At 46.2% G+C, this 70496-nt stretch overlaps 2 protein-coding genes across 2 annotated transcripts; both read right to left on the bottom strand.

Annotated features, from left to right (window-relative positions):
• Window positions 1-9967: 9967 nt before the first annotated feature.
• On the bottom strand, window positions 9968-49714 carry syde2 (synapse defective 1, Rho GTPase, homolog 2 (C. elegans)). The gene is made up of 11 exons (XM_070908967.1): window positions 47647-49714; window positions 39601-39896; window positions 38966-39362; window positions 29014-29282; window positions 28147-28962; window positions 23087-23213; window positions 14773-14954; window positions 14122-14363; window positions 12960-13068; window positions 12609-12687; window positions 9968-10724 (listed from the first exon to the last, which is right to left on the bottom strand). Exons 1-11 carry the CDS (start codon window positions 49712-49714, stop codon window positions 9979-9981), a joined length of 5331 nt encoding a protein of 1776 aa, XP_070765068.1. The 3' UTR covers window positions 9968-9978.
• A 9085-nt stretch (window positions 49715-58799) lies between these two features.
• On the bottom strand, window positions 58800-62227 carry c7h1orf52 (chromosome 7 C1orf52 homolog). Its single transcript, XM_070909143.1, has 3 exons — window positions 61822-62227; window positions 60894-61104; window positions 58800-60281 (listed from the first exon to the last, which is right to left on the bottom strand). The coding sequence occupies exons 1-3, from the start codon at window positions 62119-62121 to the stop codon at window positions 60127-60129; spliced, it is 666 nt and encodes a 221-aa protein (XP_070765244.1). The 5' UTR covers window positions 62122-62227; the 3' UTR covers window positions 58800-60126.
• Between the last annotated feature and the right edge of the window lie 8269 nt (window positions 62228-70496).

Here is a 70496-nt window from a genome sequence, read left to right as displayed (position 1 = left end):
TGATGCCACAAGCTTGGCACACCTATCTTTGGGCAGTTTCACCCATTCCTCTTTGCAGCACCTCTCAAGCTCCATCAGGTTGGATGGGAAGCGTCGGTGCACAGCCATTTTCAGATCTCTCCAGAGATGTTCAATCGGATTCAAGTCTGGGCTCTGGCTGGGCCACTCAAGGACATTCACAGAGTTGTCCTGAAGCCACTCCTTTGATATCTTGGCTGTGTGCTTAGGGTCGTTGTCCTGCTGAAAGATAAACCGTCACCCCAGTCTGAGGTCAAGAGCGCTCTGGAGCAGGTTTTCATCCAGGATGTCTCTGTACTTTGCTGCATTCATCTTTCCCTCTATCCTGACTAGTCTCCCAGTTCCTGCCGCTGAAAAACATCCCCACAGCATGATGCTGCCACCACCATGCTTCACTGTAGGGATGGTATTGGCCTGGTGATGAGCGGTGCCTGGTTTCCTCCAAACGTGACGCCTGGCATTCACACCAAAGAGTTCAATCTTTGTCTCATCAGACCAGAGAATTTTGTTTCTCATGGTCTGAGAGTCCTTCAGGTGCCTTTTGGCAAACTCCAGGCGGGCTGCTATGTGCCTTTTACTAAGGAGTGGCTTCCGTCTGGCCACTCTACCATACAGGCCTGATTGGTGGATTGCTGCAGAGATGGTTGTCCTTCTGGAAGGTTCTCCTCTCTCCACAGAGGAACTCTGGAGCTCTGACAGAGTGACCATCGGGTTCTTGGTCACCTCCCTGACTAAGGCCCTTCTCCCCCGATTACTCAGTTTAGATGGCCGGCCAGCTCTAGGAAGAGTCCTGGTGGTTCCGAACTTCTTCCACTTACGGATGATGGAGGCCACTGTGCTCATTGGGACCTTCAAAGCAGCAGAAATTTTTCTGTAACCTTCCCCAGATTTGTGCCTCGAGACAATCCTGTCTCGGAGGTCTACAGACAATTCCTTTGACTTCATGCTTGGTTTGTGCTCTGACATGCACTGTCAACTGTGGGACCTTATATAGACAGGTGTGTGCCTTTCCAAATCATGTCCAATCAACTGAATTTACCACAGGTGGACTCCAATTAAGCTGCAGAAACATCTCAAGGATGATCAGTGGAAACAGGATGCACCTGAGCTCAATTTTGAGCTTCATGGCAAAGGCTGTGAATACTTATGTACATGTGATTTCTTAGTTTTTTATTTTCAATAAATTTGCAAAAATTTCAAAAAAACTTTTTTCACATTGTCATTATGGGGTGTTGTGTGTAGAATTTTGAGGAAAAAAATTAATTTAATCCATTTTGGAATAAGGGTGTAACATAACAAAATGTGGAAAAAGTGAAGCGCCGTGAATACTTTCCGGATGCACTGTAATTTGTTATTATTCTGAGCAAGGGCTTCTCACTCAGGCTCTACCGCCTGATCCACATCAAAAGAAGGCACTTCCCTGTGGAAATATTTACACCATTTCTGCCGGAGCAATTCAGGTTCAGGTGCTGTGATTTCAGTCCATCAGCAACTGTGGCTGGGGGATGAATAGCACTGGAAATTGGAAATCATACGATATCTTGGCATAAACCCAGACCGGGATGCAATTCCTTCAGAGTGGGATCTGTCATCTAAACTATCAGAAACTAACTATCAGAGCAAACGTGTAAAAAACCCTCAAGGCTTTTCCTATGACCATGGAAACTCTGAACCGTTTTTTTTTTTTTTTTTACTTGCTGTCGTCAGTGATGGCAGATTGCACATAACTTTTCTTCCATGAAATAAAGTTAATTTGTTTGTAAGAAGGTCACACATATTTTTTTTTTTGCTGGAAAGGAATAGTTCTACATTTTGGGAAATGTGATTATTTGCTTTATTGCCGAGAGCTAAATGGGAAGATTGACACCCTTACATCCGTCTGTTGAATATGAATATCGCCAGTAGCCAGTTAGCTTAGCTTAGCACAAAGGCCTGAAACCAAGCCAGAAATAGTCCGGCACATAACCCTGTGTCATTCTTACGCTTCGAAATGTCTAGGATTTAAAGAACATGTTAATTAGTGAGCTTGTAGGAGGGCTAGTAGGTGAATGTTGTTAGCTTTGGACAGAGCCAAGCTAGCTGTTTCATCCTGTTGCCAGTGTTTGTGCTAAGCTAGCTGAGCTACAGACATGAGAGTGGTATCGATCTTCCCATCCAACTCTCAGAAAGAAGAAAGCGAATGAGCGTAGTTCCCAAAATCTGGAACTACCACTTTAAGAAAAGAGGCTATCGTAGCCGGTTGCCAGCATCGAGAAGACCCCTGAAGCAGCAGGCAAACTAAGTTTTACTGCTGACAGCTGGAGAGTGCTCTGCTGACAGGAGGCAGGCGATAGCATACACTAAAATACCAACTGTGTCACTCCACTTCCTCTGTGGAGAACAAAGTTATCACCGCGCCTCATATCAGCGTGATGTTACAGGCTGGTCGGAGGATGGGGGATGAATCGCTACAAAAGGTGCGCCACCTGCAAGTTTATCAAACCACGGAGGCCCAAATCTTCTCAGTGAGCCCGACCACAGCTGCTGTCAAGGCCTCTTTTTAGTCTCACCTTTCACATTTTTCTCTCCTATCAAGCGGAGCAAACCCTCACCCTCACCCTGTCCTCACGCTGAAAGGAGATTGCTCTCGTCTGGAGGAGCGGGAGGGGGGAGAGGTGATGAGCAGCTTACCTCTAGGAGGGATTAGCCTTATTAAAATGAAATAGTCTAGTCCTGAGTGACAGAGCAATGGAGGTGGAGGAGGGAAGAGGCAGGGAGGAGAGAGGAGAGGGCCTACGTTGTGTGAGGCCCAGCCCCTGAGGATCTGAAGCGCCGCTCCTCCTGTGTTCTCCTTCCCTCCATTCTTCACTTTCACCTCTCGCTCTCTCCTCATCTTCTCCCCCCCCCCCCCCCCCCCTTTCCTCTGGTCTGCTCTCAAATCATCGCTGCGGTCCAGAACAGGCGGATCTGTCAGCGGTGCGTCAAGAGATCTGCCCTGAGGCCCTCAGATGAGCTGCCAAGTACAGGGGCTGGAGCGTAGGGGAACAAAAGACCCCCCCCCCCCTAAAAAAAAAAAAAAACACATCAGGAAGGCATGGACCTTGGTAAAATGTGTTTAATAGCCCTCCTATTGAAGGGCACTGCATGTATGGAATGTGTGCCCAGGGTCACTGTGTAAAGGTTCCCAGGTAGGTAGTATGTACTGAGGAACATTAACCAACCTGAGCCTCTCAGAACACGTCCAATGAAAGATTTACAAAAGGACTGAAAGCGCTGAATATGACTTTGTAATTTGCACCAAATGACATGTACGCTACGGTAATCCTTGTTATGAGCATATGTCCTTGGTTATTATTAATTGACAGTTTAACGGTCACAAACTCAGCTAATTTCTTCTTCTTGTGGGTGTTTTACCTGATTTGATTGATAGTGGCCTACCAACGTAAGCAGGCAACCTACCAACAAGTGGTCAAACGTTGATTCAAACGCTGTCGAATTCTGATCGTGCTCTGAAAGACGTGACGTCAGCCTTTTCCAGCTGGCCCTCGCCCTCTTCAAGCAACAGCCCTCAACAAACACAGAAATAACTTTTGAAATAACCAAAACTACTCTGCACCGGGCGGACAAAATTGCAGGACCACGTCGCTCGGTGATTGAGAAAAGATGTTTTCGGGGCCTTCAAAGCGGTATATCAAGTTTGTGGGACGCTGTCCGCTTGGTCGGCATACCTGCTAATTGAAACCAAACTCATCCACGCAAAATCTGCTACAGCACACGATAACACCAGCAAACACAACGTGGAGTGACTGTAGGTGACAAGAAGTCTGAAAAGTGAAAGGATGAGAACTAAGTCATACATGGCTAACTGGCAAATTCTCAATAGACTCTGCATTTGCAGAAGGACCAGCGCTTTTCAAACCCAAAAGGTACCAAAGTGTTACAGCGGTTAATTTCATTTCATTCACTTTGGGGTGACAGAAATCAGTGTTTTGTTTCAGTTTTTTGTTGTTTTTTTTTGAGCTAGGAAGTTGAAGTATCCACTGTGTCCACCCTTGTTATGGGCCCATCATCAGCTCAACTTACAAACTCCAGAGACTGAAGTAGGCTACTAACAAACAGCAAAGGCCTGTCAGGAGGAAGGTGGTCAGAGGCGGGAGGTGTTTTCAACGGACTCATCACCTGATTGCGGTCTAAAGGCCTACAAGGGTATCTGAATAGATAAATAAACAATACAAGTATGCTTACACACACATGCATGCTATGTGCAAAATTGTATATATATATATATATATTTATTTATTTTTTTACACATTGTCGCACATTTGGATGTAAAATCATTTGATCCTCTATTTCCTTTCTGAAGAGCCTTCTGGTTCTTTGTCAGTGTGTGTGTTTCTGTTTTTTTTTAAGATGAGACCTTGACCACACACACCTGACACCACTTCTTGATAAACCCGGAGCTGAGAGAGCAAACATTTCCGCTTCCCTCATTGAACATTTCACATGGGAAACACAATCTGAAAACGACATGCTGTGCGATCTGTCGCCGCAGCAGACAAATGTGTTGCATACTCGAAACGCTGCAGTTCACCAAAATAAATCATGAAACATTTTAGTTTGACACCACCAACCAGCTTTACTTTAATGTCAGACGGACGATTTTAAATGTCTGCTATGACGTCTCATCTCACTAGTCTTTATTGTCATGGTTAATGCTGCACTATACCGAGAGACGGAAAAAAAGAAAAGAAACAAAGGCCGTGTGTTTGTGTGCTCGGTTGGCTGGTTGACTTGCGGCCGTGATGATACTGACTCAAAGGTCAGCGGCGATTAAGGGAGCAGGGGGGGGGGAGAAGAAGAAGGGGAGAAAAGGTCTGGTTTCACATGCAGGTGGCTGTCAAGGATGTTTACCCAAAGAGACCCATATCTCGTCTCTCTCCCAAATTAGAAATGAACAAAAGTTTGGCCCGGTTCACTCCGACAGACGGCCTGATATCAAGTGGCGACCCTGACTATCCAAACAGGCTCCGTGTTAAGTCTACCTCCCTCGTCATATGGGATTTCACTCTTGCTTTTATTGGGACTGAGAGAACTGCTTTGCCAGCCAAACGTGGATGAAGTGCTTTTAAAATAGGCACTCGGCACGTTTACAGTCAGCACCTGAGTCTGAACATAGAGCCTTTCTTCCAGATGTTTTGGGGTGGAATTTGAAATGTTAGAAATAAATATTACACATTGAGTGAATCATTTTCCATTGTGAAAGACCCAAAATAACTTGACTGAGAAGGACATTACTCGCTGTGTTGATAAATCCTGTACATTTTTTTTTTTTAACTGTCAGTGAAATATTTGGCTCCATCTCCACAAAATTCCAGTCTGAATGTTTACGGGGGTTTAGTGCAGGTAGATGTGTTTTTTTCTCTTTTACTTCCAGTGGGGGTATAAAACAGGGCTGCAGGCCGCTGGCAGGTATGTGTAGGTATCTGTACCCTAAAGCTTTATCATACCTGTTCAAGGCGGCCATAAAAAACATGACTTGAACCTACAGCAGTGACATCAAACAAAGCTTAAAACCATTTAGTGCTGAAAGGCCCGCGGCTACTCTGACTTCTCATGCTAACTGCCAGAGATGTGTATCACCTCGGCTGGAGCCGCAATTTTCACGTCTCTGATTGTAGATCTCAATTTGGAAAAAATACTCCGCGTTAAAATGACATTTAACTGTTTCAGCAAACGGCTTTGGAGTACTACCTGTGCCACACGCCGTTCTAACTTTAGGTTAATTGCATATATCTCACGAGCGCTCCTGGTAATGTGGGTGTTTTGGAGCCACAGTGAAACTGCAGCCTTCCAGCAGTGGATTTTACTGGCCGGCTAAATGCAGCTGCGTCCTGGGAATGTCCCTGAAGCTGGAAGTCGTTCTGGGAGATTCCCACAAGCCAACAAGGGCAATTCCCCAATTTATTTATCTGTTCTCTGCTGAGGCCGAGTTACAAAAGCTCCCACAGCAAAGAGATGAGTCTACAAAACAACGGAGTCCAGTTTCCTGAGGTTAAGTTCACCTTTCCCCAATGGTTTTCAGTGTTTAGAATAGTTTGGGAAAGTGCGGCTACAGTGTCAAGTCATTTCAACAACAGTGATACGATTACTGGGCCACATGCAGCATACCACATGTGTTTTTATAGAGAAAAAAAAACTGCCATAACAAAGTTTTTTTTTTATGAATGAATTCCAGGCTTGTCCATGTGCATAGGAGTGAGAAGGCTGTGCACTAAAGATTTACTGTTCTGAGATATTTTGGTATTCTTTAGCACAGAAATTGTGTATTTTTAGGTTCCGGCAGCTGAATAATCAGATCTGCGTAGTTGCAGTTCTGGTCATTCAAAAGTACAGTCAGTGTGAAGGAAAGCTGATATTGCAAATAAAACCTTGACTGTTTTGTGGAAAATGTACTATTTATGTAGTAAAAAAATAAGGAAACGTCTCTGAGATAAAGCTTAAATAGCTCTTTGGCACATTAGAGCTGAATCCCAGAGCCAGTGATGGACTTTCCGTCTCTAGCAAAAAAAGGCGCACAGTCCACGCGTGAATGTAAAATAATATACTTTATTATGACCATACATTTCTCAGGATCAATACAAAGCAATTTTCTGTCTTGTCTAGTGATGCTTTCCATGTGACGTTGTCTCTCCAAAAGGACAAAGAGGACAAGACAGACAAGATGAACCATCCAAGATGTAACACACACAAAAAATGACGAAGGCGTTTGCTGATATATTCTGTGACAGAGGGGTGAGAAGGTGGGAGGATGAGAGGATGCTGAAACAGACGGGAGTGCCTGAAGAGTACCTAATGTGTAAAACCAGCCACAGCTGAGGAACGACTACTGGAAGAGTCAGTAACACTCTCAGTCAAACTAGATCTTTGAAGTGTTTGCGGGCAGAAAATCCACATCAGCATCTGAAGACTTTCAAATTTCAAGTAAAATCTAAATGGGATCAAACTGCAGGTGATGCTCCACGTTAGTTTCTGTGCTGTAAATGAGGACCTGGTTGTTTTCAGTGTTGCCCGGGCAGACAGATGGTTTGCAAGGAACCCTGCTGAAACTCACTTTCACCGGACCCGCTCAGACTGACAGCACCAGCTTCAAAATGAAGCAGCGGGAGCGCGAACAGATACGCATGCAGGGGGGGGGGGGCAATAAAATGCAAAATATATAAATTAAAAAAAAGCAAACCTTACACCAAATGTCCGTCTTACCGGGTAATTCCTTTTCAAGCAACTGGATTTCACTTTGCAACTTCAGTTTCTTTTGTTTTTGCATCATATTTTTATTTGTTTTAAGCAACAAGACTGCAGATAACAATTTGACATTTTTGGCCTATATATTCTACGAAACACACAATGTGGAAGTGTACCAAACTGAATCACTGTCTTCCTTTAAGTCCTCTGGAGAAAACCATGACCGATGCAGTCTTCTGTCTATTGGAGAAACAGGGTGACGAACAAACGAGCATACATTGCAAAATAAGTCTTTTTACACATAAATATCAAATACAAAGGCAGATGAGAGAGAGCCTTGTTTATGTCAGTAAAGCTTTTGACCATGCGACGTTCAGTACCTTAAAAAAAAAAAACACCAAAAATCATGAACACAGCTTAGTCCACCAGAGACACAAAAATACAATGTCAAATATATACACAATACAATAAAAATAACAATATCACTTTTTCTGCAAGAGCACGATTTTATCATATATTTTACAGCTAAAGTTGTACCATTAGTCCAGCACATTAAGATGTGTACAGGTAGCTTGAAGGGAGGAAAAGCGACTAATGCTACAAGTCGACACTACGAGGTCGTCAGAAGTAATTAAATACACCATTGAAATAGAAGCTGTAAAAAATAATATACTCCGAATACATTTATATAATTATATACATATACATATAGGTTAAATACTGATCATTCTGAATCCCTGGATTGCTGAAAACGTCCTTTGTCGATTTAGGCAGCTAGCTAAGTCGTACTAACTGAAGCTAACCTCCGCTAACAGTTTCCACTGCTGCGCCGAAAATTGTGCTTCACATTTGGGCTGCGGCTATTTCGCGGCTCTTGCCAAAAATCTGGGAGACGCGGAAAGGTGTCTGGTTGGCGCTTTTATGAAGACGTCTTGAGAAAATGTGCTTATTGTTTTTCAGAGAGGGAGCCGATTGATACAACTCTCACGCCAGCTAATCTAAGTGTTGCATAAGGGCCTTGCACAACTGCACGGATGAAACAAACAAGATATAATGAGATAATTAGCGAATTTAAGAGGTGCTTTTAACTCGTTAGGGGGATTTTTATTTTCCTTTCGGACAGCTAGCCGTTGCCCGCCGCTCCCAATCTACAGTAAGTTAAACCAATGATCTGCTAGCTCTAGCGTTAGCTTAATAGTTAGCACCAATGATCTGCTAGCTCTAGCGTTAGCTTAATAGTTAGCATTACAGACATCAGAGTGGTATCAATCTTCTCGTTTACATCTCGACAAGAAAGTGAATAAACACATTTCCCAAAATGTCTGACTACCCTTTTAAGCCTGAACTGAACGCGATGCCACGTGTAAAACATTTTGTTTTTAGTTGCCTGCTTAAGATCAAATACATTTCTACCGTACAGCTTTCTGAGAAAGGAGATAAGAGCGTTATTACTCTCATCTTGTCTCATATTTATCTTTAGAAGGAGGTTTCAGTGGCGGCTGTTTCTCCCTCAATTCATTCCACAGCCAGAATGTTTTTACTGCATGGACTATAATGACAATCTACACTACTGCCTGCCTCATAAGTGCATTATTGTTGTACAACATTTAGTGTTTCATACCTCAATAACAAAAGCTCTCTGCTGCCTTGAAAAGGAAATCCACCCGAAAACAGAACGTACACATCCTTCCTGCTATGATCTTGGTTTGCATGCTCCAAAAATAGGCTGTAGAAGCTGGAAGCTCCGGTATTTAAGAACAAATCCCAGAGTTTTGCCATTCAGCATTAGAGACTCATGTTATGGTCAATAATAATAATAATAATAATAATAACTAGTTCAATTAAACATTGGCACATATATTTCTTCCACTGCCAAAAGTGATAGAGGGCCTGCTTTGACTGTAGAACCGACAGGATGGTTTTGTTTTCTTTGAAGAAAAAAAAAAAGTTATTAATTGAATTACCTAATTACATATTTTTGTTGGAAACCATTTCATGAAATGAAAGGCCTAACGCATCCCAGACTTTTTCCTGCCACTGCATAGATGTGGAAGCGTCCAATGTCCGAATGCTACTTCAGAAGCCTGCCAAGAAAATACTGGGATGTTTTGGTATGAAAAGTGAATAAAATATTGTCCAAGCTCTACAAATGTTGGCATCAGTAGCACTGCTTAAAAGCTTGCATGAGTAGAGCCCCGTAGTACCCAGGGTGGATTCATACCTGCTAAGAAATATAATATACTGCAGCCTTTTTTTTTCGATTTAAGAACAACTCTCATAACATCACAGAGGTTATTGTGTTGGTTGCCAAAGCTGCATCAAGATCACACGAGGGGAGACATTCTATTTCGGGGTGGATTTTCCTCTTGACGTACCACCTTCACACAATTAAGGCACCTTTTAAACCCCTGAGGGGTCAATGGGTTCTTCTAATAAGAAGAGAAGCAACAATAACAACATGGAACACAGAACCGGACTGAGACAAACCAACAACAACGACATAAAGAAAATAAAAACATTACGGAATGTCTATGGGTAAGGTACAAATGCCAGAAGTGCCCCGTTACATTTCGTCTCATCTCATCCTTTCGGTTTTCACAGCAGCACATGTTGACATCACAGGATCTCCATGGAAACACTGTGGCTGTATCCTGAAGCACCTTGATCAGTAAAAGAAGGTCTTCCCCAAACCTCATCAGGCTTTCATGAGCGTGTGAGTGGATGTGTGTGGGGTAGGAGTCAGTATCCGACGTTGAGCTTGTTCTTGTTGAGCTCTCTCTCCAGGTTTCCTATCAGGGTGTCGATGCTCTCCTGCAGGTCTCTCAGGTTGACCCGGTTGCTCAGCACGGGGCTGATGTCCTGGATCTTCATGTAAGCCTGGTAGGTGTGCTCTTTGGGCAGACGAGGGGGCAGGATGTGGTCGCACACCCTCTCCTCCTCCTCCTCCTCCTCCTCCTCCTCGTCCTCGTCCTCTAATGGCGGCCCATTGCCTGAACTATCACTCTCTACATGATTCTCGCCCTCCTCTTCCTCCTTTTCCTCCTCCTTCACCACCTCCTCTCTCTGAGGTTGCTCCAGCTCAGCGGGTTCAGACACAGGGCTTGTGACCTTCTGCCCATCATCTTCCTCCGCATCCGCAAGCTTCTCCTGCCCCTCCTGCCCCTCCTGCCCCTCCTCAGCTGCCTCTGTGTCTTCGGAGGGCACGTCATCATAGTCCGCCTCCTCTTTGCTGGGAGGCAGCAGAATGTCGCAAGGGAAGTAGCTCTCGCCGCAGCCGCTCCAGTCGCCGGCGTAGCGGTTGCTGGGGCTGTCCAGGCGCCCCGGCTTGGGCCGCAGAACGCCCGCCATCTCCGCTTCAGAGAGGTTCAGGACCTGGGGGCGCTCTTTCCTCCGCCGTAATGGAGGAGCTGACAGCAGGTCAGATGAGGCCGGAGCCAAAGAGGCTGCAGGGGGCTGGGGGGAGGACTGGCCATATGGATCCACAACTGGAGGAGCAGACAGCAAGAGAGACAAAAGACAGGCAGCGTTAATCAGATGTATTCAGGCTAGTAAGTACGTTGAGTTGTGTGAGTCATATGTAGCTACAGGTAAGCTTAGCTTAGCTTAGCATAAAGACTGAAGCTGGTGGGGACAGCTAGAGGTGTTATTATGTGGATTTCTTTTACTTTTGGAAAGAATATTTCCCGAAATAACGAAATCATTGTTTAAAGGGTGAGTTCACCCAAATTACAAAAGATTAAATGAACACATTCTCTCATATACCCCTGGTGGTATCTAGCCACGCAGATATCTTTTTCCCCTTTTATGTGTGTCTGAAAGTTGGTAGGAAGCAGTTCCAGTGAATGTGCCGCAGGTAAAATTCCACAAAATCTCAAAATGTAAGCACAAAAACCAAAAACTCTCTGCAGAGCCAGATATCACCAGGAGTAAGGGACAAAATATCATTTTTTCTTTGTAATTTGGGTGAACTGAACCCTTAAGTCCCCCGTTGGTGACTTCATGTTCCAACTGACATTTAAAAACATGCCTTGAAAACGTTTCTTTTTGGGGGGTTTTCGTAACATAGCTGACTCCTACCATTTGAAAAAAAAAAGACCACCGGCTTATTTGAATGAACCTCTATCAGGGCTACAAAGACATGTAACACACGCCCTGCCAAAATAATATGAACATGCCATGCCGTGCTCAAAGTCAGACAAACACATGCTGAAGTCACGCCACCACACTCTGATGCCATCCTCCTGTACCGTTAGTTACCAACCGCTGACTAAACCAAACTTAAACATTAACTAAACTAAAACCCCTGTTTGGACATTATGAAAGAATCATCTGACTGTGCCTCAACAAAACAGAACAGTGAGCACTCCAACACAACTAGCACAGTCCGGGTTACCTGTCTGCCTTTATCTCTGTGTACCTACACTTGTTGACACCGCTAGCTCTCCCTTACTGCACTGGGAAGGAACACAAAAAAACGAAAAGTGTTACAAGTTTGGGCTGGAAGTCACGCACAAGAGGTACAATACAAAACAATACCGTATTTTGTCTGCGGAGGACCTTGAGGGCTTTACAAACATTATCCCTACATGCCTTAAAAACAAAATAATGATGGATTATGACTCCATTTCATTCATCTGGAGTGGCAGTAGCTGATGCAGTGTTCGTGTGCAGCGTCTGCATGCCTCGCAAACTCTCCTGAGGCTAAGGACTCAAAGCAATTATCACCTTAAACAAACAGAAATTATCCTCCGTTGAGAGGCAACGTGTTATTTCGTTTCAGACATGATTCACTGGGGAGAATTTGAATTATTAGCCGTCAGCAGAGAAAATGGAGGCAAAGATAAAATGTGCGTTAAGGACAAAGTACAGCTGCTAGATTTGTAAGCGTTACTTCTGGACACGAGCACACTAACAAGAAAACAAATGCACACACACACACACACACACACACACACACACATTATCCTCTCCTTCCTGTCATTCTGTCTGTCTAACCATCTGCTCACATCTACTCACACATACAGTTGGCAAACCACACAATTCACACTGCTGAACACGCAACACCCCCCCCCCCCCCATTCCCCCCACACCTCCTCTTAGCCTCTTCAACACACATATGCTCATGCTCTCTCACACTTCCTGTAAATAGAGTCAGCGGCGTCTGACGTCCTTGTACTTGCCCAAAGACATGCACACACTGAGCAACAATGCCTCGGAGGGCTGGCTGGGTGTGTGTGTGTGTGTGTGTGTGTGTGAGAGAGAGAGAGGTGTGAAGAGGCAGCTGAAAATACCCCATAATGATGGTGAAATGTTAGGGTGAAGCTCCAGGGGCTGAGGGCTAAGGTTAAGCCTGGAACTTCTTTAATTACGGTCCAGGCGTGCTGCGCTCTGAGCCGGGGAGGCGGACAGAACGGAGACGTCACTGAGGGTGTAAACAGAGGCTTGAACCTGGACCGAAAGCTTCGTCAAGGATATCACCGGTCATTATGGGCCATGGGTGACATCAGCTGCAGACGGGAGTGCCGAACAAGCGCAGGCTTCAGCTGAAGATTATAAACGATTCTCTTCAGGCCACTTGACCCCATCGCCCTCCGTCATTGTCTGCTTGTATGTTCAGTCCTCTTTTCGCTTATCGTTTCAAACTCTACTTGTGCTTCACCAGGCGACCTGCAATTACGGGATTCACAGATGCTGACCTATTCAGTCGCCCAGCGGTTTACACAGAACTGGCTCACTGTGGGAGCCTTGAGGATGCCGTTAAATGTAGAGGCCAGGCCAGACGCAGAGTCGGGCCCCTCTTCAGACGTCCATCGGCAGAGCTGGCTAAGGCTGCAGGTTTACGGGGGGAAGGAGCTCCGAGGAGTTCTGGGATCAAGGCCGCTCGATGTGATGTTGGGAGCCCTTCGGGAAAAAGGCTTTTCGAAATGCAGCATGCGTGTGAATTTTGACAGACGGCTCGCCTTGAGACACCCTGAAACAATGGGTGTGGGGGGGGATCACTGCACTCTGAATGATAGCTTTCTTCCAGTTAAGCAAGCTTAGTTTTGGATTGATGAGCGTGCATATTTACAAACTGTATAATGGATTTGCAAAGAGTATAATAACCCACAGGGGAAAATGCATCTTTTCCACTGACTACTACCGTACACTCAGTCTTGTCTTTTAAACCTGCGTGTAGGCAGAACACGCTGGTAATGCTTTGTTACATTTTCTGCAGTGGCTGATACTTTAACTGGGTTACAGTGGCACGTGGACGGCTCACACATGGATTGGACGCCACATTTAAGAAATGAAACGCAGTGAAAGTTAAAAAACAATCAACTTGGTTGCTGTGACCAAAACAAATTCTGCGCCGCCTGCAGCCCGTTTTCATCACTCTCGACTGCCTCCTGAATAATATTCTTTGGGTCCCCTTCATATCTCACACTGAGCGGACAGCTGCAGCTGGCAGAGAACAGCTGTGCCGGCAGACAGATGACCTGTGCTGAGGGAAGCTGGTACTGGGTATCTGCCTGGTATCTGTCCTTGGCTGGTGATTTATCTTAAGACCAGGCCACGCCTCAAAAGTTTGCTTCACACTGGGGCTTACTGGCTTGGCTCTGATTGGCTCACTCTGCCACGATGACGCGCTCTGTGGAGAGTTTCATGTCTGCGGAGCCAACAGATGGTGGTAAATGGCTATCAGAGCTGTGCTTGTGCCAGTTGTGGATAACCTCAAGGATCAAAGCGGGCCAGCCCTTCAACGGCCCTTTGCGGTGTAGAGTTGAACCACAGAGCTGGCGCCGATTTGTACAAGACCCTCAAGCAGAACGACTACGTTCCAAACCGAAACACCCGGTGGAACCGCATTTGACATGGCAAAATAACATAAACCCATAAAACAATCGCTCACCTGGCCAGAGCTGCAGCAGGTAGTGCAGGACTTCGATGTGTTTTTTGAAGTGCAGTGCGCTCGCCAGCTCCTCGGAGTCGATGAAGACTCGGTTGGTGTGGCACGACGCCTCCTGACGCTGGCTGAGCAGCACCGGGCCGAAACACACCGCCAGGTTCTGACACGTCATCTTGTTGACTTCCTGGTAGGATGCTACCAACTTTAGGTGGTCAAGAAGCCTCCGCAGTGTCATCTGATGTACAAATAACACATGTCGTTATTATGATTAGTAGCTGTGGGAGTACCACCGGCGGCAGCAGCAGAGCTACACCGCACACACTCCTTCATCAAGCTATTTGTAGCAGCAAAAAGCTCCATGTCTAAGGAATGTGTGGCCCAAAATCCAAGACCAATGACAGTGAAAAGGTGCAGAGAAAAAGACACAGGCTTGTGGACTGAATGCCACCGCTAATATCACCCGTTGTAAAAGCCTACGTAACAGTTAAACAGGAGAGATCTGTAGCATTATCATCATGACGATCATTATCTATGCCACAATTACCCCCTTTCACAACCACATCTGTGACAATATTCTAGCATGATGACGGCATGTGAGAGGCCGCGGTGGGGGGGGGGGGGGGCGCACAGTTGGTCTTGCTCACCCTCTCCACCTCCGGCAGGTTGTCCAGCAGGCTGACGGTGTGCTCCGAGTCGGCCTGGTCGTTCTCGCAGCCCGCTGCCCCGATCCGCAGAGGCCTCGTGGCCATGGTGTCCAACACCGCCTCATACAGGGGCTTGGTGATCAGAGGGTAGGGCAGCTCTCGCAGGTAGTCCTTCAGTACTCCTGGAAAGTGGGAGAGAAAGAGAAGAGTTCAAGAAGTTAAACTTGGTGTTTGCAGCATGGCTGAGGGTCATGCAGTTTTCCCACACTTTTCCTCGACACAGACCTGACAAACCACTAATCATTTATCGTCATGCCGTGTCAAAGCTTTCATTTTCCGTCTCTTTTGAACGACTGAACCTGGTGCACTCTCTTGGCTGCAAATCGAGGTCCCATTGTTTGAACCTGTGGCGTCTGCCGAGATGCCTGATTGGAGTCAGGCGTGTCTGGGGGGGGAGGGGGAGTGTTGGTGTCAGTGGCGGCGCGTTCACACCTGTGACTTCAGCCTCCTGCTGCCGCAGCTCAGACGAAAGCTACGGGAAAACATGAAACCCACGCTGCCTGTCTCCACTAAGCCCCTGAAATATCACTGGCATGTCTTTTCATCAAAGGCAAAAGGTGAAGGGAAAAAAAAGAAAAAAGAATAAATACGGGAATAAGAAAGGCTCTTGGCAGTGCGACAGCTCTTTGTGGTGAGTGTCTGCTCTCTTCTCCCTCTGCATGGAGCTGGATCAGCTTTCACAGACAGCTGGGGGCTGTGTAATCAGCAATACTGGTTATGCTCCAAACTAATACACCCTGAATGTCTGTGAAGACTGACAAGAATAACACTTTATACGACCGAAAGGCTAATGTCACTGCAATGATCGAATGACCAGCAAATAAAATGCAAGGGCCACAGTTTCAGCATTACATCCCTGTAGCGCTGTCAGGCTCACAATGGACGAGAAAAAGAGAAGCATCAAAATTGATCAAGCACAGTCGCTTGGCTGGAAGTATTTTTTATTGCGTGCATAATGCATGTGCGATTAAATGCTCACGCAGGAGGCGGCTGGGGGAGATGGAGTTACATCTCTGACAGCAGGCAGCGGTGGAGCAGCATGGATGCAGAGCTCAGCACTGCTGTGAGTGAGTGCCAAATGTTTATACGGAAGCCTATAGAAAGACGCCAACACGTGGCAATAAAATGACTTGTGTGCCTGCCTGAACTAATATACGCTCCAGCAGAACTTAATAATTGATACAGAATTGAGGGAGTTAATACATTGTGTGTTGTGAGCCGAATAGGTTTGGTGGCGAAAGCTGTTGCATTGTTCAGGGGATTTTCTCATTGGCTCACGACAAACCTGCATCTCTGGTAGAAGGTACGACTATGTAAATCAGCTTGAGGGCCACGTGAACATGACCCCCCCTCACATAACCTTTTTCACGAGTTAATGCGGGAAACATTTTCTCCACGTACTTCGTATTCAGCTAAGCACTCGAGAAATACTTCCCTGTTAAAGCCTCGCTTGACCTTTTCCTTTCTATCGGTTACTTCTATATCTACCTAAGCTTATACCCGTGCACTGAGGATCTCCTACTCATCAACACCGCTTCACATTTCAATAAGATAATTTGTGGATGCTGTAAATGGGAGCTCCTACTTCATCACTTCTACACCTCTGGATTATCTCCCAGACACCCGAAGTGTTTTGCTTCTTACCTTCTATTTACAGCAAACTACAATACGACTCGCTGTAAATCCACCGACATCCCTTTAGGCCCAGTGGGGAGAACGGACGGCACAACTTAACACGCTCGCTGTTTAATCCCGGTAAGTCCCCGCTCTGCTCTTTAAGGGAGCCCGGGGCTTAAAGCCGTTTCAGACGATTCCTAACTGGCATTGCAGGTCCACCTCCCCATTCATCCCTGGAGAATAAAGTTAACGGACAAATGTTTAAGAATGAACCTTAAATTTCAGTGGGGGTTTTTTTATAGGTGATGACACATGAACTGCTACATGAGCACAAGAGCTTTTGAATTCAGGATTAGAGTGTGAGTGAATTAGAGGATCTAAATTCGGTTCGGTGTTGCGCAAAGTCTCAGATTAGCATTTAGGTTCGGTATCTGCTTCAGCACAGACAACAGCGCCGCGTTCCTCCTGAGAGTGAGCTCCTGGAAACTTTGCACGTTCCCCAGAGGACGAATCCCAATAACTTAAGTGATCGCTAGACTTTTCATCAGCTCTATAATCTGGTCAATAATTTGTCCAATATGCTTAAACCAGTGACCAAACAGCTGCAACATGAATTATATTTCCCACCAACCTCAGCTGTACTTTGCGTTTAGTGTTAATTATCAAACGTTAGCATCCTAAAAGGCTAAACCAAGATGGTGAACACGGTGACTCCATCAGCATGCGACAAAAAAAAAAAAAAAAAATATTGTTATTGTGCCAGCTACCATCTTAACAGAACAAAAACGGCAACTTTGTTGTCTTGCTTTCGAAGCCACTCTTTCCTCTGAACTCGAGATTCGACAGGTCCTGGCACCAGCAGAGAAACACACACACACACACACAGATACAGAGAGATGTTGTGCATTCCTGAGGCAGTCAGTGGTGGCTCCGAAGAAAAACAACTCATACCCAAACAAGCTCACTGGCGCACTATGTCAGCCCTCCCGTCTCAGGTAGACCAACACCATGGCAGCTCTAAGTCAGCGGGGTCAGACCTGAACGCGGCTTCAGGCCGACATGCACTTAAAACTGGACATAAAATGTCCCCGCAATTAGACGTGTCCCCCGTGCCCTGTGCGGCAGCGTGGCCGGTCTGTGGCGGCACGTTTGCATGTTTGTTTTCAGTCCCAATTCACATTCTTGAACGCCTCCGTTATCATCATCGTCATCTTCATCAGGTTTGGGACGGCATGAGCAGAACGCGATAGGGACACATAAACACAAGACGCATTCACTCTCCGTAACGCTCCTCGAGACACGCTGATTTCCCGAAACATATTACACAGAGATGCTTTGTGAACATCCTCCGGCTTCCTGTTGTCAATCTTTACTTGAGATAATAATAACAATCAGCTTGTTTCATCGCAGGAAATCAGACCGCCTGGGAGCGAAAACGAGCCACATGTTTTTACCCTTATCTCGGCAAAGCAAGGCTCCTTTTTTTGGTTAAGCGAGTGTGCAAATAAAAAGCAGAGCCCCCCCCCCCCCCCTCAAAATGGAAACTCTGGCATCGTAGACCCTTTGACCTTCCCTGTGCTGTGAGGCAGACCATCTATAACAGCAGCACTGTTTTACGTTAGCAATGAAACAAAACATCCTCGCTGTGCCTCGCATGCAATGTGTGGCGACGAGGCACTTTCCATTGCAATCACTTGAAGTCAGTCAGACCTTGTGTACGTGCACATGTGCTCGTGTTCGTCTGAAGCGAGGAGGAACACAGCCATTCAGGTAAATCATTAGCCCGCTATGAGTCAGCGCTAGTGTTTGCTTTTGTGCCTTAGCCCGTTGGTGCTCGATCCACACGCGCAGCAACATACACATGCCCAGTGAAACATGAACACAAACACGCATATGCACACACACAAGGTCGTGGGCTCGGGGTGGAGGGGGGGGGGGGGGGGGGGGTGGAGGGTGAACAGGTGTGCTTCCCCTGCAGGTGCTTCACTTTCCTTCACGGCCAAGCTGACAACAAGCCCACGCTGAGTGTCTGTTCTCTCACATTTGAACTGTCGGGATTCTGGCTTTACACCAGCAGAGATATGAGCTGCACTCCCATTTATCTCCGCCCGCATGTACTGCAATCAAAAGCAGCCCAGCAAGAAAGAAAAACGACCCCCCCCCCCCCCCCCCCCCCCGCGTGCCCCTCCGACACAATGCTTCAAAACATGCACTTCAACCTACAGATGATCGCAGCTAAAAGTATTTTCATGTAAATGTTTTTTTTTTCTTTTTCTAACCAATTCAGACGTTCAGTGTTTCCAAATGTGCCACCAAACACTACAAGGCACACAATGCACCGGGGCACGGCTCTACCTTTGACCTCTTGTTCAAACAAAGCGGAAGGTCACTCCTCTTGTCAGCGCTGCAGTCAATGCCTCGACGGGAGAACAAATGGGGGTTTGTTCTCCGTCCTGCCCCCACCCTGCCTGTCCCGTACGCCCCCACAGCACTGGGGGGGGGGGGGGGGGGGTGTCGCTGCCTTGTCCGGTGGCGCGGTAAAGCTTCACACTGCTGTTTATTCAACTTTTCCGTTGAAGAAATACCCCCCCCCCCCAACCCCTGCCCGAAACCCAAAACGAGCAAACCCCACTCGCAGCTCTGGAAACAGCGGCGCTCTCAGATTCGTCAGAAATACGTCGGCAAATCGTTTCTGATTCCCGACCCGCAGTTTAAGAACCACTCTGACACCCACACAGGCCTGCAGCTCTTTGTAAAGTGGTTGCCTGCTTCCCCGGCCGGCCCAGGGTTCAGCTAATCCCCCATGCGTGAGCCAAATACCATCTGTGTTTGTTCGGCAACAAAGGGGGCACTTGTTAATGACTTTCCATGTCTTCACTGGAGGACTGCCGAGGGTGGGTGGGTGGATTGGGGGGGGGGGCAAAGTAGGGAAGTAGGCTATGGAAAAGACATGTCAGGCAAGGCAAACGAAAGACCACAAACTAGGATCAATAACCGCGCTGAGCGTTCAACCATCAGGGCTTGGGACACGCTGCTTTCGCCTTTCTGAGGGAGAGGGGGACAAACATCGGAACCAGTCTCCCATCATTGGAATCACTTTAGAAGCTTTGCTTCCACTCAAAAGCCAAAGCAGGATCGAGCTGAGGGCTTAATCACCAGTGAAGGCCGCTAAAAGTGTCCCCTGAATCCAAACGTCTTTCACAGTGATTCACCGTGCGTTTGTTTTATCCAAACCGGGATGATCTGCAAATAAAGTGTGATTGAAAGCTTATGTTGCAAATGCTCTGAGGTCATGCCGCTTGTTGCTGAGAGCCACTGAAGGACCTGCTGACGTCTCAAACAGCCGCCCTGTAAGACTCTACTGACTCACATCCATTACCACTCCGGACTAGTGAGTGCAGCCTTCCTTCCCACTGAGAGTCAATCGAGTGGATGTTTTGAAGCACTTCAGTTAGATCTTACACTTGATCGACACTGACGATCTCTCTGATACTGATCAGTAGTCTTTCTTGCGCCCTCCGTGTCTGAACTGAGCTCGAAAGTCCTGCTCTCATGAAACTCCTTCTCCTACAGAATTAAGAAGGGAAGCGTGGGTACATTCAGTGTAAACTGAAAATAAGGAGAAGCACTTTAAACACCTATTTACTGAAATGGGTCAGCATTTTGGGAAATATGCTAATTAGCTTTGGTGCCGAGCGTTAGATGAGAAGGTCCGGGCCACTCTCATCGTCCGCGTAGTAAATGGGAAGCTACCGCCAGCAGCCGGGTTAGCTTAGCTTAGCATAATGAACGGAAACGGGAGGAAACTGCTGGAAAATCCGCCGACCAGCATCTCTAAAGCTCACAAACACTTTGTATCTTGTCTGTTGTGCTGGACTCAGGATGATGAGTTTAGATTCTGGCATTTAGTTTACACTGAATGTATTAAATATCAGAGACATCGCTCCGATACTGAGTTGTAGTCTCTTTTGCCGTCCATATTAAAAGTGTCTGAAGGTTTTAAAAGCTCCCATTCCTCTGCCTCTCTTATAGAATTAATAAGGGACAATTTAAGGAGTCCAATATTTGTCGCATGCAGTGTAAAATGAAAGCAGCCGAGAATAGGAAACAGCACTTTCAACACTCATTTAAAGAAAGACAAACAAACAGATTAAGTACGGATCAGAAGGAGTGAGCGCCGACCCCAAACTGCTGCGCGTTCCCCGCTCACGTTGATGACACCTTTCTGCTTCCTTTGAGCGAACCGTGGTTTGAAACAATGGAGGGCCTGCGCGCGCTGAGCATGTTTTGCAAGCTTTGGACTGAACTCTGACCCCGGGATAATCCTTTCCACTACCTCCGATTTTAAATTAAACTGGTGTGACATGCCGGCTCTCTTAGCTCATCCGTGTGCTGTTCGCTTATTAGCCTCTCGTCTGAATGCAACACTCAGCCTTTACATTATATATATATATATATAAAAAAAAAAAGTAGACACTTTTCAAGTCACTTTTCAAATCAGAGGGAGATTATCTTTCAAAATACTGGCAAGAAGAAGTCAAATAAGAGATTTTTTTTCAACCAAATGTTTCAGGAAAGTATGTTTTAAGACTAAACCCATGATTATATCCCAGATGGACATTTTTGCAGCACACACCACAAACCCCTCATCTGCCCCCCCCCCCCTCTCTCTCTGTCCTCTTCCACTCACTCGGGCCCATCTGCAGCAGCAGCTCGCTTGGTGGAGCAAATTTAGGCAGCAAGCAAAAACCAACAATCCACGCTGGTGCTGGCCCTTTTTTCCTAACCCGCTCAACTGTTAACTGTGTTCTTTGCCCTGCCATGCAAATGCATGTGGATCAAAGCAGGCATGATAGGACGACGCCTATACGGGGCCTCTTCCCAAAACCAACAGCAGCTCCCACAATGCCCAGGGGTTTCCACTGTCTTCCTCTTTTTGTGGGAGAAACGAAAAATCATGACAAAGTCGTTTTCTACAACTTTGCCCGCCCCCTCATCTGCCGCACTGCCGGACTCATTACTCAATCCAGTGACACGGCTGTTTTTGTAAGCCGGAGACTCAGTGAGATGTGCTCTGGCTCACTGTTTCCACTTTTAATATCGCGGCAACGGAGCGCGCGAGAGAGAAGCGACGCAGGAATCTGAGTGCCATTTAAATCGCTGGCTTTAAATAATAAGACATCAAATTTGCAGCACAACCGCCTGCGGGACAATATAACAGCGTTTTACACTTACGTCATAACCAGACTGAGATCTTTATATCTGGATTTCTGGAAAAAAAAGAAAGTCCCCCGCTTTGTCTGAAATGTGACCTAGAAGGGACTCAGTACAGAGCATGTCTCAACCACTAAACCTGGAGGGGAAAGAATGACCTGAATGTACAGCATGGTCTGATGCGGTGTGTGTGTGTGTGTGTGTGTGTGGGCCCTTCCCTCAGGCACAGGGCCTATACTGTTAGTTGACTGCTGGAATGTTTTCACTACAAACAGCAGACTCACACACACCGTTAGACGTACATGTGCTGACCCACCTGCAGCGGACACACCAGTTCAGACACGCTTACTGGGGGCGACGACCTGGATCAGCACGAATGCCCGACTCCATTAGAGCAATGTCCTGTTTGCTTTATTATCAATGCAGACGTGCCACAAGGCCTTGCTCTCTTAATCAAGCAACTCTCCTCCTCCTTCTTGTTCTGCTCCTTGCTTAAATCACCTCTCAAATCCTACAGCTTATAAGGCAATTTGTAACTTTCGCCTAAAAGGTGCTGTGTAAATAAAGTTTCATAATGCCATAATAAGTGGCAAAAGTCTAAAATAGAGCACACAATCCTCCTCTGACAGATGTATGACACTGAGGTTTAAAAACGATTGATATACACAAACTCTCTCCGCAAAACGTCTCAAAAGTGTTTCACGCAACGTTTCAATTGTCCCGAGGCTCACATGCCTCCTCCTCGTCTTCCTCATCTTCTGCCTCATGTCAGGACTGCCTTTGACAGGTCAAGTCGCTCACAACTAGAGCTACTGACGATCGAGTAATTCATGGATTAGGAGACAAATGTCAGAAAATGAATGCGTTTTTTTCATAATCCTGAAAAAGGTTCACTCGTCAAATGTGAGGATTCGCTGCTTTCCTTTGGATGTTGTTTGGATTTAAATGTTTTGGGTTTTTTTTCAGGAAAAACAAGCAACTTGGAGACGTTGATTTGGGCTCTGGGAAACTGTTATGGCCATTTCATTAGCTTCCGATAATATATGGACCAAACGATTAATAATCTAAGAAATAATCGATAGTGGAAAACATCGCAGCCCTGATCAAGACTCATGGATATTATCTGGGATCACCTGTAGAGTCTGTTTCATGGGAAACCTGAGCGTACCGAATGCTTTGTATACTCAGTGTATTATGTAATATCCTAAGAGGGTGAGAGGGTACTTTGCAGGCAAACAAAGTATCCTGAGACCGGAGGGACACCAACGCTCTTTGGCAAAGCCATCTAGTTAAATAACCACTTCCTAATTATACTGAGTGTGTGCGTGTGTGTGTGTGTGTGTGTGTGTGTGTGTGTGTGTGTGTGGTGACCCTGCGCTTTGTTGGCATCTCGTGTTCCTCTTGTCACCAGAGATCGGTTTACCTGTGATGACGTTTACGTCGGGATACGTGTTTTCGCACAGCTCCACGGCGTAGCTGTCTCTCTCGAACGCCTCACGCAGCTCCTTCTTCACGGCCGCGGACCCACACAGACGGTAGAGGCCCACCACCTGGAAACACACGGGCACACAAGCGGGTCAACGGAGCGAAGCATTTGACAGGGAGGCGGACATTTTTGCCACCCTGTCGATCAACTTCTACGTCTGCACTCGGACAAGGGTGCTGGACGGGAGCCAAAACCACCTTCACAGAAAGCCCACGTGTCTCAAAACGGGCTACATTTTATGTATTGTATATATAACTCAGAGGAGGAGGAGGAGGAGGCACGCAAGAAGGCACAAACCATAGTCACAGGAACTTTCAAACGCCAGTGAATGAACTTATCACACTTACTGTTTCTTCTTTTGCTATACAAATCTTAAATTCTACGTTTTATGGATGGAGTGTTGTACAGATTGTAAAGCCCTGACACAAACTTGGGCTACACAAATAAAACTCGATATATATATATATATATAGTATATGTAGTATAGTATATATATGTTGCTAGCATTAGCTAATGGTAATACCAGACTATCTATAAGGACAAAAGCTTGGGTGGACTGAATAAAGGAAAAGTACATTTCATTGCTTTTTGAATTGAACTTTTCATTTGTGAGAATGAACCTTGTGTTATTGATTTATTCACTTTAAAACAGAAGCCAGCCACAGGATAATGTTGCTTTATTGCTTATGAAGAAGATTTGGTCATGGTCCTCTTCCAAAAGACTTAGATAATGCGTGCATTACAACCTTACTGAACAAGTAGCATGTGGCCTCCTTTTACATTTGCGGGCATTATTTTGAAGGCGGAGACAACGGAAAAATGCGCTCTGAGGGGTGCGATGAAAGTGTCCCGTCCTTGTGACTGAAGGGACAGACGCCGGGCTCTCCTAAAGTCCCGGCTGACAGCTCGGCATTAAAAATGGAAGCACCGAGCAATAAAACATTAATGTTTCTTTACCTAAGCCTCCAGAGTGTGACCTGGAGGAACTCTTTTAACAATTTCCTCAAGACGCTGACATCTGATAGTTGAAACTTGGCTCCAATGGTCTCCTTGTTATGTTGGGATTAGGCCCGGCTACAGACATGCCATAATTTCTCCTACATGTGTCTGTCTGGTATGTGGCATGGCAGACCGACTGGTGTGGTTGCCCCGGTAACGTGTTAAGTCAGTGGGCTGTGAGTGGCGGGCCGGGTCCGGTTCCACACAAACACAAATACGCACACGTTTGTACACACACACACACACACACACACACACACTGCTGGCCTTTCCGGGCTCCAGCGTAGGAGCACTACAATGTCTCCCCACCGCACCAACTATTTGCGAGCTCTCCTCGTCGAGTCGAGCAGTGCTTTCTGAACCTCACACGAGAGGGAGAGCGGAGCACAGATTAGGCAGGGATTTGCCTTTGTGTGAGAGTAAACAGAAGTCACTGGGCACAATGAACAACAAGTCCATTCAGACAAAAAAAAAAAAGAGAGAGCGAGAGTCTCTCTTTGGGGGACAGCCGAGTGCAGGCGGGTGAACAGCTGTTGGCGAAAAGAGGGCCGGCACTTATGCACCGTGGCTGCCGGGCAACACAAAGGGCAGCACCGGGTAGGGGGGGGCTATATGCAGAACGGGGCAGACACCGATGACCACGAAACCAAACGAGCTCCCCGGGCAGGAATGTGGATGCTCAGTGACTGTAGAAGCAGTGATGGGATCAGTTCTTGGTCCGGGATTAGCTTAAAGACTTTATAGAAACATCAAAGGGGAAGAAAGAACAGTGCATTTGACCGCACTAATGCTCTCTGAGCGCTGGACCAAAGTCAGTCCACCAAGTTGTTTACTTCCCCTGAACATGACCCACCTTTCTAATCGACACTAGCAGGGAAATGATGATCTGTCCTCACCTTCATGACAAAAGGACGGAACGCCTTCCCGGCATGGTTCAAGGATTCCCCCACATGTGTGCATAAATACATCAACGGGGGGGGGGGGGGGGGGGTCAGACATGCACGCATGCATACCAAGTGCGGCTACACAAACATAGCAGTTGCAACCAAGAACATTAAAAATCACTTCATTGATTGATTATCAAAACAGTTGCGGCTCTAAACGGAAGTAAAGCAGAAATCACAGTAAGACCATCAGACCGTGTCCATAAAAGTGAAGAAAAAAAGACCTAACCAGAACTTTTGCGGCTCGAGTCTGAATTGAACACTGTCAATATAACAGAGAGGCCACAGGTTCCTACGCAGAGACACATTAGATACATTTGCCTCTTCTTATGCACAAAGAAATCAGTTTAATAAATCACAAAAAAACAAACAAAAACTGTGAATTATCCAGTTTTAAGTCATGCCAGATCAGTTTATGCGTTGTTTTTTGTTTTGTTTTTTCCCTTCACACTGTTGAACGGAGAGGAAAAACCCAGAAAAACGCAGTAATCGTCAGACCCTCGGTGTAGCTTTTAGCTTTCACTCATGCTAAACTGCTTACAGCAGCGTGTGAGCCGGTAGGAATGAAAAGGGCACTCGTAGCTTCAAAACTGTTGAAAAAAGGCGGCAGATTTTCATATTCTGGATATACGGAAGGTAGAAATGAGTCACGCTTATGGTCATTAAGCCTTCAACTGCAAAATAACTGATAAATCATTTACTGTCTGTCGCTGATGATCGCTGAAATCCGCAACTTCCAGCCGTCTTCCAGCTGGGCCAGAGTCTCTCTTGTTTGGCAGATGCCACGTACAGCATGAGTGAGTTTAGTCTGGAAGTCAAAACTTAAACCTTTACTGAGTCAGCTCCGTCTTAAAATGGTGCGCCGTCCTAGCCGCTCATAACATGTCATCTGTGGCATCTGTGTGCATCTTTTAGCGTCATGCAGGGTAAATATGTGTGTTATACGGGGATAGATAGCCGACATTGTCTGCGGCCTTTTCAAAACACCCACAATCATCCAGCGTCTTAAAAGCTTGGCGAAGCCCTTAGGACGCTCATTTTGTAAGAGACAGAAATAAAAGAGAGAGGTCTCCATCAAACGTCCACATAATCGTTTGTAAAGGCACACCGCTGCACGTCTGGCCCTGCGTGCTTTAGTGACGTAACCTGCAAAATTCCTCCGGGATCTGGTGTCAGCCCCCGTCCTAACCCCTGTCTGCCCGCAACCTGGGGGAGCTCGCTGCACTTGATCTCAGACTCGATTCCCTGGGTAATGTCTACTCTGCACCTCTGTAACGAAAGACGGCAGCAAAACAGAGGACAGGGCGGGTGAGGGGGTGATTAGAAGAACCGCTGTGAGGGACAAGAGACAGCGTCAAAAACAAGAAGAGACAGAGGGAGGAGCAGAGACAGATAGGAATCACAATACGGCGAGATAAAGCCGAGTGAATTACACGAGTTGTGAGAAATCTGAGCCGGCGGACTGAAAACTAGCGGTTAAGTGAGAGCTATGGCCTGTGAAGGGGGCACTCGGGTGCCCCCACACATCTTCTCCAGAGTCAGACAGTCAGAGATTAGTGACCACCAGCAGCCTAACAGCTGGGGAGTGCATGTTACAACATATATTCTGCATGTATGTAGCAACATAAGATTTAACACAACCTAATGTAAACCCTTGTACTTCCCATTTGATAAAACTTTCACAAAATCCTCAAGCGGACATGGGGGTCACTACTCACTCAGCACTGCACTTGATTAGCGGATTCATTGATCTGTTGCTCGGCAAACGATCTGGATGGTCAGTTCATATATTCATATATAGGTCATATATTTGGGTTTTGAGCTCTTGCCCGCTCGAAACAGGCGATTTGAAGAGGTCCCGTTGGGCTCTGGGGACAGATGACGGGCCTCTTTCACAGTTTTAACAACAGATTAATAGAGTAATGGAGGAAAAAAATGACCAACATTAACATGAATAAAAATAAACAGACGAGCTGAAGTCTTGGAAATAAGTCGAATAAAATCATTTAATAAAATAATTTGCTACCTTTGAAATCAATGAAATCTGACAAATTACTATCCGCATTGCTGTTACTGCTCCTGCTAGAAGCCCGGCATGCCGCACAAGTGTCCGAGGGCGGGGTCTGATTTGACAGACGGGCTCCTCGGAGAGGCCTAATGTTTGCCTGTTGGCCCCAGGCACCCGCTGCCCCTGGCATGCCCCCCCAGAGTGATCAGTCAGGAACAGTGGCCAGACACTTTTACTGCCGCTGTCTCTGCTCTAATTAGGAGAAACTCAGCCGCCTCTCTCTCGGCTTCAAAGAGCACATGAAATGTGCTCTGGGGTGGGGGTGGGGGTGGGGGAGGGCAAAACAAGAGGTGATCACATGATCCAGGAAGAACACTCTGCTCCACCATCGTCACCACCACGTCGGCCTCTTAACTCTGAGTCTTTCACCTCCCTGAATAAAAGAGCCAGTCGCCCCAGGAAGGCTGAGAGACATTATGGAGCGCGGGACGTCTCTTCTGTCCATTCTGCTCATGCCAGTCATCCGGCATTATAACTGGCTGCAGGGCGAGCACTCGTCTCACGGCGTCCTGAGCTAAAAGGATGCTATGAATGTGGGATTATTTTCTCTCCCTATTCTCTCACTCTCATACAAAAATGCATTATATAATTGTATCCCCATCTGCTTTTCAATTGACAGAATAGGATTTGAATGGCTTCCATCCACATGTACTGCGTATACATGTGTCCTCAAAGATATATATATATATATATATATATAAAATCATTCAAGTCCTCCATAAAGCAAAAGATTGAAAACATTTCCTGTTTGCTGGTTTTCTGTTTTATATATTGTTGTAAAGTGAATATAGTTGGGTTTTGGAAAAACAAGCAATTTGAAGATGTTACCTTGGCCTCTGGATATTGTGATGAACATTTGTCACTATTTTCTCACACTTAATAGTCTAAACAATTCATCGATTAATTAAAAATCGAACAGGCCGATGAATCCTAATCACGTCCAGCAAAAACACACAGCTTGCCACAGTGTCACCTGATCGACTCACCTGGCAGCCTCTCTTTTCGATCTCATTGATGCACTTGCTTATCAGCAGCGGCACCATCAGTCCCGTGTTCTCCCTCTCCACCACCCGCCACGCCTCCAAACCAAACACCTGGGGCTCCCTGTCTCCGTCGGGCCCACCATCCAGCGAGTTCTGCCACTGCTCCATCAGGCTCAGCTTGACGTAGATCAGCCCCCGCGGCTCCAGCTTCACCGCCAGCTGGTGGCAACGCGTCACCCGGAAGAGCGCGGGCAGAACCACCGTGCCGTGGCAGCAGACGCGGTTGCGCCTCGGCGTGGGCTCCCAGCTGAACACCACCAGCTTCAGGTGCTGGGCGTTCTCCAGCTCGATGTTGAAGGTGTGGTCCATATCTAGGAAGGCAGTTCGACAGGTGAGGAGAGCGGTTCGTGCTTTATTCACGGAGTCCACTTGGATGGCGCAATAGACGTCTCGAGAGTCAACGCGTGGAGGTTTCAGGTCCTCGGCGCCGTAAAAGTGCAGGCTCATCAGTCCGGAGATGTACTGGCTGCACTTGGGCTGCTCTGTGAAGCTGTAATGGCGGAAAGCATCAATGTCCAGCTCCGTGCCATTGAGTTTGGAGCTTCCGCCTCCTCCTTCCGCCTCCTTGCCTTTCCCTCCCTTCCCCTCTGCAGTGCCATGCTTCCCAGATTTGGCCACCAGCTCAGGTGAGTCACCGTCACTGAGGTAGCCACCTTTGCTGGCGGACTTTGAGCTGCCGTTGCTTTTCTTCTTGCTGAAGCTGTGCTGCGTGGACACGCTGCTGTCCAGGTGGTAGCGCGAGATCACGTTGCGGCTGGCCTGCCCACCCCCAGACGCAGCTAATCTGGGAGGGCCTGAGGAATGGGGGGCGGCCTCCGACCCACCCCCGTTGTTTCGGAAAGAGTGGGCTCTGGGCTCTAACTGACTGCTTCCGTTGTTGCTGTTGCTGCTGCTCGGGGTCCCCTTGACGCTCAGCTTCCGGCTAAGCTCCGGCAGCTTCTTCATCTTCATGGAGATCTTCCTCACGGTGCGCGGGGACTTAATCTTGTCTGGGAAGGACCAGTTGATGGAGCTGCTCTTCTTGGCCGGGTTTGGGCTGGAGGGAGGGGAGCCGACGGCATTGGGCAGGTCAGGACCATCTACAGAGGAAATAACAGGGCAAGAGAGAACCTGATTAAAAGGGGAGCCTGATGCATTTTGAATTTTGATTTTTCTTCGGTTGACACTTTGTGGGAAAGTTTAAACATTTCCACCGCCAAATTCCTTGGCAGGAAAAATATTTAGAAAGCAATTCTGGGATTACTCTGAGGAACAAATGGGTATCACCAGTCACAAGTTCTTAAAGTCACTGTAATCGCTGGCTTCAGACAATCCACCTCACTCCCATGATTACACGCAACTGTTCAGATGTCCGGGGAAGACAGGCAGGAAAGAGAGGAACCGAAGGCAAAGTGAGCATGGGCCGTAATTTACAGTCTCTCAGAAGAGCACTACACCTTCATGGCACATCATCAAGTGATTAGGTTTACAAGCAACCCAGTAATCCACTGACAGAGATACATTCAGCAGGCAATGCTCCATAAACACTTGAGCTCTATATAACACAGTTACTGTCTATATATGTAAACCTAGACAGCCATTTAGATAATTGACAGTTTAAAAGGAGCAGGTTGCCGAAATGGCGCCGATATCAAAAATTCAATTGTTCACAGAGAGTTTCCATGAGGCCCCTTTGCTTTAAGTGGGCTTCATTCAATCAAACACCAGGGACACTGAAGTGGAATGTCTTCAGCTGCAGCTCCAGGAAAAACAGCGGTTTATAAGCAGGGAAATGTCTGTCTGGAGACACCGACTGCTTCGGGGCCGAGCTAGAGTTACTCAGTCATTATTCAAGTTGAAAATATCCATTTGGATTGGACTTTGTAGGCAGCTCTCGCCTAACTAGACGTCTACAACGTGAAATTTCAGGGTCTAGAGTTCTATGCAGGAGTGACAGCCTTTGCTTAGTCTGGCGGACTAAGCTGTGGCTGTAAGTCTTATCCATGTCGTTTTTGTCGACAGGTCGTGTTTTCTTTTCTGTGGCAGCGCCATTACTCTCATATAGCTGCTGCAATCAATATTTGCATGTCAACAACGAATCAAATGACTCGTTTAATGCGAAATGGGTCACTCGCAGTGACAAACCCGCAGAGAATCAGCTCAGATCCCCTCAGCTCTGCAGAGCGTTTCAGTGTCTTTCAGCTCAGTGTTTCGCAGCTTTACCGTTTTGGGTCACTCTCAGCCTCACTATCGGCCGCAGCAGGCAGCTGTTTTCAGCAAAGAAAAAAGCTCCATAGACAAATCGGTGAACATAGTGGAGCATTTAGCGGCTTAAGAGCCACATATATTCCCATTAGGGGGTCGGCGGAGACCAAAACAGTGCTAAAAGGAGAGCAGACGGACAGAAACACTTCCGAGTGAATGCTAACGTGTCTCCTTATAGGCTGGATGTGTAAATAGGTGACGCCTGCCTTTTTTACACTTTAGAGGGAATCCCTCGCTGCATGGGGGATTCAGGCTGGACCTTATCTTCTGTAGGCCTTCTGAGGAGTGTCCTCGATAGTAAACTGGGGCTGATGAGCGATTTAGATGTTCAGTACTTTCATGATTGATTTTGGATTTCTCATGTCCAATATAAAAGCTCTTGTTGTTTTTGTCAGCTAATTACTTTCTCTGAATAAACCTCTGAAACAAAAGAGCGATTCTGTGACAGAGAGAGAGAGAGAGAGAGCTTGACCCTGCCAACATCACCAGCTCTATTTTCAGAGGGGACCTGCTGTGCTATTCTGGGGCGAGGGCCCGCGAGTGAAAAGAGGGAGGCAGAGGAGGTGCAACAGGATGGAGAGAAGGGTAAGATGGGGGGCAGGAGCAGGGCAGGGTGTAGCCGGCAGATGGGGGGGGGGGGACAAAGGCGCCCCTTGTCCAGGCACTCAGAGGTCTGGATGGTCGACTGGAAGGCTGGCAAGCCGGCGGGTGAATGTACAAATGAACATGGCTGTTCTCTCACATTCCTCTCCAAACCATGTTTAGCCCCCCCACCCCTGGCTGAGTAGCCTGCCCTGTCACAGCTTCCTGCCAATAATAGACACAGAGGCGCTCTGAGAAGGGAGAACATGGGTGGAGAGCACTGGAGGTGCAAACTCACCAAACAACATCTGGGGAGGGGTCGGGCACACAGAGAGCCCAGTGGTCAGGTCTGAAACAAGGTTTTCAGGGGTGAAATTCCTCGAGCGTGAAACACAGTTTAACTCATTCGTGGGTTCTTCTATAATCTTAATTTCTCTACATACTGTGTGAAGCATTCATTTACAGTGCGAATGAGAATGAAATGCAGATATAAGTAGAATGTAATTAGCTGTAATGGATCGGATGTTCATAGTGTTCAATAGTAGTTCAATACACACTTGGTACAAGTAAGACATCACGTTTAAAGGAGCTGTACGTAACCAGAGAGGATGCCTTTGTTCATTTACAGTAATTACACTCCTGTCTCTAGTTGCTCAAACTGCTCACTACTTGTCAACGCGAAAAAGAAACGACGTGTCCGGACCAGGCAACATTATCATTTTCAAACTTTCTGTGGAGTTGTATCATGTTGATATGATCCTGTAGCCAAATGCTGTGGTCCAAATCAACGCCACAAGAAGACAAAAGTCACACAAATTAAGAGTTTTGACAGGAATCGTGCATAAAACGCGCACTGAACATGCATTGTTATTATCTTTTATGTGATTTTGCACACATTGGCCACATTGTGATTATGATGGGAGGCTTTTTGAAATTGGTGCCAATACAATACTTGAGTTTCAATACCAACACAAAACTTTTTAGCCTAGTTTGGGGAATATAAACACGTTTCAACTTTTTGGGGGGTTTTGTTCAACAAGATATGCTAAATTGGCTGTTGCATAAAAGTTAAATAACTAATATAGTTCAATAAGACAGATATATGTGAGCGAATAATAAGTAAACTGGTGTAGAAGTACAACAAATCAGACTTTTCAATACTTAATGTTATGGACACATTCTGGCTGGTACTCTGAAAGTACTCTGGTTCAATACCTAGACCTAATCATGATATATATATATATATATATATATATATATATATATCGATAACAGAATGATATTATTAATCTTATGATACCGATTTCACTCAAACTGATGGGCAATACTATGTGTGATACCTATAATAATGCAGATGCACAACTAAGAACACTTTCCACCTTCACTGCTGAAGCTTTATTAGTAAAAACAACAACATCAGTGCCCATGTACTTGACTGTCTCATGCTCTCATCTCACACGGAAGAGCCCTCAGGAGTGAGAATCAAAGCGACTTCCACCAGTGTCCTGCTGCTGTTCCATTTATTTGATAATCAACATTAACTGGGGCAACGTCCACCCGCCCTGGAAGGCAGATCTGCCAAACAAAGTTAATGACTGCTGCGTGGTTAATGACTGAGGCTACACACACACACACACACACACACACACAGACATGCAGCTGAGTCCTCTGTAGGCTTTGGCCTTGTGGCAGCAGCCAGGAGAGTAACGTGACACCTCACTAGTCGAGGTTCAGGGGCGACGGTTTGACACCCAACCCTCCAGGGCCATGTTCCCGGGTCAAAGGGCAAAAGGTCTGCATTTCTCTGGGTGACACCTGAGCCGGGCGACTCTGTCCACCCCCAACACTTTAACACGCACAGGCACTCACCATATTACTGTGACACAAAGCGAGAGTGCGTGTAAATATGCGTGCATAAACACACATATACACACACATGCCCTCCCTGACCCTGCAGCCCTCCTCAGGCACCCGGCCACTGACACCTCTTAACAAAGCCCAGGAATTTATGACGAGGGCTTTTCACAACGCTGGCACCAGACAGGTGCAGGGGGAGGGACGACCTGATCCTTATCAAATACGCCTGATATTTGTTTCTACGATCCTCTGGAATGAGCCAAGTTGTCACTCTAGCATTAGTCGGATAATGTGAAATGTCCTCCAATGAAACAATATTCGGCGCCTGGGCTACAGCAATGTGGGAGTGTGTGTTTGTGTGCGAGAAAGAGAGAGACAGACACTGAGCATACTCTGATAAGCCTTGCAGGGGGACAATAATCTGCCGTCCCTGATTACCCCTGTAAAACCACTTGTATTCACTTGAGTGTGTGTGAGTGTCCGTGCAAGCATGTCCGCCAAATGTGTGTGTTAAATGTAAAAACAGAAAGGACCACGGTGTGCTGACAAACAAGAGGAGAGCAAATAAACCGGTGAATGGCACGCTTGTGCTGCAGTTTCCTCGCCCCGGTGACCGAGGCCAGGCTCTGCGCTGCTTCCTCTCCTTTCGGCTCTAAATCTTTCAGTGCTGGAAGGCCTTTCAGGGGCCCGCGGGAGCCCCCGGCCGTTTCATGACAATGGTTACAAAACCCCTGCTAATATATCCAAGCATGCAGGCCTTCTCACTAGCACAACATGGCCCCCCGCCAAAGCAGCCCTCATGTAGCCTCGCTCGCCTACCACCGCGGGCGTTCCTGCTCTGCTGTAACTGTGGCTGCTAATTCTGGACAGCCCGCAGCCGCACCGGCCCCCGCTGCACTGCCGCGACACAAACAACAAGGTACCAGCAGCTACGTGATGAGTGTTCAGTTCATCAGTGACTTAAACGGAAAACACGTCCAGCAGTAAACCTTTTATGGAGATGCAATCTTAATTTAATGACTCATTTAATGATTTTACAGCGAGTAAGTTATTAATGAAATGCTTTTATATAACTGTATCAATAAAAATGAATCACACAGAACGGGGGAGGAATTTATTGTTGAAGGCACATAGAGGCAGCAAGAAACTATAGATGACCTTATAGGACAGAATATAATAGTGCTGAAACAACAATTACTCTACGAATGCCAAACATTGGGCAGCGGTGCTACATTCACACAGCAAAAGGCCACGCGTTCATGTAGTGAGGCGGCTGTTTTCAACTGTCATCTATTGACAGCAATAGATGAGGCGCATCGAAATCTGTTTGATTCAGCTCAGCAAGTGATGGACAGATCGATCACATCAAGCATTTGCACACAAAAAAAAAAAGAAGAAGAAAAAAGAAAACCCTCTGAGTTTTACAAGTCGGGAAAAGTGGAAACTGCCTCATCAGTCGAAATCAGGATGTGTGATGAGTGTGATTATAACCAGCTGGACACCCCTTTTACCCACTGGAGACTGAGTTGAAGTTCATTTAAAAGAGTACTCCGCCTATTTAGCACTGCATTCCTATGAGTTACAGTTTAAAAAACAACAACAACAACAACAACAACAACAACAACAACAACAAATGATCGAAATTGATGCAGCAGAACCAGAGATATCATTCTGTTTTATTCCACGCTTCCACTTCTTCGTGTAAAAACCTGGTGCCTGCATTACCTATGATGCAACTCAGCAGCTAATGTAGCCTCAAGCCTTTGACCTACAGCGGTTTATCAGTTAGTTGCAGCCCTAACTAATAGTGCTTGGGGGTTGTAAACACTCTTAACTACAGATACTATTGTGACCCCCAATGCATGCATGGCCAGTTAAAGCGGGATTATGCATTAGTGTGCACAAACAAAAGCCTTTACTCATCAAAAACAGAGACCAGGAACAGTTTTCCTCGGCTGCTCCGGCGATGAAATGAAGAACAGACCAGAAAGAAAGAGCCATGAGAAAACTATTTGACCCGAACTTCACATCTAGTGCCAAGCTAAAGAATCTGCTCTGGTTTGGAAGTGCTGCTCTCACAATGTTGCCGCCCTGCGTTGTTGACTTCCTCCAGACCCGGCCGTGCAATCGTGAGCCGAGATTAGATTCCAGGTCTCAGCTCGGAGGCTTGAACTCTCGTGTAACTTTAGCAGCCAGCGTGACCAAAACAACCCCCAGAAATAGCCCTGATCCCATTTTGAGCGCTGGCCAAGTCAGATTCCCCGAACGGGCGCTAAAGGGAACAAGAGATTGGGAACGCACCATGCTCACCACCCCCAAAGTCCATCAATCATTATTCTCCATACAAATAGAGCATTCAGATGGACAAAAAGTCAGTCAATAGGCAGCACACGAGGAGTCTGGAGTGTATCCGGTGAGGGAAAAAGAACCAGCCAGCCGAACAGAGGAAAGCTATAGTCGCAGAGCGTCATCTACATCTGCACTGCTTCATTAATTCGGCAGACGCTCTTATTCGTGCTCAATCAACGAGAGGCCTGTCAAATTTCTAGCCCTGCAGATAAAGTGAAGTCTGTATGGGCTCATTTTGAGGAAGAATCTGAAATAGAAGACACAGAAGGCGGCGACTAAAATAGTGGAGTTCAACACTGTGGCTGCACTCCTTGTTGTTCTGCAGGAGAAAAAAAAAAGACTTACTTACATCAAAAGGCCACTATTCTCATGGAGCCAGGGGTGCATTTTACAAAAAATGTGGTGAGGCAACCAAAGATGTGGTATCCTAAACACACATACGGCAGATGCGGTAAAGATACGGCTCACTGTGGTGGTAACAACGGTGTTACTACCAACAAACAGGTGTTTAGTGAGGTTTACTTTGGGTTGGTATTTCCTATTCTGATCTTTCGGTACATGCACTCATTAAGAATTAAATTATGTTTTGCCCCCCCCCACCATAACTTATGTGTATTTCACAGTTTTGCTGGCCATTACCAAATGTGTAAATTTAATGAATTTTGGATGCATTTTTTTGTTGCAGTTCCAGGCAGCTATTGTTTTCTATTTCTGCACCAAAGCCAATGAAAAGACTAAAAGTCTGAAACCCCCCGAAACTTGCTTGACCCCACCCCACTGAACATCAAGTTGCAGATCAGTCTGAAAGGTCTGCACTGCATTACAATAACGTTAACATTGCTTTTAATTAAAAAAAAAAACAAAAAAAAAAACAATGCAGGAATCAGCTTCATGCCTCACTAAAATGAATGGAAGCCAACGGCTGCCTGAAAATAGGAAAATACATTCAAAAACCTACAACTGAATGTTTTTCAAAACTGTTAGCTGTGATGGAAACTATATGCGAGTTGTTGTAAATAGGCTAAAACACGCAACAACAAAAAAATGGTATGGCCCTTTAAGTAATCAATTTCTTTTTCAGTCTATTGTATTATTATTATTACTATTATTATTTAATAGAAATAGATTTCCCTTATAGAGTCATTTCCACTGCCAGAAAATGGCAAAGCATCATTCTGATCAATGACCATCCAGCTACTGCAGACAGTTTAGAATAGTTTGAGCTATAGGACAGTAAAAATGCACTTATTTCATTTTTAGCATACAGAAAACTGTCAGTTTATGAGAGGACAGCTCATCAACGGTCTGGCACTTCAGTGTGTATGAGGCCACAAAGGTCCAGCCTATCTGACAAATCGGCAAAATGTTGTTTTTGTAATTATCCACGTCCCCACGCAGGCCCAGTTTGACCGGTGGGCGTGGAGGAGGGGTGCAGTGCCATCCTGCAGCCGATACAAACTGAGTTAACAGCAACCACAACAAACACACACACACACACACACACACACACACAAAGCAATTTCTGGAGGTACAGGAGGTTTCTAACTAAAGGTGAAGAAAGACGGTGAAGCAGTACTTCCGTTCCTTTTGCTTTTAAACCGAGGTGCCCGCTGCACCCACAACACACACACACACACACACACACACACACACACACACACACACACAAACAACCAGTAATGAGTGTTTCCTCTTTGATGACACGTAGCCAGGCTTGTTGCCCTTTTTTGTTGCAGTGAAGTGTGGGATGGCGTCGCCAAACCCACAGGAATCAATTGCAAAGTCAACAGGCAGCAGCGGGGGGGGGGGGGGGCAGTTCCGGAGCGGGGAGGGAAAAAAAAAGAAAAAAAAAGAAAATAAAAACACTTCTGTTCTTCCCGCTTCTCATTTTCACAGCAACCAGTCAGAGCACCAGTAAAGCCACACTATCACAGACCTGCGACCGGGCACTCCCATTAAACAGAATCTGTTACGGGGTGTAAATGGGGCTCGGGTCTTTGAATGGAAAGCAAATTGATGGCAAATTAATCACTTCTGAAAACGGCATACAGCTCAGGGAAAATTAAAAAAAATTGTTCACACAAGCTCAGAACAAGATTGCTTCTCGGCTCAAAATGCTGAACAAGCAACTCCAGCCTCCAATTACATCCACTCATCTGCTTACCCAGCATGAAAGGCCCCTAATGACACCGGCACATTTCATCGGGACCGCAAGATAGATCTGAAAGCTATCGAGAGGCGCGGGCAGAAATAGCCTCAATTTAATTAGCTCCGTGCGCACTGATTAGTGCCTTTCCTGTGCCGGTACACTGAGACTCATTCGGGGCTGGTCTAATCCTAATCCTACAGGGAGAGTCTCTCAGGATGGACAGGTTTTTTGCTGAGCCACACGTGACGCCAGAGACAGCCAGCAGTTTGACGCCAGTCAATGAGGATCAAGGAGTTTATCGGCCGCCAATCAAACCTTTGTCCTTGTCACGGGCAGATTTGTTTCGGGAGAGGACGCAACACCTCAAGAAGTTAAGACTCCCCGCTCTGCCAGACAAAGAGTTTCTTTAAATGTACTGATTATTGTTCTGAAACATGGTAAAACTGGAGCCTAAAGTGCATTCTTTCACTTCCTGGAACGGGTCTCAACGACATCGTGGTTTCAACTTTTCCAACGTCAGTATTGTAGGGTGAAAACAGTTATTCCTGAGCTCATTTCAAGCCTTCACTCCTGCAGTAAAACCGCCGGCCGTGAACACTGAAGCTCAAGTATTAGATTTCGCTCGGCTCCTACAACTAGAACATGTCTGTTGCGTGCCACAGAAAAGTGTTGTCAAAAGTTGTAATTATAGGCTCAGCTCAAGATGTGCCAATTGGTTGAAACTACCGTGTTGCCACATCAGAGAGAACAAAAAGTCGGAAGTTAGAGAAAAAAAACAAAACAGGCCGAGTTCATTGAGAGACAGGGAGCCGCGTGCTGGCTGTCATCATTATGTCGTTGCTGTCGACCAGAGTTGTCAACAATTTCCAAAGAAGTGAATTCAATTTTTTTTTTTTTAAAGTGCAGAGATTCATTTCCACCAATTCTACTTAATCTCTGCAGGTCATTTATTCAACTGAGGACTAAAAAAAAAAAAAAACTCCGAGGACCACCACAAAGTTCACAGCCCTCTGCGTGAGCTGCAGTAACAAGTAAATGGATATTCTTGGTGTTGAGGAATGCCGGCTCTGAATTCCTCCTGGCTAATGCCTGTCTGAGTTTAACTAATGAGGGACACTGATATGGAGTGATATGATTAGACAGCCACGGCTCCTGTCTGCTCCTATCAAACAGAACAAGACCAAGAGCAAACTGAGCTCGGACGGCTAGATCTGTTAGGGATTTCGAGAGGAATTTGGGATTTTAATCCCATTTATTGGTGCTATGTCGTCTTAAACTTCTTCATGTATTTCTGTGTAAAGGTATAGTAAGCCGGGATTTACTTGCAGCTACATAAGTCTGTTGATCCTTTGATTGGGAACATTTTTCAACAATAGCTGTAATTAGCGCTCAAGGTGTGAACAACTGCAAAAATACGCCGAGGGTGACTGGCTGAGAGACAAAGCGACAGAGGATAATTGGCCCACGAACATCGGCCAAAAAGACAGAAGGAATGAAGACTGAATGAAGAAGTCGGAGAAAGCAGAGAGGGAAGTAAGGTGAGAATGAGCGGAGGTGTGTATGTGTCTCTTTTTGTCTTACCTGTGGCTCTGCTGGAGGAAGGCCCCCCCTCCTCCTGAGGTTTGCACGCGAGCATCTGCCTGTGCAGATGTAGTGCCTCTGTGGAATGTACAGCATTCCCCTGACTCCCGTCTCCTGAACCGCCACAGAGGTTTTCCCCGAGCGCCTCCGGCCCGGTGCCGCTGCCGCCCCCCGGGGTCCTGCTACCGTGGCCCGCATCCCCTCCCCTGCTGGGCCTCCTCTGGGACTCTGCTCGAGGGGGAACCAGCAGCCGAACGGAGGGTCGGTGAGACATCTCCGGTTCCTCATCCTCGGGGATTGGGTTGTACCAGATCTCTCCTTCATCGTCGGCGTCGTTCTCCTCGGCTGGGTCCACGCTCCGAGGGTGGGGGGACACCTTGGCCTGACCGACGATGACCTAAATCAAGACGGAAACCAAAGTTTTTGATTAAAAAGACGAAAGGAAGCATCCCACCTGAACAGAAACATACAGATTGATACCGCTCTCATGTCTGTATGCTAAATATACAGCAACAGCCAGCACCCGGCTAGCTTAGCTTAGCATTAAGACTGGAAACGGGGGAGCCAGCTGGCCTGGCTCTAGAACTACTCCTTTAAAAACTCATTCAAGTTAACAGAGAGTGCTCGAGGCTAACCTGAGGCAGGTGCAGGCGAACCGGCCGGGACGGGGCTCCCCCTAGGGGTCTCAGGTGGTCCGGAGAGGGACTGGGAGAAGGTGGCGGCTGATGGGAGCCCTGGCTGCCCTCCTCCTCAGCTCCCAGCATTCCCTGCAGCTCCTCCTTGGCGCAGGGATTCTTTCCAAGGGAGCTCTGCTGCAGCCAGTTGCGCTTCTTGGAGACCGTGATGGTGGTGAGCGGGGGCCGCCGTGACTCACTGGCCCTGCCCGCCTCGCGGCCATTAGCACAGGGGGTTTGGACATTCTCAATGAAAGCTGACGGAGTGGCGGAGAGAGACAGAGTGTGAGAGTCACAACTTCATGCGGGGAGACACTAAGAAAATCCTTTGCTTGGCATAAAAAAAGCTACTGATCATCATCATTTAAGCAATTATTCAACTGAAGTGAAAGAATCTGATGTTTAATCTCAGACTATTCATGTCCTGTCAAGTTGAAGAAAACATCTGTATCGAGACACCACAGGTGTGGAAACACTGAACAATGCCATTAGCTTTTATAGTGTTCGCCTCTTGTCCTGTCTCTTGTTCTTGTCTCTGCCTTTCAAAAAAAAAAAAGAAAAGAAAAGAAAAAAGAGCCACGTCTTTCTTTTGTCTCTTTCAGTTGTGATATGTTTTATAGCTGGTTTTGTTTTTATGACCACAGTCAAACTTTCAATCACATCACCACAGCACCCCCCCCCCCCCCCCACCCGAGAGCACCTCACCCCCTTTTCTACTCTGTGGCGCGTCGAGAATACGTGGGCTTTGAATTCAACAGAGATCACAGGGAGATGGAGGGATTTGGCACACATATCTTCCGTCACAGCAACTTGGGAAAAAAAGAGCGAGAAACCACTGGCCTTACAGCTGTGAAAATAGAGCCGAAAGGAGGGGGGGGGGTGTGGGGGAGTGTGTAAAGGGGGTGACGATAAGTACAGCCGGTAGAGGCGGTGACGTGGTCCTTTAATGTCCCAAAGGAAGCATTAAAAGCGTCCCTTCACAGCTCTGAGTGTGTTTCTGTGGATTTTGTGGATGTTTTTCCAATCAGATGATATGAATTTTCTTTTTCCCTGGCAAATCAAAAAAAAGCGCCTTTGCAAATCATCTGACGTGCTTTTATTTTCACATGGGTTGATGAGCAGATGCAGCCGGTAGAAAAACAACCTCTGAGAGTGTGTGTGTGTGTGTGTGTGTGTGTGTGTGTGTGTGTGACAGGGAGAGCGAGGCGCTGAGGGCAGGGTCCTGCTCCAACACGTACAGCAGGCTGGTGTAAAAGACTGTTTTGATCCTCAGCAGCTCCCAGACGAGCCCCTCCGCATGCTATAATGACAACTTCTCCCTTTGCTCAAGGAAATTGAATTTTCGTGCGCGCCAGGCTACAGCCACCAAATTACAGACTTGGGGAATATTTTCACTTCACGGAAATCGGAATCTAACACATCCAGCGCGCGCACGTGCGCCACTGTGCTGTTTAAAAAGTGTGAATGAGGCCTTTTTTTTGGGTACATATTATTAATCCAGAGCAGTCCAAGGGAAGAGAAGTAAAAAAATTTTTTAAAAAATCACATGGTTCCAAATTACATAACTTCTGCTCAGTCGATTGGTTTTTAGTTTTTTGGGGGGGGGGTTTTGCTTGGTTGCTTTTATTGACAAAGCCCCGAAAGCGGCACAGAGAGAGCAGAGGGGGCTCTGCTGGGATTTACCTTTCCTTGGAAGTCCACCAGCCTCTCCGAACAGCTTCCCTGTGATCTACAAAGCAACTTCATAAAGCAACTGTTGACTCGCAACAATTTGCAGCCACTTCCAGAGCCTCAAAATCCCACAAACACCAACTCTGGAGTTTCAGGGTCCTGAACTTAACTTTTTTTTTTTTTTTTTACTTGCTGCTGCTCGACCCTTCTCCCCCACTTGAGAAACATGGCAAGTATGATATAAAGTGGGACGGGGCTCATTCCGTTACGGATGCCATTCCCCGGCGTTCCAGCTGATTATATAACACACTGCTGAGTATATAAAACAGCTTTCGGTGGCAGGAACAGGGGCCACTTTTAAGGCATTTCTAATCGCCACAGTGAGAAAACAAACAGCTTGACCTGCGAAAACACAACCCATCGCAGCTCCCTCTGCCATCCATTTCTCCCTTTCTGCTCTGTTTAGTTTGAGGAAGGCTTCCAGCCAGAAGGGTGTTTGTATGACTTGAGCCAGCAGCGCGTTTGCATTAGCTTGGATTAGAGCCAATGCTGCGTAGCTCAGTAGCATTTAGCATGCGCTGGCTGCAGAGCGGAGAGGAAACATACAGCATGTCTCTGCTGCTGCACTGAGTCCCGCAAGTTAATGTGTAGGGCCCAAGCTGGCAGGCGATAATAACCGGCTATAGTTTGTTTCAGCTGTTCTGGCCTGAAGTTCCTTTAAACTCTGAGCTATGAACAGTGTTGTTACAGGAAAGTACAATACAACAGTGATTGGATAGTTTACAACGAATCCTAAAAGATCTTTAAGACCAAGGCACGTCCAAAACTACAGCCTCTTAAGCCTATAATTGATATTTAGCCAGGGGAACTTCCTTTTCACCAGATGAACTACATCAAATGAGGGTCACTTAGAGGGACAGACACAAATGAAGCTAAAGCGGGACATTTGAGAGGTAGAAACACAGGGAGAGATAAGGATTATTCAAATGTTGAAACAAGCAGGAAATAACTTTTTTTTGGGGGGGGGGGGTTTAAAGACAATCCAAAAACTGCAGCCTCTGCCCGCCGCCAGCGAGAGGTGAGACGGTTGCGCACGGAGTTGTTGTCAGCATGCCATCTTCTTTAAGGGGTCTTTCATAACTGGAGGAGGACGCGTGTTCTGACACGAGCAGGCATTCCAGACCACAGCTCCAGATTTACAGCCTCGCCGCCGTCTCCCTCCGCTGTCACACACTCCCTTCACAGGAGCAACGCGAAGCGACGGCAGGGCACCGGTTTGACCGAGTAATTGAGATTTTAGCCATTTTTCGCGTGGCGTCAAGCATCAGACCGTGATGGCCTGATGAAGAACAGATAAAGGAGTCGCCGAGTCTGCTTTCCATAAAAATCATCTTTAAACTACAGTATATAGTTAGCGAGGGGAACTGTTTTTGAGCCATATCTAAAGGTGGTAACTGAACCACATTGGACACTAAGAGGCGAAGACACAAAGAATACAAAGGCTTGAAACAAAAGAGGAACATTTAAGAGATATAAATTAAGCTTGTTTTACTTTTACACTTGTGGACTATTAGTCCATCGTCAGAAAATGACCAACTATTTTGATAATTGAGTAATTGTTCATAGTTTAATAGTTTTTGAGAAAGTAATCTGCAGCTTATAATAATTACACACAAAATGAAAACTGTCGTTAGTTGCAGCCCTGGGTGTTTAAAGAAAAATGCAGGGGTGGAAGTGAGAACCAGCAGAATATCCATTAGGGAAGAACTTTTTGGACGACGGAGGCGAGATTTTTTAAAAAGCTAACCCTTATATGTATGTATTGTATAATCTTCATTTACGACGAGTGTGCTGTTGCAAGCAAGCGAGCGGCAGGTGACCGTCACACCAACCGCCGCGATGCAAACAAAGAGAGGAAGGACCCCGTCCATTTTCTAGAACGGAGCCACCACAGTCGGGCTTGCCTGTGCCGCGGTGGCACGAAGATGGTGTGCTCAGGGCACCCCCCCATTGACCTGAAGGTGACAGATGGCCGGAGCACATAATACGAGGGTGCACGTCTGTGTGAGAAAATAAAGAGAAAGAGAGAGAGAGGGAGAGAGGGAGAGGTGGACGGGGGAGAAGCGGTGTGGGTTTGTCTGAGGTGCCGAAAGGAATGCAAACCTATAAAGAAAAAAAAAGTTCACTTCCTGGATGCGCCGGTGTGGACCTGCGCCACGTGAGCCTGACAGTAAGGCCAATTACATTCATGTCTAAATCTTCTGAATGACTGAATCTCTCTCCCTCCTCTAAGACAAAACACTAGATCCACTTTCCCATAGGCTTTTCTTTTTTTTCCTGAATTCCTTTCGCTTCATGGAGGCTCCTCTTTTGATAAGTGCAAAACACACACCAGCTAGTTTTCTCCTCCACACAGACAACACTTTGTTGTGTGTACAGAGTTTCGCCACCCCCCTCCCACCCCCCCACCTCAGAGGGGAATCTTTTGCTGTGTGCCATACATCCCTGTTGACACTCATTCACATGGTAATGAGGATTCTCAGTGTGGATTTTTTTTTTCTTTTTACACCAGCGCAGAGCTGAGATCGTCCTGGGTTGCATCACATGTCAACACTTGCATCCCGTTGCGGCGTCCCGGCAGCACAGCCTGCTCGTGCGAATGCCACTTCCTCCTCAGTATGTTTGGCTCGAAACCCAAATTCTTTTCAATGTTGCAGCTCTTTCAGTGTGTCTGTTTAAAAATCTGAATAAAAAAAAAAAGGCTTCAGGGTGAAGGACTATATAATCTTAAAAAAAAAGGCAGAAAAGTAGGTCCAAAAGTAAGACAAGTCATTGAAAGGTCCTTCAGCAAAGCTTCAACAAAATGCTGCCACCTAATACATTCAATCCAGTTACTTTTGCTGATAATCAGTCGTTCAAAATTGCTAGTTTGCCCCCGCACTCTTTGCAGACACCATCACGTGACTCATACAGCTCATAAGCCCTCCTGGTATGAACCTTGACGCCTCAAGTTTCTCCTGCATCACCCGATCTGTCTTTAGAGCTACCATCCTCCATAAATCTGTCCAAGTACAGACACACCAGACAAGACAAATGATTGCGCCTCCACCACCAGCCGTGTGCGCAAAAAACAAACAACTCTGCAGCTCAGTAACAAGGTTTCTGGCACAATGCAGAACGCCACGCCGTCCTGACACGACTTGACAGCAGTCGAGGAGGATTTTATTACACCTGCCCTCGCTCCTCATTCTGTATCTACTTTGAATCTCCTGAGTAAGCAGGAATTCATGTCATCAAAACGTTGAGCAACACTGCACTGTGCATCTAATACAGAGCGGGTCTTTGCTTCATGCTTGACGTGATACTTTGAAAAAAAAAATAGTTCAGCATTTTGGGTAATGTGCCTCTTTGCGTGTCCCGATTTAGATGAGAAGATCGATACCTCTCTCATGCCAGTGCGCCGGCTAGCTTAGCTTAGCACAAAGACTGAAAACAGGGGGAAACCGCGAGCATGGGTCTGCCTACCAGAGTCTCTAAAGCTCGCTGATGAACACGTTATACCTCGTTTGTTTAATTTGTACAACAACAAAAAAAACAGTGTAAAAACAACACATTGTGGAGCGGAGACTCCAGGAAGTCACTGCTCCAGGCCAAGAAATAGTCTGGCACATATCTCCTCATAAAACCATAAAAACTTGTCAAATCAACACGTTGTCTTTTGTAAAATAATAAAATAAACAAGATATAAAATGTTAATTAACAAACTTCAGACATATTTCTGAATTGTGGATGGAGCTTTTTCCCCATTTCCTGTATTTATTGCTAAGCTAAGCTAACCGGCTGCTGGCAGCAGCTTCATACTCAACAGACAGATATGAGTATCGATCTTCTCGTCTAACTCGACGACAACATTTTGGGAAATAAGCTTATTTTCTTTCTGTTAAATTATTCTTTTAAAAGCTGTTTTTTTGGGGAGACACAAAAGGCTATTTCAGTCCCCCCCCCCATCCTCCCCTTCCAAAGTGGTCAGTATTTCTAGGCACGCAAACAGGGTATGATTTCCCACTTAGCTTGAACCACAGGACAAAAGAATATCTGCCTCCCAGGAGTGGATCTCATACTCCCATTTGTGGTGTCTATGGCTCAGTCTCAACATCAGCTTTGACTGACACACCACTCCTGAGTTCAGGTCTGGCCAAAACATGATGCCTGGATACTGCCTGCCTGCCGGCAAGCCAATCCTCTGCCACAGCACAACACGACTATAAATCCTCCAACTGCAAATACAAACATGTATGTACGCACCGGAGATGTGGATATGCATGCACACTATCCCTCACCCACACATATACATATAAGGAGTGACACTCGGCTGTGGGTGATAATCGTTTGTTTGTTTTTTACACAGAAATCAAAGGACAAGTCAGAACAGAAATAAATCAGCTGTAGTCTAATTAAGCCAATGTTTTGACCCATCACTTGGTTTAATTTCCGAGTAACACTCAGGGGGAGGAACGGGACTATTTATAGACCGCCGGAAATATATAAATATTTGCATAAATTAAGAGTAGAGCCAAAAACTCAATGAAGAGTTTCAAGCCAAGACAAGCAATTGACCGCAGCTTTTGAGAGCTTTGGCATTTCTTTTTCTTTTTTTTTTAAATGGCTCTTTGTGAGGCCCTGAGAGGCCCACAGGGGCAAGATAAGCCCAGGGCTGACCTTAATAAATACTTAATCGCCCTTCATTTTGTTCATTCATGGCGAGGCATTAAGTGACACAACGCGAACAAGTTAAACAACAGGAATGGCATCCTAAAAATTCAATCCAAAGTCTCTTTAAAATGGAAGTTACCATGGAGCCGTCCAGAGCAAACGACTGGGGAGGAAGGCAACATGACAGCCCAACCCCCCTCCCCCCCAATACTCTCAAACACACACCACCAGCACAGAGAGTAGCTGCAGTGGCTTCTCTCCTGCTTTGGATTCCTCTGGCCACAGCTGTGGAAAAGTTCAGTGGGGACAGAAAGGGAGGGGGGGCTGAGCAAAACGGGGAAAAAATGAGAATCAAGGGGGCAAACCTCGGAAACTAATATCAAGAGGAGCCCTGTCTCTGCTCTAACTAAAAGAGGAAAGAGCTTGAGACGTAAAAGTTGGGAGCTACGTTGAGCCAACAGCGGCTGGAAGTCAAACACAGAGGCCTTCCGCTCAGCCGCCCCCAGAGATCACACTCTATTTCTAGCAGCACAGCACGCTGGCAGTCAACAGCGGCCTGCGCACATGGCAGGTCATCTATTTACTCTGGAAAACACTGTCAGAACAACACACCCCCGAACACAGGATAAAATGATGGTGAAATGTTTCTGTGCCGTACAAAGCGAGCCCATTTCCACACGCTGCGCAACAAATGTCAACACAAAGTTCCTGTGATTGAAGTGGACGACTGCCTTGTTCGCAGTCAGTTCGGGTCAGCATGGACTGTGGAATCATGCAATTCATTTAGTAACACCACGCGCTGCACGCGGTGACCTCGCGGTGAGATTATTTCGTCCCCTGCAGCCTCCGAGGTCGAGAATGAACTTCCAGTCTCCATTTCTGAGACAACGCTGACGAGGAGTACTTGGATGTTTGAAACATGCAATCCCATGACACACTGGGGCAAACCCCATGCGCTGAGGAAGACTGGGTGATGTGATTGAAAGCTCCAGGACAGCTACTGGACCACCACGCGGTGATACTGTTTTGCCAACTGGGTGTTTAAACCATTTTTCATCCCACCTAATCCCTGACTATCTCACATTTCAGTTGTTTTTTTGTTTTGTTTTCTGGAACGTCTAAAGAAAGCACTTTGGTATAACATGACAACATGCCAGCGGTTTCATGATACAGATGTTTTCCCGTTTTTGCACCTCATCACAGACAGAACATCATTTGGCATTGTGTACATAATCAAAAGTCATTCACACACACACACAAACCCCACCACCAACACCACGGAAAACACCACTGCAGCTAGCAGCAGCGGAGGAGAGTGAGTTAGTTGTTACTGAACTACAACCGGATGTGCTATTAATTTAGTGTTAAAATGCACCTAAATTAGTGTGAAGGACAGAACCCGCCACCGGTTAGAGAATCGTAACAGGAAAGCAAAGAGGTCTGAGGAGTCTCGTCCCTTTGCTTTGCATCCAGAAGTGGAGGAGTGCAGGGTGAACCGCCACCAGACGGAGTTTACTATGAGTGGAGGAGGATGACAATAATCAGACGGGAGGAGAGGAGGGTGAGAGGTCTCTGATTTAGAGGATCCACGGGGGTTGAGGCCACTCCGTGTAGCCTTCCTACCTGGCGGCTGCTGCCGTGGTGACTTGATTGCAGGTGGCTTGGTGACTTTGACAGATTTAACCCCCCGGCTGGAGGTCTGGACCCCTGGTTTACACCCAGCAGGGTTAGCCTGAGGACAGGAGCGGTCCTGGCTTTGGCCTCCGCCACGGGGCAAAGATGAGCCCTCAATGCGCTGCTTCATCTCAGAGGACAACAAACGGCCCTTGTGCATCCACTCTTGCATCTTGTTGACGGTGACGCCGTGGCCCTTGTTGACGGAGTTGGCCCCCTGTGCTCGGGCTTCGGTCAGCTCCTGCTTGTTGTCGAGACCCTGGTGCGTTGATGCGTCGGCGTTGCTGTCTGAAGACCCCGTGAGGCTGTTGACCGAGCCGCTGCTCTCATTGAGCTGCCCGCCGACGTCTCGTAGCAGCTCGTCGCTGCTGATGGCGTCGCAAAGCCCCCGAGGTTCTGACAGCTCCCCGGCTCCCGCCACTTCACCCCCTGCGGCCTCTTTCGTCTCTGTGGCCCCTTTATCACCGGGGGCCTGAACACAGAGTGAGGGTCCACCTGGATACCTGATAGCTCCGTCACTAGCAGAGCGGAGTAAGGTGGGTCTCATCTTGGTCAAGGGCAGGTTCACCATGCTCTTGCTGACCAGCCTGCCTCCCAGGCCTGACTCAAGGTTCCCACTGAGGCAGAGCAGGAGGGAGTCAGCGTCAGACACCTGCTGAGGGCTGTGGTCGCCTCCTGAGGACCAGGAGTCACTGTCCATGTTTTTGGCGGACAACCTGGAGCACAGGCTGTCCCTGGAGCGGCTACTACAGGAGGAGGTGGCCTGCCGCTCGGTTAAACCGCCGCTAAGCTGCTGGACGTCCAGGTTGATATCATTCATGGCGGTGATGAGAAGGTAGTACGCCTCCTTCAGCTGGTTCCTGAGCCGGTCCGTTTCCTGGGCGCTGTTACTGTCGCCAAGCCGTCCTTTATCCGGGCCAACCTCCGCTCTGTCACCATCACTTTTCGCTCGAGTGGTTTCATAGAAAGGCAGAATTTCATTATCATAATAATCCTCATCCTCGCTCTCTGGAGGGTATCCGAGCGACCCCTCCGTGGCGCACGGGGACTCCATGTTAACGTCGCATATTTCTAACTCTGTGGGGAAGAAGGTCGGGCTCTGCGGACCGCCTGCAGTCCCTCTGATGTCCCCTGCGTACTCGGGCCCGTAACTCTCGACACTGCGGATTAAAAGGTTTTCCTCCGTGTTTCTTGACGGGCCGTTCGGACGCACGAGTGCCGCCGCGCACACCGGAGGGCTCGTCTCCAAAGTTTGGCTGATGTCAAAGCTCCTGTCGGCGTTGTGTTCATCAACAGCCTCCACAGTCCCCGCCATGTGCCGGGAGGGTCCTCTGTCTCTGGGCTCTGTCCCATCACTATCGGGAGCGGTGACCCGGCCCTCTGGTGGTTTACCGACCCCGGTATGCGGTTCTAGCCGTGCTCGGTGCAAAACGTGATTTGAACCGTCCCCAAACCCGATTGAGTCCCCGACGCTGCACTGCCGCGGCACCGAGACGAAGTGTTTCCTCTGGACATGCGGCACCACGAGCGCGACCCCCGCCGATAACGTGATTCTGCCACCGGATCTGGGCCCCTGGTGGCCCCTATCTCCCTCCCTCGCCGCGCGTCCCCCAAACTGCGCGTCTCTTTGAAGTGGGACCCCCGGGGGCTCCTCATTAACCCGAACCCTGCCCCCGCTGCTCCGCTCCTGGGGACGCGCGCCGGCCAACTCCGCTAGTCCGCGACTCTCCCGGACTATCACGACCCCCCTAGTTTGCACCACCGCCCCGTCAACACAATTCTCGTACGCACTCATTCTCTCTGTCGTGCAATCCAGCCCCGCGAGCAACACTACCGGGCGAGCCTCGTCGGAGTCTCGCTGCGTTTGCAAAACTTTTTCTTTACCTTCTCGGCCCCCATTCGCCGCAGCGGCGGCAGCAGCAGCAGCAGAGCCGTATCCACCGCCGACCGTCGCTCCTTTCTTGGATTTCTTCCCCCGGAGTTTCGCTAGTAAAGTCCTCCGCAGAGGATCAGCCATTCCTCTCCTTTGCCCCCTGCTAGTTCCTCCCGGTTTCTTTCAGCGCGCTGGCTCCAGAAGGGAAGGGCCGAGTGGGTTCTCCTCGCTCGCCGCGGTCAAAGCTCGCCGGGCGGACGGGCTCCTCTCCATTCTCCGCTGTCACCTCCGCTCTGTCGCCTCACTCTCTCCGGGCTCGCTCTGCTAAACTGCGCCGCCTCTGTCTGTCTGTCTCTCTCTCTCTCTCTCTCTCTCTCTCCCTCTCCCCCCACCCCCCCCTCCCTCTTTGCTCCACACACACTTTGCCCCCCTCCCTTTTCTCTCCCTTCCTTTCTCTCTAGCGCCTCACCTCACCTTCTCCTCATGTTTGCAGCTCAGATATTTGGAATGCTTTCCTGGCTCAAAGTTCAGGGAGAAAACTGCACGACGACCAACCACAACTAAACCGAGCTCGGCTCTGTAACTCAGAGGACAATCAATAATCAATCATAATAATAATTATATTACTTTAGACTGATGAAACATCACATTCAGGCTCAACTGCAAGTCGTACCTATTGCAGGAAGAGCACTTTTGGCTCCACTCCGTTTATTTGACAACTAAAGTTAGTTTCCAGATTAAAAACTTCCTCCAAAATATAGAATCACATTCTAGTTATTGATACAACTACTCCAAAAGTGTAGAGAGTGGTTAAATCAACATTAAAAGGCTGCTTAGATGTTCATGCATCAATAGTATTTCAATGTATGATAAATAGAACACTGAGAAAGAGGCTTTTACTATTGACCATGATTAAAACCTTTATTTCCAGACATTCGCTCATAGGTATTTATATTACTATAATATTTTTATTTTACTCAAGCAGAAGATCTCAATACTTCTTGCACCCTCTGTGGACTACGGGCGGCAAGGACTGGAAAGATTATCTTAACTACTGATTCATCCGCCAATTCTTTTCTCCACTAAGTGATTCACAGATTTTGGTTTTGTTTACAAAATGTCAGAAAATGGTGAATAATTCCCATTCTGATAAAGGAATGGTCCCATTCCGCTTTGTGTTTGTCGTTTATTCACTTACAACGTTCAACTTTCTCGTAAGCCACCATTTATAAAGGGTTCATGAGCTGTAACTGTGGCTTTATTTGTTGTCAATAAATCCTTGACAAAACGCCTATCAGTCAGCTGTGAGACATCAATAACGTCTACTTTTCGGTTGCCAGATTGTGGCCAGTGCTTGTCCTCCTCCGGCAGGACACATGCGTTGTCTTTTTAGCTTTTAATTCATCAGTAAGACCCCTGCGATACTGGTCAATTCGTCGATTATTGGTCAGCTATTTGTAGTTTATAATAATGTAAGTCATTTTATTCAAGCAGAGATACCAACATTCCCTATTCCAGGCTCTGAATTGTGAGGATTTGCTGCTTTTTCTAATGTGACTGTCTTTAGTTGATTGTAACGAGCCTTTATCCACTCATTTCTGACATTTTATAGACCAAATGATTAATAGATGCATCAATCATGAAAATAATTGCCCTGCAAAGCATTAGTAAATGATCCCTGAATGCATACGCTGAGGCCATATCCCTCTGCAATGTGGTGGAGTAGAAGCATAAAGGAGCGTAAGATATATATATACTTTTATGTACAAATACCTCAAAATTATACTCAAGAACAGCACTGGAGTAAACGCACTCATTTACATTCTTCCACCGTTTTCTATACATTTCATTCAACATTTTTTTTAAAAAAGTGCAAATGCGTGTCATCGGAACAGGTGCATGAACGTAACGTCACAAGTTTCATACCCAGGATGAGAGTGTAACTTAAGGTTTGGCCGGCGGTGTGTGAAATGCAGCCCCAGCCCCTCCGTTGAAATGCAACGCATACTTGTCCCCGAAATGTGAATTCAATTCGGTTGGACAGCAGCGAGCCAAGGACTTCAAATTACCACCTTCACTGGTAGCTGTGAAGGCATTTCAGCAAACAGCAGGGGAAAGGGCTCTCATCTCAGGGGAGAAACGTGCAGGAACCCACTGCAGAGGCAGAGGGAGAAAAATGGAGCCCTCAGCAAGAAACAATAAGGGGGGTGGCGATAACCTCGCGGCTCTGAATCATCTCTCGGCTTTTACAGACGAGCAGGATCGTGCATGTCACCAGGGATTTGTCTTTTCATAGTTTCATCTTCATTATTACACACGCACAAAGGTTATTTTTCGTCCTCCAACCCAAAAGGCACGGCCTGCCGCATGACGGATCGCTGCCAATTATCGGACTGACACTTTTATCTGAAGTGTATCTTGAGTAATCCTCTCCTCTTTGACCTTGCGTCTAACCCCTGTCCCTGCTCGCAGCAACAACCCAGAGACTTTAAGGGCGGCGGGGACGGCGGAGAAAGGAATGAAACATACTTCACTTGAACCTTAAGCCATTTGTTTGCTGTTGCCTCCACTTGGAATGTGCGAGAGGATGAGCCGCTGAAAAGCTGCGGTGGGTGTGAGGGTGCACATGCGCTCTCCGCCTCTCGTCAAGGCACTCACATACACTCACATACACTCACATACCTACATACTCTCTCTCTCTCTCTCTCTCTCTCTCTCTCTCTCTCTTCTGACTGGATCTGACTCCATTATAACCCTCCTGGCATAACTGTGCCTTTCTCTTCTAAGGTTCAATGTCTACCCATGATTGAGGGCATTTATTGTCAGAGCCATTCATCGACAGGGCCCCACCGTCCCACATTCCCCCTCCCCCCCCACCCCCCAACTACCCTCAGTAAAACATGATAAGCATCTGTTATTGCTCTGCAGGAGCCGTGTAGGCCCTGACGCCTCGGCCTGCCTCCCCATCTGACTGACTAGACCCTGTCTGGGCAGTTATTTACAGGTCAAAACCTGCAGGCTGCATAGTGTGTCTTTGTGCGTGTGAAAGAGAGAGAACGGGAGGGCGAGGGGGAGAGGAGTGGGCGTTAGGGAAAAGAGGCTAGACGCATCATGAAGGAGGCAAACAACCTTTGGACCGGACAACAGGACAAACACACACACACACACACACACATATTCACTGCAGGGCAGGCGCGATGTCTTTTTTGACAAATGCCGCCTATTAGTGCAATTTTCAAGCTGAGAAGTGTCTTGCATTCCTGAAAATGTGATCTCGTCTTGTGATACCTCTTAGTACCCGAGGTCATATGGCAAGACATGCAGTGACTGAAGGGGTTGTTGTATGCACGGCCATGGAACACTGGGTTGCAAGAGGTGGTGTCAAGAAATAAAGTATCATAATAATCTTTATTTAAGTAGTCTATATACTTCCCAAAGCCCAAATTTAAATAGAATTGCTTGTTTTGTTCGACCAACCGTTCAAAACCCAAACATCTTCCACGGTAATGGATGGACAATAAAGATCCAGTGATATAAAACATACACCACTCACAGGGGCTAATCCACTTCATGAGGACTTTTACTTCTCTATCTGTGGTATTGTCAACAAAACCAGCGAAGACTTGACCTCATTAATTAATCAAGCATTGCCTGGCATCTTATTCCTCTATGCTACAGAGCTCCACTGTTGTCCACCAACCATTAAAAACACATCACTGAGCCTCTCTGTTGCAGCGGGTGGGACATGTTCCTTCATTACCATGAACGTAGTTTATTTCAAGTCAAATGCAAATATGCACCAACGCCCCAAATCCGCAGCCGAAAATAGTCCACAACATATGCGTTGTCTCCCCCCTGTTTGAGTGACGTTTGCTAAAAACTACAGTGCCCAGCTATTTACAGGGGATTATTTAGCCGTCTCAGAACATGAACGCTGTGCATTTGTGAGTCGTTCTTCAAAGAGTTAAGTCTCCAGTAGGAACAGGATGGACAAGGAAGTCAGAAACGGTCCAACACATCATTGGTTTTGGTCCTTTCACAGGATTTGATGACAATCAGAAACATGTAGAATAAAGCCGGCCGCACCCAAAGCAAGCTGTGCTGGTAGCAAATTTGCACATTGATTGCGGGACTTGTATTTTCATATTGTGGTCTTGCTACTTTTGCTTGGGTAAAGGATGTCAATACTTGGTTCACCACTGGTTACTGCCAGGCTGACCTTTGGCTTTCCTCTTGGACACACGTCTTGCGTCAGCGTCAGCTCTGCTGCAGAGCAAAAACTGGCATAAATCACATAAAAACATAGACGTAATGAGTTGACAAAGATCTAAATGAACGCTTGTCGAGAGTTGCCCTGCGTGCTGACTCAACAGTGGAGGAGGAAATGAGGAAGTTTGTCTCCCTTTTCTTTTTGTGTTATTTGTTTTTTCTCCCCCCCCCCACCTCCACCAGACACTTGTGCCCTTTGTGGAGGCAGTGGCAGAACATCTGCTCAGCTGGCCCCCTTTCAGAGGGCCCGGCCAGGAGAGTGTATATGTGTGTGTGTGTGTGTGTGTATGTGTGTGTGTGTGTGTGTGTGTGTGTGTGTGTGTGTGTGCACGTGTGTGACAGAGGAAGAAAAGCAGTGGGAATATATATGTGAAAGAGAGCGCACGTGAGCGTGAGTTGGGAGTCGGAGCTCTGCAGCTGTTGGGGTTTCTCCTCCTGATGGCCGCCCATTGTTCCCTCTCTCTGTGTCCCCGGCTCTCTCTGTCTCTGTCCCGGCCGGTTTATGGGCCTTCCCCTTTTTTTTTTCTCAGCGCACACCGCAACTAAATTTATGTCCTTGGACACAAGCCTTTCTCAGGGTATAAATTAGGCTGGATGATTCCTGTCAGGGCAGCGTTGCCAAGTGCCTGCAGCTTTACGTCCCAGAGAGTCACATTATTGTCATTCACTCATATTTTATTATTGAAGAGGAACTTCTAAAAGGAACTCTTACCGCGCTTCACTGCGTTTATATCCACACCATTGTCCTGTTTATAAGTTTGTACGTTTTAAGTCTATTTATCTCGATGGCTTTGGAGTAAAAGGTTAAATAGCTATTTTGGACTGAAAAGTCTTTAAATTTGACCATTTCCACAAAACAAGGAGTCTTTAATGAGAGAGCCCGGGTCATGAGAATCCTCCTGTGTTCACAGTTAATGTGATTTAATGATTAATGTGAAAACAGAACAGAATTCAGGGCAGTGTCTTGCTGCATCTGTGTGATCAGGGGAAGGGACAAACTTTACAACGTTGGCGTAAAAGTAAACATTCAGCATTTGCGCTGGCGGTCCGGAATAAGCTCTTATCTCATTAGGTATGAAACCTGACCGAGGCAGCTGCGATATTAACCTAAATATTCTGTTTGCTCATGCTGGCTGGAACATCTGTCAGTGTTGTATAAAGATACGTAATATAAATGAATACCCAGCACGGCCTTCCTTGCGGTAGCATCTGGAGTAACGTGTTCCTCTGGCGCACACGCGCTGACTCGTGGAGGAGGAGGAAAATGATATTTCATCCATCCTTGGCTTTTGCGTTCTGCAGTCACTTCGCCACATTTACTGACTCCTCGACTTAAACCGCTCTCAACGGGAGCTGGAAATAGAGAGAAAGAAATCGAAGCACTCAATAGTCAAGCGTTCAACGACGGGTCAACGACGCCAGGAAGGACAGTGACCTCACTAGTCATTGACCAGGATGAAGATGAATATGATGGCGCTGGACTGCAACTGACGATTATTTCTATTACTGGCTAATCTGCACTGTATTTTCCTTTTTGAAACCTTGTTGTCGTTGCTTTCAGTGGAACATAAACAGAACTGATCAGATCGCCGGGGGCAACGCATACATTTATGCATAATAAGGGTGGGTTCACGTGAAGGGCTACTTTCCCAGAGAAAACAAGTATATTTTCCTCAATTAGTCGATTCAATGTTTTAACCATCATTTCTAAGGACAATCATTCTACTGCGACGTGAAGCAGAGAGAAGCAGCAAATCATCCCATCGGGGAGGCTGTGAGCGGCAGATGTTTGGCATTTGGGCTTGAAAAATAACTTTTAAAAACGATTGAACGATGATGAAGACAGTGGGCCAATCATTTTCTGTTGCTTCGGCATGTACAGCGATGAATGGATTTCAATTGGTCAGGTGTGCAATGCAAAATGGGCTGAGCCACAGGACAAGGGTCGAGATAACGGGATTCACACAGATAGGATCTCCTCCGTTACTGACCAGCAGCCAGGTTAGCTGACCGCCACTGGCGCACACACACACACACACACACACACACACACACACACACACACACACAAAGCCTTTGTGTCTGCCCCATTTCATTATCAACAGGCGACCTCTGACTTGTTTATCATGACAGGAGGTCAGACCGCTTGTCTCTTGCTACCGTTCTCTATCGTCTCTGAGCTGCTGAAGAAACGTCCCTTTCGCTCACTGCGTTGCTCTTCATCCCAAGTGTTACCTTTGTTTCAAGAGGGCGCTCAATATCTCAAAAAAAATAAAAAAAAATAAAAAATGATAAAAAAATAATTCATTTGAAGAGAGTTCCTTGAACAGATGACACATTTCCCTTCATACACGCTAGACCTTAACGTTTCCACATTTGAAATGACGCCACATGTGCATTTTTTGTGGCAAATAGTTCTTCAATGTAATCAGGTTATGTAACGGATGTAACGAGTTTCCATTGGTGCACGCAGGCCTACGAATACGGCAAATAATCATTCGCCGGGAAAACAACACACGTAGAAAATTACAATTGTATAAAAATGTTGCCTGAGTTCAGACTTCTTAGCTCAGTGTATAATAGTAGTCAATAGACGAATTAGTGTGTTTGAGAAACAATTTGCACGAGCAAGAAGTTTAAAAAGTTTAAAATCTTCACTTTGTGATAAATTCCCATATTTCTTTTGTAATGCGTCACCCCCCCCCCCCCCCCCCAGCTCTGAGTCGTGGTTTGCAGCTATAATCACCATCTTGTCTTTCGGCCTGATGCTGTTCTCTTCTGCAGATCGGAGGAAACCTTACACACTTGGGTGGTATGGAGGAATGGAACTGGTCCCTCGAACAATCGCTTGGAAATATTCAGCTGCAATCAGTGGCCAGCACCACGAAGTTACTGTAAATTACCATATTATGTTACCGCCTCACCATCCCTTGGAAAACTTGACTCCGCGCTCCAAGAGAGAGGAGCCGGCGGTTTGTAGGCCGTGGTCTCCGCCGATCCAGACGGCCGGTTTTTTTCTCCTAAAAAGACATGACTTCAACATAATGCGACTCGTAGACGGCTGTGCTCTTAATGTTCTCCTCATCTGAAGTGAGAGCTCCAACGAGCTCCGTGGGAGTTTTCTTTTCCGCTGAACATGTGTTTCACGCGATCGGCATGACTGCTGGCATGAAAAAGCAACTGTTTGCCTCTAGAAAGCATCCAAGGCAGAGCGAGGAGAAGGCAACAAAGTCAGTGAGCATGTTGACATGGAACCAGCATCCTAAACTGGTTCCAATTCATACATTCTCTGCAGCGGCATGGCTTTATGGATCGCTACGTCGGTGTGTCGGTTTTTTTTTTTTGGTCCCGTGACTTTTCCTCTAGCGCCCCCATGAGGTTGACATTGTTGGTATGGATTAAAGAATGTTGCCAAGTGCTGGATGGACCGTTGATGAAATTTGCTACAGATATTCATGGTCCATAACTGACTTTGGTGATTTTGCTGACTCCTCATCCAGCGCCATCATCAGGTCAAAGTTTCAAATACTTTTGTATATAATACCGGCAAAACGAATGACATTCATTCATTCAAGCAACAGCACACTAGCAGGCCAATGTAAGGTGGTGGTGGTGGACCTGGTAAATATGACTTGCTAATCGTCAGCCAGGTAGCATGCTGATGTTAGCATTTAGTCCAAAGCACCGCTGTGTCTTTGAGTGCAGCCTCACAGAGCTGCCAGCAGGGCTGCACACTGGTAGTCTCACAGAGAAACGGGGGAGAAAGGTGCTCTACTTGTACTGGCTGAGGCTCCCCTGCAGCACCAGACAACAGCCAGAACTAAATTTACATACAGGCTGCGCCGCTGTGCTGGCGGCGTGAGAATGTCATAAGTCAGGCAGCAGCAGCTGCAGGCAGCCAGCTCAGTGAAGGTCCCTGAATGCCCAATGGCCATCATGAGGTCTCGACCTTCCAGTAAATGTGTCACGGTGATAAACGGTTAGTGTGACGGACACCTTTCAGAGCCCTGACTGGACCAGGAAACACTCCTGAGTGATTGGAGGCCTCTTGCAATTTAGTTAATAAGTGACGATAGTTAAGATCATCCAGAACGTGAACCATATCATTTCATTTAGACACTGAACATGTCGTGGAGGTGAAATTTATCTGGGCTTGTTTTCTTCAGCGACTGAAGCTCTGATTGCATCAAGTGTAACATGAGTCCAAGATGTTCTCTTCTATAAAATGAAGTGAAGGTCGGCCATGGGTGACATCCAGTGGGACTAAATCAAAATGCTTTCCTCTGGTAACATGATCTCCGTATAGCACAAAGAGGCTACAATCCAGGAACGCTGTGGATATCATATCAAAGAGAGTGACAATTCAAGGCGGCAGTTCGGTTTTCCACGCGATTCTAAGAATAGAGAATTGAAAAACATCTATTTTCTGGGAAATGTCCAGCTACGAGCCCGACGGCAAGATGAGTCGTTCTTAAACACTGATGGACGTGACCTCGCTGGCCATCACTCATGCAGTCAGCACAGAGAGAGGTTATTTGTTCGTAAATATGATAAAATCAGTCTGCTGCTGCTGCTGCTGCTGCTGCTGCTGTTGTGCAGGACCAGGTACGCGCTTCAGACAAGGCCAGGCACATACCTGGAGGCTGGAATTTTATCAGAGGCATATTTACCACTATTTCATGTCAGCCCACAATGACAGATAGGCCAGGAATTCCTCTGATCACTAAGCTGTTGCAAAGTGGAAACTTTTCTCCCCCCCCAATGCTTAGAAAACCATTATATTTGCTCCAATGGTCACAGAAATTTAAAGAATGAATTTGGGAATGTATAGTCTATTACCTGGATTCTAACAACAATAATTTAAGACTTCAGTCAACGTGGTCGACGGTGAGTTTTCTGTAGCTCTTTCTGCGCGTGTGTCTTAATGAACTCATTTCAAATGACTGACAGAACAGCTGTCTCCAGTAAAATACCTTTTATTGCCTAAGTGCTTTACGATGAATAGTATAACACTGAAAACAAACTATGAAATGATCCGTTTTACACTTGAACGAGCAGATTTGCTGGCAGAAACAAAAAGGTCCACAAAACAGTGCAATGTTCCAAACATCTTCTGAGACAACACTAAACACGGGGGACGTTTTATTCCACACGGGTGTAAAGTGTTGCGTAAATACAAGGTACATGAGACTGAATGAACAGTCTGTATGCATCAAGTATCTCAAGAGAACTGAGATGAGACAAACTTCCAAATCGAAGATCAGTACTCCCTCCCTGACAAACAGTATATACAAAGACCCTGGTTGTCATCTGGGTGCCCAACGTTTACAGAAAGTGCAGCAGACTTCACTACGAACATGAAGTTTTCTAGTGTAGCTAAAGGGCGACATCTAGTGCCCGTAAGCAGGAAGAACAAGTACGTTTTTCAAAATGTAATTCCAACAGATTCACAGCCATTTTAATCTTTTTTTTTTTTAAAACGGAAAGTCACTGTATTAACACAACACAAACATATCATATCGTCATATTTCAGTGGTGACTAGATATTTTTAAATACAAGACAAACACCGACCACAGCCAGACGTCACTGTTGTTTGAGCGGATTCAATTAAAATAAACAGGAGGCAAAGCCGACTAACCACACTTTATGTTCAACGTGTCCCTCATTTAAATTTAAATTTAAATAATTATCAGATCTCTGGCCTTCATCCGTATCGGTCATGATAATGTTTTATTTACCAACTTCTTTGCAAAGACACAGGGACTCAAAGAAGAGCAATCAGGCAGGTTTATACAAGTCTCATTTCGCCTTGTTGCCTAACCTGCATGTTGGGAAGTAAAGCGAAGGTGACGCCAAACTGGGGCCAAACCTGTCCAATCGCTTGTTTAGTAATGCCCAGTACGTGTTGTAAAGCTGTGTCCAGGGAGATCCCTCATCCCTGTGCCCTTGGAAGAGAGCCGGTGAGGATGATGGCGAAAACTACGAACCCCCCCCCCGAATTTTCCTTTAACTTGGGAAAATAGTCCGAAGGTCTTTACCGAAATCTTAGTTCTTAAATTGAAATTTTACAATACACTATGCTTTTTTTTTTAAGTGTGCTGACAGTCCTTTGAAAACAAAACAAATATTATAATATTGCAAATGATGTCAACATACAGGTAACATGCCTGTTTATGTTTGCAGCATACCACCTACTTGACCATTTGTGCTGATATCTGTGAATGTTCTCGGCTGACGTAAAATGTTTGAATTAGGAGCAGATTCCCTGTTGCAGGCAGTTTAGGCCTCACTCAATCTTTTGCCTGAGGATCCTTTTCTCCTCCTCTACGAAATTCTTGTCAGAGGTAGCTTGTCCCATGTCCCTCTTCCTCTTCTCCTTCTGCTGGAAGGTCTCCACTCGACGTTTCTTGGCCGACAGGTCTGCCTGATCTGATTCCTCGTCTGATCCCCCAGAGGAGTGGGAGTGGCGGTGGTGGTAGGTTTGGGGATTTTGGGTGGAGGGAGAGTGGGGGAAGAGAGAGAGAGAGAGAGAAAAAAAAAAAGATTTTTGAATGACAACAGCACGCTATTCAAACATAACAATAGGCTCTATTGCTGTGCAGGTGCAAAGCGGAGAAAATGCAAGTCTTGTTTCTAGCTTGTGCCTGTTATTAATCATTTTGTGACTCCCAACGTCCATTTTCCACCAAGACGGGTGGAGTGATGCAGCTGAGACTGTGCATCACTGGGTAACTCACTCGCTTAGATCATTTTTTGAGGCTTTAGTTGGCAAAGGGCGCATACCCCTCCGAAATCACACAAACCTTAGTACGACGTAGTACGCTGGGTTTTGCTTGACGTACATTTTTCCATCTAGTTTATGTATAACAGGATTGGGACATCATCGCTACATCTCATTGAGCAGGCGCGCTTTAACCATACCTGAGACAATAAACCTGTTTAAATAGGTGCATGCTTTGGCACAGTGTAAGTTGGTATGGTGTCAAACAACTCACGGCAGTGATCATTTCATCAGTTTATTGATGGCCACTGTCATTGCACGGCAGGACTAACCTGAGTCAGAAGGTTGCTCCTCTGTGGGTAAGAACAGGGCGTTGCCAGTGTAAGGCTGTGGTGCATCTTCCCCATTGTCCTCATACACATTGGACCACTTTATAGCCATGTCCATGCCTGGGGGAGGTCCCTTCTTCTTCTCCGGCTCTGTGGCGTAGCTCTCGGGGGGGGGCACAGCGTTCGTCTTCCACGGCTTGAACTCTCTGGCGGGCTTCAAGCAACAGAGAAAAGCACGTGCGCAGCAAAGGAAAGGTTCAGAGAGGCTGCTCAACTGGGCATCCAAAGCCATTTGTTGATTGATCAGTTAGTCAATCGACATGAAACCCACAACTGTTACGATAAACAGGCCAAAAAGCCAAAGAGTTGCTGGTTCGTGCTTCTCAAATGTGAAGATTTTATTCGCTTCGTGTGTATAAATTGAATACATTTGGGGTTTAAGACTGTTTACTGCACAATACAAGCAATTAGAAGATGCCACCTTGGGTTCAGGCAGCTTGTGACGGCTATTTTTCCACATTTTTCTGACATTTTACTACATTGACTACTCAATTACTCGCCTGATGAAAAAAAGCAACAGTGATAATAAACTGATGAACAGATAATGAAAACATTTATTAGCAGTGAGAAAAAAACTGCAAGTAGTTGCCTGGAAATCTATTTGAACCGTTTGTCAACTGAATAACCCCCTCAGAGTTCACCTGATGTATGTAAATTGTGATGGGCAGTATATAACTTCCATTGCTGTCGTTGGATCACATTAAACAGTACTGGTAGCTGTGGATGTGTAGCGTTTTGCTGCCTGAAATCACCACATCAGTCAGTCTACTGAGGCGTAATGTTATATGTTATATGTTATATATTATACATATGAACGCAGGTTAACGGTCACTGTCTATGTGTCGCTGTCCAACCTTGGATTTTTTTTTACCTCTTCAGGCGCTTTGACCGTGAGGCTCTCCCAGTCTATCTGCTTATTCAGTGGATTGTAGAGAAACGCAGGCTTGGACACGGAGCCGAACAGCTCCTCCGGTCTGGGTAAAGGAGCTCCACCGGCTGCTCGTTTGGTCCCTTGTTCGGAGGACTGGGCTCCGCTTCCCGGAGCGTCTGCCGCCGGTCTCTTCTTCCGACTTTCTCCCTCCTCGTCCGAGTCGCTGCCGTCGCTGCTGTCGCTCAAATCGTCGTAGCTCGAAAAGAAACCTAAGGAGCCTGACTTCTTCTCTTCTGCCATTTTGCAAGAGCTTCTGATTTTCCAATGAGTATCAACGTGTTGGTGTAAAGAAAACGACGAAAAGACGAGGATAAGGCTGCGGGGCCGGACTCAGTTGGCTTCTCTCCTCTAATCTCTACTCCATTTTGAATCAGCCTCCAAAATAGTCGTAAAGCATTTTTCATAGTGTCGTGACGGCTGTCGCAAAGCTATTTCATTAAAGGAGCAGGCCGAGTAAAAACAAAACAAGAACATTGTACCAAAGACACTGATTGTACTGCTGATACTGGCTTTAATGTCATATTGTCAACATACAATCGACTTATTTGGAGAATAAACATTAAATAATGTATTAATGTATAGTTTTTAGTATTTTTACTCTGCAAACAGTTGCTGGGTCTGTGTCAATTACAGTAAAATATCAGTTACTATATTACTTTAGGCTATGTAGAGATGACTAGAGATTACTTTAGCATTTATTCAAGGTACACTGCGTTACTTTCCTGCTGATATCAGACAGTCTGACTCAGTTGAGGCCTTTAAATCAAAACTTGAAGCACATCTTTTTGCCTTAACCTTTAGTCAGTTGCTTATTCTTGACTACTTCAGGCCCTGAACAAACCCTCTGTCTGTTTGCGTCCCACAAGCACAGTTTGCCCTCCTTGTCCTCTCTTTTCACTCAGGCTTCTCTGACCATCGGCCGCCCGGGGACCTCTCTCTCGCCCCTGGCTGTCGGTGCCTCATTCCAGATGTTTCCAATCCTCAACTTCATCCTCCCCTCCCGTCTCTCTCTCTCTCTCTCTCTGTTGTGTGCGTCTGCTGTGTTTGTGTAGTCTGTCCTCCTCCAGGTCTCAGTGGCGGAGAGGAGGTTGCGTGGCTCAGGTCTGTTTGGTGACACCTGAAGTTGCTCAACGTCCTCCCGGATCCATATTCCTCTTAATTTTACCATGTTGGTCTGTTCTGTACACGTGGCATCTGTTGCATGTCTGTTCATCCTAGAAGAAGGATCCCTCCTGTTGCTGTTAAAAGTTGTTTTTTTTGGGAACCCTCTGAGTCGAGGGTCTAAGGACAGAGGGTGTCGTATGCTGTACAGATTGTAAAGCCCCCTGAGGCAAATTTGTGATTTGTTATATTGGGCCATATAAATAAAATTGACTTGACTTTTTTTCATGGTTTTCATGACCTCAATCATTTCTGTTCCGGTATCGTACAAAGCAAGGCTCTCTTCTTGACCCACAGTCATCTTCTGGGGGCAGATCGGGATCACACGGCCTGAGATTTTAGTCTGGAATCTCTTTCGGACTCATTTAACGTTGGACATAATTTTATAGAGATACCGCTTAATTACTCCAGTAAATCGCTAGTCAATTTATCTCCAGTCATGAATGGCTTATGACCATTCTTCCAGAAACATCTGACTCTATCGTTACTTCTGATCCCCACTGTGAGCAGGTGAGACATGTGGTCAGATGAGCGGGCGGTTAAACACACACCAGATATCAAAGACACGTTTTAAACAGTTTATACATCCCTACTACTCTTTCACTTTAATTGTCTTGATATCTTGATAGAAAACACTTAAATATATATATATTTAAATTTTTTACGTTGCAGCAAAATCCAGATTATGACAAATGGCTACAATGACAGTGTATTGAAAATAGGGTATAGCAATAAAGCACAAAGACCAACTAAGATTATAATTTTATTCACAACTATCTTGTTTGTGTCTGGGCTACAATGTGCTGACACAAACTATCGTAATCTTATTATTTAGTTTCACATTCTGAGAAAAATAAAGGTTTTCAAATACTTTACTATACTACATACCACAGTCATGAGTATGTTTATGTAAGAAATAGATATGTATATCTATCTACATACAGGTCTTGCCTATATCTATCTATATACAGGTCAAATATAACAAGATAAAATATCGGGGATCATTAAAACACGTGCAGGGCTTAAAAGTACAATTAAGTGATAAAATCATGCCCACATTTTTATTGATCTTATTCCTGAGTGTGTTTTGAAAATCCACTTCTCTCTAAAAAGTGCATCACACCCAATCGTTATTATCCAAGAAGTTATAACACCACAACAAAACAATCAAAAATCGGTTATAGTAATACAATTGATGAATTATAACTACTGTTATCAGAATCAGTGGACGTGGACAGAAAAAGGTGATTTAATTAATTATTGCTGCCAGAAATTTGTAGTTTTAGCTTTTTGAATCAGTAATTTTTCATTGAGGCCCCAGGAGGATAAATTAGGATGGCAAACTAACAAGAAGAGTGCAGATTTCTGTTATAGCCAGTACTACACCGCTACAACTTTTCAAGTTAGGACACTTCACTGGCCCTAAGCAGGGGTGGAAAAAACTAAAAATGGCAACAGCTGCATGTGGTGGGGTACCAGCATGCAGAAAGTCATAATGCATTTATGGCAAAACAGTTCCAAACCCTGGTCAAAGTTAAAAACATTTTTATTATGTGAAACAGATTTAAAGCACAACGACTACACTTCTGTAGTAAAAAAAACACACAGTTCCATTGCCCCTCCTCGATGTCCACCGGTGGGACACCTTTTTGGGCATCAGCTTGTGCACCATGACAGAGCAGCAGGACATAGGAGTTTTTGAGGGAAACCCAAGCCAGCAAAGTCATTAACCTTTTGTGACCACTAGAGTGCAGTATAGTCTCACCAGTGACACAATGAGCGGTCCCAAAAAAAGAAGCGAGGAACTGAACATGACACTTTAAAAACTTTTTAAAACCGGCTTCATGTTTGTTTTCCCACTTAAAGATGCTCATCCAGTGACGATTCTTTGTTTGTTCCCATTAAGTGTATGAGAGTCTCATGACATCGTCCAAGGCTCAAACCAACACTTTAAACCACCTTTAAAACACCAAAGGGCTCGGACCATCACCTCTACTCCCTGATTGAGAGCAGTTCAGAGAGCCTAAACATGTACAGGTACATGTACACACCTACTAAAATGCACAGGGTAGATAAGGAAACATTATATCCTCCAGATATACTGCCCACAATTTCTCCCTGCCTTCCTCCTCCTCCCTCCCTCCATGCTCAATAATAACAATCAGGTGCTTCAAATTTTTAAGGTGAGCTGGAGGTCAGATCTGCACAGAGATTTACTGGAAGTCCAGTCCTAACAGATCCCGAAGGTAAAAGTGCAGGGGAAAAAAACGTTGTTTTTGCATTTTTCTTTCGGTATAGGGCTTCCTTGTTGTGATTGGCTGTTTTAGTCCTTATTCTTTGCCTTTATCTTAACCCTGTCATGCTGTCCTCCTTGGTGTGGTAGCGGTAGCATCAGCAGTGGCAGTATTATTAATAGCACTAAAACAAATCCCTGTTGAGTACAGAAGAACTAGCAGGCTTTGCAGTATAATTCTGACAAATGACTGACCGGCATCTTGCTGTCAACAGAGAACAAATACACTAGAATATAATCAGAATTAAACAAATGTGTATTTGATCACCTGTAAAGACTAATTTGAGTTGGCTGAAGCCTCAGAAACCCTCTTTTGTCCTATTAAAAAGATGTCTGGGAACATAAATGGGCCTAAAACAGGGATAGGCATGGCTGTCAGGACATATTTCATGCGATTACAACCCCTATTTATTCCCAGTGGAGTTTTTACACTGATCACTGTGTTCATTGGCAGTTAATGATACTGTGTCAAGTTGTAACTTCTGAGGAAAGCCGAAGGCTGGCAGGATGATATACTCCTTTTGAGGGGGACCTCCGCTGGACCGAGGGGGCACAGTTTTAGGCTTTAAGGAATGGTTGAACTTGTCGAACTTGCGCAGTAATTGTCCCCTCTCCTCTCGTCTCCCCTCCACAGTTAAATCTGTTTCATATTTTTCGCTGTTTTAGTCTCTGAGATGGACTGATAGTGACATTTCTCTTGCAGACGGAGCTAATGACTTAAAGGAAATCTTCATTGTCTCGTGTTTTATGTTTATAAATCCCAAACCGTCTCAATAAACTGGCCATGGATGTGGCTACAGATTCTTGGAGGCGAGCTTCCAGAGGTTGTACCCTGACTTTCTATCCTCGCTGTTCAGCTGCACTGCAAGTAAACAAATAAAAAGAGTTTGTTCTCAGCTTCAGCGTTCAAGATTTATGTGTCTTATAACAATAGATGTTGTTGGATAATTCCACTTGTTCCCAGTACAGTTTCCCTTGTTTCCTGAATTGAAACAAGGGCAAAAGTGGCAGATTGTTGCACTTAAATCAAGAAAAATAAATGCGATTCTAAATAATTTGAGCATTCTTACCCATTTTAATTCCCCTGAAAGACAACAGGATAGCTAGTTTTCAATGTTTTTCCTCTCACCACTCCCATATACTACTAAGACAGCAGGAGATACATATGAGCTCAATTCTCTGATGGATGCATGTTGTTCTTCTCATCATATTCTTGGCTTTTGACCAGTTTGGGGATGCAATGCTACGAAAAAAGTACGGTAAATCCAGCTGGGAGGATGCCGTCCTATTGCACAAGTGGCCCTTCCCTTGGCTTACTTTTTCCTGAAATCTCCACAGACCCTGACCATGATGTGAGAAATTCCCCATGGAGGTGAAAAGCCACACCTCTCCACGCCTCTGTTTAATCTAGCCATCCATAATACCTTGAATGTCTTGATTTTATCCATTGGCTTAGCTCAGGTCAGGACACATCTGTGGCAGCATATCAGTGGGTGTCAGCAAATACAGCAGTGGGCAGGTGGGTTTTTTTTCACCCTCTCTCTCTCTTTTGACATTTCTACAAGCAACGAGAGAGAGAGAGGCGCACACCGATTTAGCCGACAGAATGTCATCAGATGTTTTGCTGTAACACCTGTGTGTTCTCTTTGGAAGGCACACTGGGTGATTCTGAGCTTTTTGGGCCTTAATTGTAGAAATCCTGTTTATGTTTTATATCATTAAACCCACAGTACACCTTGAAGTGGCCAAACAACACCTGGAGAATGAAAAAAAAGAAACGTGGCATGGCGGTGCGCTCGTAAAACCCAGATGGAGGTTTTTGCACTTTTCTTTTTTTTTTCCACCAACAGACAACAATGTCGGCCGGACATCTTCCCGATATTGTGTTGCAGCCCCTTTTGGCACAATCTATCGCGTCCACATCTTTTTTTATCCTCGTTTGTGATTGGTTGTAGACTTACCACGGGAACTTCCCTTAAATATCTTCAATCGGAGCCTTAATCGCTGCTTTTCACTCGAGTTTGCTCACATTAATGTCAACTAGAAGAGTTTAAGCGGACTAACAAAGTAGCTGCAGCCTCTGGCCGATGCCAATGGGGTGACCTTTGACCTCAGGCTCTGTTGATGTAGCGGCATGACACAGGAGGTAGAACAGTGACCTTAAAAAGGTTAATGAGGAGAGCAGACACACTGATGTCAAGATCAATGCCTGTATTCAGTGGACGTGGCCGTGTACAGACGTGTGTGTTCAGGGTTTGTTTGCTAAGCCATGCGTGGACCAGCCAGCATTTCGATGCACGCACTTTTCTTATAATCCACAATATTATGATCTGTGCAAATGGTGACAAACCTTGACCTCGCTCCTTTATACACAGCAGCATGAAGCCTTGCATTGAGAAAGTAAATGATTCTGCACACACGATATACTGCAGTTGTTGGTGTGTGTACGCAGTTTTTGTATATGTGAGATGGACGCTGGACACTATTACCGATCCTCACGTTGTAGACTGGCTCCTCTCCTGATCGTCTTGTCTGCTCAAATAAAACAACCCCCCCCCCCCCCCCCCCCCCAAAAAAAAAAACAGTATTTATTTAACCGGGACATCTTTCAACACACACATTATCTATATAAAAACCACGCACAATTAGTTCACAATAAGACAGAACCTGTGATGCATGAAGGAGAGTGGCTTAAGTGTTTAAGACAGTCGCAGGTTTCTCTTCACGTTTCATTTGTAGTCTTACACAACATGCATGCTATTCTCCACCATCCCGCCATTGAACAACTGTCACAGCAGCACCTGTGGAAACCCAGTGTGCATGCTCCTCACCTTCTCTTCCAGCATTACTCAGTATGCAGCATCTATCAGCTCTCCTTTTATCTTTTTTTTCCATCTCCTTTTCCATTCGAATCCAGCACTGATACGATCGACTTAAGGGCTGCGGTGGAAACAACGTGTGGAGTCATGACTGGTTGATCCCCCCCCCCCACACACACACACACTTTTTTTTTTCCTGAGAAAAAAAAGGAGACTCAGCTGAAGTCGAGAGGCGACATTCATGTTAAAACATGCATTTTTATATTAAGACACGGTGCGTGTATATGCATTCACAAAATTTGCATGCTCACTTCCTCTCTCCATCTTCATCTTCATCTACGACTCATGTTGTCGACCCCTGGTGATCTTCCCCCTCTCTACTCTTCTTTGCTTTTAATTCCTGTCCTTCAGTTCTGTTATCTATAATTATGTATCCACGGCCCCACACTGACACGTGCACACAAACCCACCCACCTCTGTGTTTTCTCTGGTCACTTAACACTCTGTGCGATTTCAGACCCGAGAGGTGGCATTCTTTGGCTCATTACATTAACTCGAGGCTCTGTTTGCACCGCGGCCTGTCGGGACTCGTGGCTGGAGGCCGGAACGGTATCCAACTGAAGTGGCGAGAAGAGAGAGAGAGAGAGAGGAGACGAGGGGGTTGCAGGGAGAAGGTGTGGGAGATCTGGGTCAAAAGGACAGTTTGCGGGCGAGTGGGGTGGGGTGGGATGTGGTGTGGGCAGGGGTGGGTGCTGGGGGTGATCATCCCCATCACATGTTCCACGGTGTCCTGCAGTGTGGATGGCTGTGGGCTAAGCACACACAGCACACTCAACCCCGTGCCCTTCCTGATGCTTTGATTTTCACCGCTCTCCCTCCTCTACAACCTCCACAACATGCCCATACAGACACCACACACACACACACACACACACCTTGAGTCCTCCACTGTACTCTGAGCAGCCCATTCATATAAAAGTACAATTTTGAGAGAGGTAGTAGTTTGCGAGTGGCAATTTTTCTCATTGCTTCACAGTTTATGACGGAATGTCAGAATGATAAACGATATTTCTGCATGAGGCAAGCACACTGTCAGTTTTGGATTATGGGTCTTAATTGTCTCCATGTTCAGCTACGCAGGGGGGGAAAAAAGCCATCCCAGACCTAACCCAAATATTTAACATTTTAGCTGCGTTCACGGCTTGTTAACATATAGAAGACGTCTGCATGGAAGTGTTCAAAACAACCCCATTCTTGCTTGTGGCTCTTCTCGGTTCTTTTATGTCGCGGTGGTGCCGTCCGCTCCAATTTTAAATCCTCATTGTCAAGTGATCCGTCTGCAGGCTGTGGCCGTCCACATTTGCATCTTTCGGCTCTCAGCTATCCATTTTCCTTGTAAAGCTCTTCGTGGTTGTCCAATTGTGCGGTCTCAAGTTCTCCGGGAAAACATGCAACTATAATGTTTCCTTCCCAGATGTAGATATTCTTTAAAAGCCACGCTAAGATGTTTGCTTGAAAGCTACAGTGAAGGAGAGAAAGCGTTTGATTTAATCCTTCTTTTTTCTCTTTGGCCGACAAAAGGTAGACGGCGCCCACTCAAAAGCTAACGTTTGCCTTAATACCTCATCAAATAGTTGTCAGATCCCGTCTTTTCCTAACAGACAAGAGAGACACTTACACAGGACCTGGGGGGGGGGGGGGGGGGGGGGGTGCAAAAAAAAGAAAGAAAGAAAAAAAAAGAAGACAGAGACAGGAGTGTTTCTGTGATCTGCGGATGAGATTCGAGGCTGTCTGCAAAACAGATTGGTCACTGTGTGGAAGGGCCTCCCTCTCTGTATGTTCTGCACATGTCACAGAAGTATGCTTTGAGCCGACGCCAACAGCATCTACTTTTCGAATGTTTAATTCAAATGGCCCCAGTCACTTCTGTCTGCCAGTCATCTCTACGAGCGGGAGAGGAGGCCGGGGAGTTGATAGCCTGACGTCGCTACAGTCTATAAGGGACATATATATATATATATATATATATACATATATCTGAGGCACAGAAAAAGGACCCTGATACAAATTCTGTACTTGTAACATTTCCACCACTGCAGCTCACAGTGCAACTCATCTGTCTGTATACTGATTTTATGTCAGAATTTCAAAGTCAATTAGACAATGCCTGAAGCTTTTGCAACATGTTTTTTTTTTCTTCAGGTTTGAAGCTAATAAAGGAAACCTACGGGAGAATTCTCTGAACAAAAAGCTCTCTGTCGAAGGAAACATCAAAGCTTGTTCTCCTTTGTTTCCAGTTAATGGCAAAAAAAAAATGTCTGTCCTCGAGTCAGAACTGAACT

This window comes from Enoplosus armatus, chromosome 7 (assembly GCF_043641665.1).
Source record: "Enoplosus armatus isolate fEnoArm2 chromosome 7, fEnoArm2.hap1, whole genome shotgun sequence".
NCBI lineage: Eukaryota > Metazoa > Chordata > Actinopteri > Centrarchiformes > Enoplosidae > Enoplosus > Enoplosus armatus.
Note: the sequence above shows the minus strand (reverse complement) of the source record. Positions and strands in the feature narration are given on the sequence as shown.

Bases quoted from the DNA above. Each gene is read 5' to 3' on its own strand.
- syde2 (XM_070908967.1), bottom strand. From the start codon at position 49,714: ATGGCTGATCCTCTGCGGAGGACTTTACTAGCGAAACTCCGGGGGAAG. The intron at 39,897-47,646 runs GTAGGAAGGCTA...CCACTCCGTCAG, and splicing joins ACCACGGCAGCAGCCGCCAG to CTTTCATTGAGAATGTCCAA. The intron at 10,725-12,608 runs GTAATTAAAGAA...CTGCTCCTCCAG, and splicing joins GAGCGCAGCACGCCTGGACC to TTGTGGATCCATATGGCCAG.
- c7h1orf52 (XM_070909143.1), bottom strand. From the start codon at position 62,121: ATGGCAGAAGAGAAGAAGTCAGGCTCCTTAGGTTTCTTTTCGAGCTAC. The intron at 61,105-61,821 runs GTAAAAAAAAAT...TGTTGCTTGAAG, and splicing joins CGGTCAAAGCGCCTGAAGAG to CCCGCCAGAGAGTTCAAGCC. The intron at 60,282-60,893 runs GTTAGTCCTGCC...CTGGGGGATCAG, and splicing joins GGAGCAACCTTCTGACTCAG to ACGAGGAATCAGATCAGGCA.